This window comes from Pempheris klunzingeri, chromosome 19 (genome assembly GCF_042242105.1).
Source record: "Pempheris klunzingeri isolate RE-2024b chromosome 19, fPemKlu1.hap1, whole genome shotgun sequence".
Classification (NCBI taxonomy): Eukaryota; Metazoa; Chordata; class Actinopteri; order Acropomatiformes; family Pempheridae; genus Pempheris; species Pempheris klunzingeri.
Window position 1 is genome coordinate 14,779,700 of NC_092030.1, and position 52,223 is coordinate 14,831,922.

The 52,223-nt window shown below is 39.9% G+C and overlaps 3 protein-coding genes across 3 annotated transcripts; 1 reads left to right on the forward strand and 2 right to left on the reverse strand.

Moving 5' to 3' along the window:
• The first annotated feature begins 6,153 nt into the window (after nt 1-6,153).
• shc3 (SHC (Src homology 2 domain containing) transforming protein 3) lies at nt 6,154-20,884 on the forward strand. The gene is made up of 12 exons (XM_070850787.1): nt 6,154-6,789; nt 11,539-11,609; nt 15,076-15,139; nt 16,457-16,576; nt 17,709-17,762; nt 18,140-18,191; nt 18,282-18,411; nt 18,494-18,647; nt 18,743-18,836; nt 18,943-19,134; nt 20,294-20,619; nt 20,756-20,884. The coding sequence occupies exons 1-12, from the start codon at nt 6,154-6,156 to the stop codon at nt 20,882-20,884; spliced, it is 2,022 nt and encodes a 673-aa protein (XP_070706888.1).
• A 4,052-nt stretch (nt 20,885-24,936) lies between these two features.
• On the reverse strand, nt 24,937-26,082 carry LOC139219042 (sphingosine 1-phosphate receptor 3). The gene has a single exon (XM_070850816.1). It carries the CDS (start codon nt 26,080-26,082, stop codon nt 24,937-24,939), a length of 1,146 nt encoding a protein of 381 aa, XP_070706917.1.
• A 14,374-nt stretch (nt 26,083-40,456) lies between these two features.
• Nucleotides 40,457-43,493, reverse strand: LOC139219163 (zinc finger and BTB domain-containing protein 7C). The gene is made up of 3 exons (XM_070850966.1): nt 42,774-43,493; nt 41,979-42,652; nt 40,457-41,539 (listed from the first exon to the last, which is right to left on the reverse strand). The coding sequence occupies exons 1-3, from the start codon at nt 43,491-43,493 to the stop codon at nt 40,918-40,920; spliced, it is 2,016 nt and encodes a 671-aa protein (XP_070707067.1). The 3' UTR covers nt 40,457-40,917.
• Nucleotides 43,494-52,223: the final 8,730 nt, after the last annotated feature.

Consider the following 52,223-nt stretch of genomic DNA (forward strand, 5'->3'; position numbering starts at 1 on the left):
TTTACTGAATAATAAATCAATATAATAATAAATCAAGTGAGAGCCATTTTCATCTATAGACATACAGCCGGAAGTCTTTTTGCAACCAGCATAGTCGCCATCTGCTGGCCATTAGAAAGAATGCTGGTTTAAAACTGGTTCTGCTTCACTTTTCAGAGCCAGAAGCTACGTCCACTTCTTTTATACAGTCTGTGGTTTGGAGGTAGAGCTGAAGTGCAGTGGAGAGGGAGGGGGTGGAACCTGGAAGTTGGTCTCTTTCAGATTCTGAGGCCACTCTCTTCTCAGTGCTACCAACCGTTGCTTTAATAACGCAGTGACAATACTCATGAGGTGTGCTGCTTTATCTGCTAAAGAGATTAAATCAAAAATGTCAATTAGTAACTTGCAGAATTAATGTTTCTATCACCACTATTTGGTTATCTGATTTACAGAAATGGCTCAGATGGTGTATACAGTAGCTGTAAGGTTATTATACCTATAGGGCTGCAGATGCATACACATGCATATATTATCCTCTTGTGCCTCTGCTGCTTCTGCTTGAACCATTCACATAAAGCTTGAATGTCGCTCCAGACACGATTATGAAAATGAGCTCTCAAGGCTGTGCACGGTATTGTCCACACAAGAAATTCTTATATCACTCTTCTCTCTTGCAGTAGGCTATCAACATTGTATCCCTTTGCCACAGATTTTTTAAAGAAACATCACACAATTGCTATTGAAATATGGTGGCAAACAGGGTCACGTCGTGGATATAGGGCAAGAAAATGACACTAGAAATATAATTCAGTGCGGTAAACAAGTGTTATGTAACCTTTATTTATATTGTCATCAAACATAGAGGTGTGTCTTGCTCATCTATTCACTCTATTTAGGCTGAATATGAGGTTGATTCATTCCATAAAGAAGTGGTAATGCGGCTGTGTTAGAACATCACACTGTTTTTATCAATAAAACTAAGTAGGGGCAGCAAGCAGGAGCATTTGACAAGTATGTTTTTCTACCCCCAATATTATTTTATCAAAACTAAGCTTGCACTTTTTTGGATGTGAGAACTCATTCCAAACAAATAAATATAAGTTATATTTTGGTTTTGTGAGAGTAAGCCAAAGAGAGATTTAAAATGTATTGTTTTTAAAGGCTTGTTCTGTTTGTTATACTATCATGCTGAAAACTGTCAAAATATAAATGAACACACTGACCAAAAAATGCTTTTTTTTAGTGAAACAACTGTTAGATGGATTGCCATGACGTTTGGTCCAGAGATTGTAGTCAGTTTAGTGATATCCTGACATTTCATCAAGCGACAACACCAGGTCAAAATATTGATTTGTCCAATACTTATGTTTATGACTTAAAACTAATGACACATGGACCCCATGTGTTTAGCGCTAATAAGGAAATGTTAGCATGCTACCTAAGATAGTGAACATGCTAAAGTTTATACTTTCTTAATATTAGCATGTCCAACCGTCTCCCAACTTGTGATCACAGAATATATAAAAGGCTGCAATAATGTCATTTGCCTTTAACTCAGAATGTTGCTCGTCATCCGTACTGTCATGGATGCTGAAATTCTCCTCAAACATAACACACTTACATCATGAGCCAAATCTCTGGAGCTTTTGGGTGCAGTTGGTGAATAATGCATTTTGTGATGATAACAAAAAAAAATGGTCACATTTTACCAGCTGCCTGTGTCTGCCCTTTCTGTTACATTGGTTATTTTGCTTCTAGCTAGTCTGAAAATAACTCTTGCTTTTTTGAATGTTTTTGGTAACCTGGCAACAGTAGTCAAGTGGAGATGTGTCTACTGCCTTCCTTGCCAATGGATGCTCTTTTCCTCTGTCTCTCCTCTCTCATTTGCTCTTAATGTATGTCTGAAAAAATGAGATCGAACTCTGACATTAACTCACATATTTAATTCAACTGAACCCATGTTCTTATATACTACAAGTAGTTATTCTTGCATCTATCAAATGCTGTAAACTTTGGGCGATTACCGGCATGACTTACATGTATATTATATGTATATTTTGTGTATGCTCCTAGTTAATGCACATGATTTATGGAAAAGATGTAGAAAACACATTGATATTTATTTTGTTAGTGCACTCTTATTTTGAAAGCTTTACCTGCCAGTTACCTGTGGGTTGCTAAGATGTTACAAGAATCCCAATGAAAAAGATTGTCATTTTCCAAGATCGTTCTCCAAATTGTCACTTCAAATCTTCATTATAAACAGGTCAGACCTTTCTTTATGCTGCATTAGACTATCTGTTGTCTGATTCTCAGGAAGTAGACTGTGGGTGTAAGCAGTGGTGGAATGTTACTAACTACTTTTACTAAGGCACTGTACTTAGGTACATAGTTTAGGTATTTGTACCCTACTAGAGTATTTGCATTTCATGCAGCTTTATACTTTTACTCCACTACATCTCAGATGGAAATGTACTTTTTACACCACTATATATGTCTGACAACTTTAGCTACTTTACAAATTAGCAATGCTACAAACGTATGATGTTCTTATAGAATATGATGCATTGTTGTAGATTAAATTACCCGAGAGTACATGAAGTAGTTAAAGATGGCACACTCTTAACAGCAGTAAAATGCAATTTTCACATTAATGTGATATTAATCCTAAAACATCAGATATAATAGTAATATAGAGTATGTTACTGCTACTTTATGCTTTTACTTTTTGTATTTTCAGACAATATGTTTCACTTTTACAAGAGAAAAGGCTTTGACGTTGCAGACTAACTGATATAATTGGGAAACATGCAGTACTGCATTTGTACACTGGTACAAATTGCTTGCAAAGCCGAGAGGCTGCCCTGTATCCAGCCCGCTTAATACATCCATGTGAAAAATCCAAAGCTCGACAGAGCTGCCTTGACCAGGTAATGTTGCTAAGCTGCGATTGGACAGTCATTACTTAGGGAAGGGGTTTATGAGACAGCCAACTGGATCTTATGTCCTCCCCTTGGATTGTGATGGGTGACTTTGACAGATGATAAAAACAAGCCTTGTAGCATCCATCCATTGTCTATACCTCTTGCCCTGTAGCATGCATTATTCAAATACAACCACCAAGCTGCCATTTTATTTTTATTTCATGTTAGCTAAACTCCTGACAATGATGAATAAAAAGCCCAGTCTGCATTTTTAATCTTGAAGTACAGCTTGAAAATACAAAAGCTTGACTTCACATTACATTTTATATGTATACGTGGGGGTATATCACAAGAACACTGAAAACTATTTGACGGTGTAGTAAGTAGTTCTAGTTTTATTTTTGGCATTAGCAATATTTAGTGAAAATGAATACCACCAAATTAAAATTCAATTTGATAGATTTATTTTAATATTGACATTCCAGAGCTTCCATACGCTACTGACTCAGCTTGCTCAGATTACAGTTTATCATACAATCATGCATTATTTTTGGTTTTAGATTGTGGAAAGCCAGTTTGGGGTACATAGTACCAAGTTAATTGAAAGAATAAACACAAGACGCAAGAGGATGAAATTGAGGAAGATGGGGATGGTTTTTAGTCCATTGCATATTATCAAACCTTTCAAACAGTAGCAAATATACATTTCAAAATGTACTCTCTCCTTTTTCAAGTGAATTAAGACTAATATAAGGTGCAATAAGATGACAAATACTAATGCTTGATCAGTAGTGTTTGCTGAGAATTTCATCAGTATATCAGTATTTAGCAAAAAACATTAATGATCACAGTGATGTAATAAATTGCCTCAATAAAATTGCCTATAAACATTACATTTCTAATTAAGTGTGTAGGTGGTAACTGTTCACATGAATGTGGTGGAAAAAAAAAAAGATGAAAATGGTGACAATAAAAATCACGGGGGTGGCATTTTCACATGTAATTTCTTTGCCTGGTTATTTTTCTTGTTTCCTGTTTTGTTAACAGCACATTATCGTATTAATTCATGCAAACATCTCATATCAGGCGATGCACATATCCTTTGCAAAGGGCAGTCAAGAGAAAACAAAATGTACACCTGCGTCAGGAATGGTCTCTTCCACTATTCTGCAAGCCTCCTCTGAATGAGTCATCCAGCTGGCTCCTCATTGGATAAGACCATGCCATCCCAAGGGATTGCCTTGCAGAGGCAGAAAGGCCTTGCTTCCATTCACAGAAACATTGGTATGCCAGCCTGCTATTTCATTCACATAAAAGACTAAATATTGCATGCTTTTTTGTCCTCTGCTTTTATTCTTCTTTGTCTTTTTGCCTCCTTTTTTGATTTGCGAGGGTCTGCCTTTTCTTCCCTGCATTTGTGTTTGCCTTTTTTTCTGAGGAGAGGAGGCAGACGTGCTGTCTTTTTTTTTTTTTTTTTTTTTTTTTTCTATATTTGCCAGGCAGGAAAGAGAGATGTTGGGAGGGACTGCAGTGCGAAATCTGCAGCAGAGTGAGAGCGGAAGCTGCTTATGAATGAGTGTCAGTCTTTCGGCTCTGCTAGATGCTCCTGAGGACATTTTACATGAATGGTGTCTGGCTGTGTGCTTTCCGCTACCGGGGAGACAAAGATGCTTCATTGCTGCTGGTTTTAAGGAGACCCACGGGCTTTTTCTGTTATCCTTTGGGTTGTTTCATTGACTCATCTGCCTGAGAAACATGCCATTCATGTTGTGTTTTTTGGAGTTGTATCATTCATGCAGTTCAACCTGGACCAATTGCTGGGTATTTTAGACGAGCTGTTAGATTGCATCTGCTTTCTAGTTGTGGACTGAATTTTATATTCCTTTGTTGTAGAATAATGACAGAGAGGTAGTGCTACATGTCAGAAAAAATGGTTTCGAAACATTTTAATGGAAATAAATTGCTTAATTAGTTTTTGCATTAGTGCCTGATTCTAAATATTTTGTGCAGAAACAACAAGTGTAATAACAAGTCATAGGATTTTGAAAATACTGAAGCAGGTGGGATGTCTGCCCATGTTCTGCAGCTATTATAAATTAACATGGACAAAATATGGATGATGTTGCGTATATCCAGTCATGCTAAAATTTCACTGTAGTGTTGTTTTCCATTATTTATAAAGGTGCTATGTTATAGGGGGGACATCTATATAGAACATTTGAATAGAGATTTTATTCTTGAATAATTTAAGTCTGTATTTTTTTGTTAATGGAGGTTTTGGCAAGCACTCCGATTGTAGCTGTTAATTATATGAATGCTAGTTTTCATTACTTGTTCATCTGTTTTCATCTCTGTGATTAGTTTATTGTGTGTGCCATCCTCTTATCGCAACTTTTATCGGTTCATCCGTTTCGTAAAATATTAATTGTGTATAACATGAATTCAAGGAAATTATTGTGAGTGATCATGTTGCTAAGTTAAACAATCAAACTTCCCCTCATTTTCCATTTGATTTTCTCAGAGAAACAAATAAGCAGGAAAGAATTACAAAGAATAAATATCAGACTGGGGAATTTAAAAATTTATTGGTTCTAGTGTGCTGTAAGTGGGAGTTTTTTTTTCTCCCTCCGACAGGAAGTGATTTGCAGTGTTCAGCAAGCCTTTTGTTGAGAAGGTTTTCTCAGATCAGTGAGTCATGCTTCAGCTCTGAGCCGGCAGGCAGGCAGACAGCAGTCAGTAGAGAGTATTTGCTCTTCCCTCGCAGTATCCGTGATCATCGACAACATAGACCTTTCTCTGTTCTCTTACTTTTTGGATTTTTGAGGCTAAAAATCAGCAGCAGCAGCAGCATCACAGCTGGAAACCAAATAAGCTGCACCACAACACTGGCACCCATTTAGATACCCATCCTCTTCTTCCTCTGCCTCAGTGCTGTGTTTCCATGGATTGTGTCTGTATATTTCTCTCTGACGGATTGGATTGCAGCTCTGGATTTCATTGAGAGCAGATTGGACTTTGGCGACAGCAGCAGCAGCAGCTCCACACAACCACCACTGTAACCTCAATAGAGAAAATTACAGTCAGGTGGCCTGTGATTGCTAAAAGGCGTTTGCTGCCTGTACTGCTGCTGCTATGTTACAGGAGAGGGTAATCAGCACGGCTCAGCCACGTCTGCCAGCACACTTGTGAAAGAGGCAGGCTGTGTGTGTCGGTTGGTGGAGAGAGGTGAGAGAGCAAGAGAGAGAAGGGTATGCTTCACCGTACCAAATACAACCGCTTCAGGAATGAGTCAGTAACATCCGTCGATGAGCTTCTCCACGGCCTGTCCATGAACCCCAAGGTCTCGGCCACCCCCCAGTCTGCTGCCGAGACATCTTACACACCCCCGACTGAGGTCCATCCCTCCTCCACCACCACCGCTTCCAGCACCACCACCAGCCACGGCTCTGACCACCTGGAAGATGGAGGCACCACCCTCTGTACCCTCATCAATAAGGTGTCCAACCTGAAATTCAGTAACTCAGGCAGCTTGCTGGGCATCAAGGGTCTGCCCTCAGCTGTCAAGGACCTGGCTGTGTCTAAGCTGCAGGTGGGTGGGGGATCGGGCTCCAGCAGCTCCAGTGGCCCGAGCCCCAGCGCGGCGACGGCAGCGGCAGCAGCCTCTGGTGTGGGCGGCTCTCTGTGCAGCTCGGTCTCCCATTCAACCCCCTGCTCGCAGCTGGAGCCAGCTGTCAGCATGAGCAAGAAGAGCAGGCTGGACGAGCTCCAGCCCGGGAGAGAGGACTGGAATCCGGCTGGAGGTGGTGGACTGGTGAGCAAGCCCTCCAGAGGATGGCTACACTCGAGCGAGAAGATCTCTGGTCCAGGAGTGACATACATTGTGAAGGTTGGTGGTCTCTCTGTCTCCCCTGTCTCATTTCCCTTTTTTATCCTCTCCCTCTTTTCCATTCTTTAGCTTTCTCTCTTTTCTTTCAATGAATCAAGCTTAGCTACCTGCAACGGGGGGATAAAGGAGGGACAATGTAGTTTCATTGGCACATCACAACATGCCCTTGAGTGGGTGTATGTAGGTTGGCTACAGCAGAAGGAGCAGTGACCAGAAAATAGACACTGAATAATTCAGGAAATAGAGAAAGTCAATATTGGGGAAATGTGGAGGAAAAAGCTGTGATGGGAAAACAAAAACAGCAATCATTTGTGTCACTTTGAGCATGCTGTAAACATTTCAATTTATACAGTATCTCTGCCAGTCTTGTGTATGTGCAGCCGCAGCGTTTTGCTTTTGTAACCATGGTAATGTGTTATTTCTGTACATTTTGCATCTCTATGAGCTGTATGGCTGTTTTAGCTTGCAGATAGTAAAATGGTGGAAAACGGGGAAAGAAAGACACACAGTGCATGTTTGTCTCATCATGTCCCTATCTCATGTTAATGTTGTTCAGCCATCATACATCATTTAAAGGAGCACAAGTTGGCGCACAACTACGAGAGCTGTGAATGTCATGCCGGCAATGAGTCACTAGCATGAGGAGTGATGATGCTGAGCCCTGGCTCTTCAAGGTGTAAAGTGAATGAAAAAAAAATGGAACAAACCATTTTCACTGAAACCTAAATGTAGCAGTGTGAATTTGCCAGAACATATAATCTTGGCTTAGCACATTAAACAAAAGTCATCATTTAGTTTTTAGGGAGCTGAATGAGAATACTGAATGGCATTGCTGCGTGAAATGTATTATATTCCAAATCAAGTTACACACCACGATTGCCATCATATGACACCTACTACAAGTTGCCTGAACAAAGCCTACAGTATCTGTGACCAGTGTGGCGTTCCATTAACTGCATTAAGGACAGACGCACTTATTTGTCCAGTCAATGCTGCTGAAAGCATCTACACTGTGAGAGGGGAAATAGGTCCGGTCTGTGCTCCCCCACCCTCTGTTTTTCCTGTGGCTTGAGTCCTGTGTGTATTGAGTTCAACGGGGTGTTATGCTCACAGCACTTTTAATTAGCGTCATGTGGTCACTCCTCGCACATCATGCACCATTACTCTGAGGGGACATTGATTGACAGTGACACTGTTTACACTCCCACTTTGAGCCCACGGTAGCTATGTGTTTATGCAAAAACAGCTGAGAGGAGCTGCAGATCTGGGCGATAACTCTCCTTTCACAATAACAGTCGTGTGATCCATTGTTAATAATTAAATTATAGTAATCGCCATCCTTTTTTGCATTGGTTACTATGTTGTAATCATTTACATCTCATGTTTTAATTCATGGCTGTTCATCATCCTTTTTAGGTGCAAAATGTTCACGTTATTCATCATTTGTTAATACTCATTTCATTTAGCCTGTTTACTGCTGCATCCTTTTAACCTGACAGATCCTGTCCAGGCAGTACAGAATGGGACTGTTTATGACATGAAGTATGATGCGTAACTTCATGTTTGAGAAGGTCTTTGCCCGCCATAAAGCCAGTAGTGAATGTGTCTGTGGTTTTGCTAGTGCATCACTTAGACGTTGTGTTGTTCACCGGGATCATTTGTGGGCTCTTCAGAGCTGGCCTCCCATTGATTTTCATAATTAATTTGAAGTTCAGTTTTACTGTGTGAGCTGTGTGTACTTGTTTTGTTGTACAGCATGAGAGAAAAACGTCTTCATGTTGTGCTCAGAATAGGCCTCTACCAATTTTAGAACTGTCTGATATATTTTTGGCCCTGCTGAATTGTGCACTTCAAACTCTAAGTGTTCTAAAAGCAGATCATATTAAACATTTGCAAATGGCATGTTTGCTGGTATTTGCAAAACGCTCACTGGGGCCTCATAATATGAAACTCATGACTCTACTAACTTGCTTCTTTCTGAAAAGAAATGGAAATAGAAACATTAGTGTCTGGATGTTTTGTTTATAGCCAGGTTATGAATGTTATTCTGATAACGACAGGAACCTGTCAGCACAAAATGTTCCCAGTCTGTGCAATATTAATCAGAAGAGTTGTAATGTGAGTAGGTGGCTCGTACTGAAGGTGGTGTTATGGGATAGGAGGACTACAATCCACCTTATGTGGCATTGTAACACACAGATGCGGATTCCAAATCACTCAACAAGCACTGACTTAATGTTTTATTCCACCTTTGCGTCAACTTTGTGTCAGACTCTGCTGGATGTTTCTTTTTTTAGCCACAAAGTACAAAACCATGATACCAGCAAGTTTAGGAAAACATATTTGCTGATGTAAGACAGGTTTATGTCTACTTGCAGCTCTTACCCTACAGTGTGTTGGGTATTGGGCATTCCAAAAAGCAAGATTAGCAAGATAAATTTACCCTGTGGTGTCTTATAGTAAACAAACAAATGTATCTTTAAGTGTTCTTATCAAAATGCATTATTTGTATCCTTGAGCCATAAAATCAAAACAACCAACAAACAATGAATGCATTTCCTCATAAAATATTTGCAAAGCTGATTATTTAAGCATCTCAAATCCTTCATCCAGATTTGCTAGATAGTAGACTTCTTCAATATTGTGTCTTTCTTGTCGCCTGAAAGCGGTGCCATTTGTCTCCTTGTGTATGTACAAAAGCATCGCTCAGTAGCTGTTCTAGTTGTCAGAAACTTAACAGGGTACCTTTAACTTGACCGGTTCTAAGATTCTTTTTGTTCTAAAACCAAGGATCACAGGAAAGTGCCTGTTTCAAACACCAGAATTGCTGAAGCTTTGGGTCTGTTACTATGGCAACGGGAGTCCTGACACTAACCCGCTATATGGCAGTGTAAACTGATTCTAACCACAGGTGCCAGATCAGTTTTCAGCCTCAGAGTCAACAACCATGGAGCTCAACCAGTGTATGCAAAGCACTTCAGGCAACTTTTTGATCTAAAAATACATTTTAGTATTTGTGCATTTCAGTTCAATTAGAACTGCTACGAAACTAAAGCCTGCAGAGATGATTTTATACCTGGAATCACAGCCACATTGTGAAATATCCATATTTACCATTTGCTCTCATTTGCAACACCATAGAGTTTTTGTAAAATCCATGTAAACCAATCACAAATGAAAAATGTGTTATTAACTACCGCGTGAAATTTTAATGATTAAAGAAAGTGCAGAGTATATAAATTAGACTCCAAAATGGTTTGTGTTGCTGTCTCCCTGTTTGAAGGGGTTTCATCTGGTAGCGACTGTGTTCACAGACATTTTTGATAAATATTGATGCATAATGTAAATTGATTGCTGTTGTGATTCACCATTAATACGTCTGCTACATGATTATTACTTACATGTATTTATATCATTTACTTTATATCACTAGGCAGCAATATTATGAAGCAGCGCTAGTCATGGCTATGCTAACGTTACTATGTCAGCTATTAAGGGATGTTGACTTACTTACTTTCTTACTTATCGCCTTATACACTGTTGCCCATAAATTTGGAATACATTTTTTTTTTTTCTTCTCATGAAATGATTGTGACAATGTGATTTTATTCTTGATAAATAAAGTGTGTATCTTCTCAACTTTATTGATCAAACTCTTCCAAACATATCACAGTGAAACTTAAACCACAATTAACCTTTGCAAACTGTGTATTCAGGCTTTAACAAAATTGGGGGTATTGAACAATTATTCCAACTTTATGGGCAACAGTGTACTTGTAGCCTGTTGAAGTAAACAGCAATTGTCAAACTGTCAGGTGTTCTTTTAGTCACTCAGCCCATATTACAGTTGCTATGCTGTTTCATAATAACTGGGACTATTTCCATAAAGTAGGAACAGTTGTGAAAAATAATAATTCATAGATTCTGTAAATTACGGTATGCATGCATTCATATTTTTCTCATGCTTCAATGGTCATAATTATTGCTGACATCCATACGTCATTTTATGTTAAGACAGGAGTGGTGACTGCAGCAGCTGTCAAGGAGACAACGCTAGTGCTAGTAGACTTGTTGACAGCCTTAGCAATGTGGCTAAAGCTATCTGGAGTGCCCATGATATCTAATATAGTGCTAACAAAGACACTTTAACTCATGGACACGTCTCTGTAAAAGTGACCTATCTGCAACAACAGAGCAGTCAACACAAGACATTGTAACACTGGTTCTCAAGGTTTTGTTGCCTGCGGTAAGGAGACTGATAACGCTACGTCATCGGTTTATTGCACTGTTTATTGCCTTCATGGAGCCACGGCCTCCGATGCAGACACTCTTTTATGTAGTGCTGTGGGAGGAGTCATGCTAAGGATGCGTCATCGATCCACCAGTTCAGCATCGGCATGTTTTTCAGCAATCTTTATGTATGTGTATGTTTAGAAACAAATCTCTGAATTTGCTGTACTCAGACTTTAAAAAAAGAAACTGAATGGATAATAAGATTTAACAGTTTACTGAGAATATATAAGTTATATAAGTTATATATATAAATATATAAGGGGGAGACAGCAACTCTAAATGGTATTGTTTCAAACTTATAGAGGTGGTTTTGTCACCTATGATGTTGGCACAATCTAACTGAATGAAACATGTTGAATAACAAATAGATTGGTCAAATCTGTAACATTAGTTGGTATTTTGTTTGTATGCCATGTATTATGTATTTCACACAGGTTTTATGTTTTTGCTTTCCAGTATCTTGGTTGCATAGAAGTCCTTCGGTCAATGAGATCCCTGGATTTCACCACAAGATCACAAATTACGAGGTAAATTGTTTTTTTTAACTTCATCTGCTGTTTTATTGTTTACACCCAAAAACAACACACATGTAAGATGTGTATTTTGTCCATAATAAAGACTCAATATAATTGTTAAAGTAGTAATCTGGGAGATTTTCATTTATATGCATGTATGTCAAAGGCAGAGTTTGCAACACTGGAGAAACTAGCAAGAGAAGCTAGATTCTAAAAGTATCTAACTGAAAATATCCTACCCTTCCCTTCACACTTTCCTCCAAAGCTACGTGCTGTCTGACTAACGTTACTGCTGGAGGACGAGCCCCTCACGGTGTTGACCGGCCACAGCCGCCTGGCCCCTCGCTCGTTCTGTACTAAACTGCTGACTGATAACGTCTCTGTCAAATGCCATAATCGTATAAGCACAAGCAAAATAGCTGTCACAATCATAACCTTACCTTGAGCTCATAGCTCCTGCTCACTGGGCTCAGAGGCTTTGCTTTGTGCTGTTAGCTCCCTAAACGACAGTGTTTCGCGGTCAGCAGTGGCTCTTTCTCATTCTTTGGCTTAGTGGGTGTATTCTTCGTTCTGGGTAACTCACGACAGTCTGTCGCTGAGCTGTGATTTCAATCGTGGCCGCACTTTCTCTGCCATTCTAGTGCGACTAGCTCGCTAGCCTTCGCCTTGTGGAAGACTCCGATTTTGCTCAATGGGTGCACTTGCAGTGTGAGTGCAGGTAGGCAAGTACGTAGGTAGACAGGCAGGTCGGCCATCCAGTAATTTCATTTGGTCCAAAAGAAATAATTTGATGAGTTTATCACAGTCCTGTGACAGAACAAACACCGGATTTTTCATCAATATAACAAGAAGTTGCAGACCCTGCCTTTGATTCGCTTTCCATTTCCAATGAAGTAACACAGTGGCGACTGAGCCAGTGGCTCACTGATGAAAGCCTTTGCATGTGCAGTGTTACTAGAAGATTAGAACTGGGTGCCAGTGGCGATATTCCTGGGAAAAATCACAAGTGGCCCACAGTTAGGGATGTATTTTCCATCACGCAACCCAGAGAGGGTTGGCAGAGTTAACACAACAGTCCCACTTATAGTACATCCATGTCTTCATTTCACTTGTTTGTGAAGCGGTGTACTGTTTTTTCTGATGTCTGTTGCGAGTAAATTTACTGCCAACTGATTGGCGTCACACAGGCGATACTGTTGTCTCTGGTAAGTGAGGGGACTCCCTAAAAACTGGTGGTTCACCTGGAAGGATGTAGTTTTGTTGGATGTAAGATGGAGATGCAGTTTTAAGACAGAAGTCAATTACCTTTCCATCAAAAGTCATATTACAATGACTTCAACTCTGTTGTGATGAATAAACTTCAAAGTTTTACATGTCGTTTTATGTAGGCAATTAAGTCAGTGTATATGTATGAGTATATTAAGTATATGAGGTCTAAAACATTAAATTATTGAGCTATACCACATTATAAAAACCCATATGTAAGTGCAAAATTATATAGAAAATTCCACAAATTCAAGCCCCACGTCCAATGCTGCAACATCTTATCTAGCTTGTTAATTTTATGCTAGCATACAGTATGCAGCTAGAATTAATGTTATTTGTAATGCAGTAAAGTTTTTGCAAACGTTTTTACAGATATGACGCTAACTCTTTCTGGGTTTATGTCTGTTTTTAACTTATGTACTTCAGCAGAATCATAATGATTACAGTTACTAAGAAACTTGACAACAACGATCTGATGAACAAAGCAGGGGAAAACCCGGGAGCAGAACAGTGACACAGAATAGAAGAACAGCAGAAAACACGTAGAGCAAAGACAGAAAGCATCAGCAGAGACTCTGAACCGTGTTATCAGTTTAAATTGGTCAATGCCAATCTTTAATGTTACCAATTATTTTTTTTGGTCTTCATGAAAAATATAGCCCCTAAATTATTGTTTGTGCCCAAATATCTTCCATCATAACCCGCTTAAGTGATTAATGCATTTATTTTTTTTCTGTTGAATCTAGGAAGTCATTGCTCTCAGTCATGCTGAGCAGATATACATTTATGTTTATAACTTAGTACTATTAAGATCCTAACAGCAATCCACCTTTTCTAAAAAAAGAAACCCAATTTAAAATGTGACAGGATTTTGATATCGTATGCAAATAGAGTACATTTAGGGTGACTTTTATCAATTTGTTGTCTGTGAGTCCATGTGTATCTTTGAAATCATTGACCAATGTGCAGTGAGGCAAAGGCCAACAGTGAATCGGTTTGTGTCACGTCCACTTTTATGCTTGACTTCCTGAAGTGAGTCCAGACTAATGTTAGCTTGTAAGCCCACTGTGATAGATAGTCTCTCTCTCTCTCTCTCTCTCTCTCTCTCTCTCTCTCTCTCTCTCTCTCTCTCTCTCTCTCTCTCTCTGTCTCTCTCACTGTGTATGTGTGTTTCTGTTTCCCTCCAATAAAGAGAGATAGACAAACAGAAAGAGAAAGCTATGTCTCATGCTGTTGCTATAATTAGATTTCTCTAAAAGAACCTACTGCTGTGCGTGATTTTTCCAGGTACAAAGGATACAGAAATTAACATTTCTGTTTCTGTCATGAAACCAATATCCACTTTGTCTCAGAGGGGAATTTGACTTTTCCACATCAAAGCAGCTCTATCTTTAGCCACTATTTAATCCACATATGGTTGTCTTATGTCTGTCTGACATAAAAATGACTTCTCATCTTAAAAAACGGTTTTAGACTTCATGGGATGTGTTGCACTGTATACCAGATACAGTCGCATTGCTTCAATAGGTGCAGTCCATTTTTAATACTCTCAAAGGCACCATATAAAACACTGTACACTGCATATTGAGTCTTGACTCAGGTCTCTTTAGGCCAAAGTGATTTCATTTTATGTGTAACAACCTGTAGAGTTTAGGCATTCTGTAAATACAATTGTTTCATCTATTAGTTTATTTACATATATTATTTTATTAGACATTTTTTATTCTTTGTTTTGTCTCAATTATTTATGGATTTCAGCATTGACAAGTTAATAGATACATTTATTCTAACCTGAGAATGAACTGAAAGAACTTAACCGACTTTACATCTAGCACCATTTTCAGGTGAATCATGAATTTGCCCAATACTTTGGCCTTTGACCAATACCTAGCATCCTGAACATACACGTCACACTATTCCTGCTAAACATCAGAGTGTTAGCATTGTCACTGTGTGCATGTAAGCATGATGATGTTGGCATTTAACTGAGCGTTCTGCTGTGCCAATGTACAGGCACACTGAGCCGCTAGGATGGCTGATTATTCTTGAAGCAAAACATTATTTTTTGTAATAGTCTTTTGTAGTACGTAATGATGAATTGTTACTGTAAAGTACAGTCCTGTACAGTCTAATTTAATGCCAAAAGAAGTGTGATTCTGGGGCTGTCGATGGTCACCATCTTGGCTTCATCCTCCTCTCACCTTCCCTCTAGGGAAGCCATCAGCCTGGTGTGTGAGGCTGTTCCAGGGACCAAAGGAGCTCTGCGGAAAAGAAAGGTACATGGATGGACAGAGGGAGGGAGGGAGGGAGGGAGATGGGGTGATCACGGGAGAAGTGATGCCCACACAGAAAGAGCTGAGAAAATGAATGTTAGTGAAAGGTACAGTAGAGAGAGAAGGAGGAAACAGCATTAGATATTCATTTACCCTTCCACGTTCTATATATAGCATCGCCTCTGTAAGTTCTTTGTCTCTCATTCTTCCTTCACATATAAAGAGAGGGAAAACGGAGACAGATAGAGAGAGGAAGAAATGATGAGAGAGAGATTGTATTTAGAGAAGAGTGAGGCTGAGGAGAGAGAAGAGAGATGATGAGGTATAGGACTGTATGTGCGTGGGCGTAGCTCCGGCCCACGATGCATTGCACACCGCGCACAGTGCTTAGTGACTCATGTAGTGCACAATATCTGTGATCAGGAGACTGAGCTTGCGTGTGTGTGCGCGCATGTTTGTGTGAGTATCTGTGTTCTGTGTGTGTGCGTGCATGTATGTGGTGTGTGTCCACAGTGTGTGAGGAGACTGTGTGTGAATGTGGGGTGTGAAATGAAGCATTACTCTGCTCTCTAGAGCTTGTTCAAATGTCAGGGAAGAGTATATAACACAAAATCTGTGCCGACTAGTTTCTCCCTCAGCATGGATGTAAGATATAAGATAATGTTATTTTGGCTGTGTGACAAATGCACGACGGTGACATCAGCTTTGCACTGAAAATGTTGAATGGGTTTGGCTAATTATATCTGGTCTCTTTGCCTCCTCTCTTGATCATAATCACCACTCACAATGATATTTTAAGTATCCAGCACTTCAAAGTCCCTTGCTATTGCTGAAATGTGCTTTGTCCAAACAAATATTGAACAATAATGTTTCCATCTGTTTTCATTTACTAGTGGTGAGATTACACTTAAATGGATAACACTCCTTAAAGCAATAGTTTGACATTTTGGGAAGTGTGCTTTGTGGCTATTTCACACAGACTTACTTTATGTTCTTTAAAGTTTTTCACTGGACATATGACATACCCATTAGTGGGCTTTTTAGGTGCAAGTTGATTTTGTTACCTTTGCCAGGCTAGCTGATTCCCTTTATGCTAAGCTAAGCAGCCCTGTCTGCTAACAGACCATTGGCTGTAGCTTTATATTTACTTTACAGACATGAGAGTGGTATTGATATTCTTATTTAACTCTCAACTAGAAAGCAAATAAGCATTTTCCCCTCAAAATGTCCAACAGTTCCTTTAAGATATGCAGTATAAAAGACTTCATTTCTGTATTTTATTTTGTTCATCCGTCCGTATCTGCCCTCTGATCCTCTCAGCCACCGTCCAAAGCACTGTCCACTATCCTGGGGAAGAGCAACCTGCAGTTTGCTGGCATGTCCATCAACCTAAATATCTCCACCAGTAGTCTCAACCTGATGACCCCTGATGGCAAACAGGTCAGTGTGCAATCTTTGTAAACAATGTGTTCCCATGGTCAAAAATAAATCTCTGCTGCCAAAAAAAAAAAAGATGAAATGAGAAAAGTGCACTCAGTGGAGTGGAGATCTCTACCAGGTTATCTCTGCTACACCTAACCGTAACCTAAAATAAAGCTAACCCCAACTGCGGTGGGCACAGCCATGAGACACACTAAAACACCTTGATAGGGGAACAGACTCCCAACTCCCTTACAGTTAAGATACAGTCGAGAAGACAGCAAAGATAACACAAACAGGGTTTATTCATCTCGTGTCGTGCCTGATTTAAGTGGATCATAATATGCTGGGTATGGAATTAATCTGCAGATGGCCCGTTTCAAAACGAGACCAAACATTTCTACATATGCCAGTTTTTGAGCCACATCAAAGGCCTAAAACAGACTAGTCTCTGCTAAAGTGATAAGAATTTCTTTTTATAGAACTGAGGCTGTTTGTTAATGGAGGTTTATGTGATAAAAGGACAGTTAGAAGGTTGCAACTTGACTTTTCTACTGTATGCACATCACTATATTTATGTGGATAATAAAAATAATTTTCTTGTGGCGGGGGTGGTCACTAATTACACTATACACTGTTGTCCTTTTTGATACTGCTAGCAGATGGTGCCTAAAAAGTAAAATCCTGCAAGACAGAATAACATTTCGGATGAATTGAGTACCAGTTCCTCGCTCTACCAACAAGCGCTTCTCCCTGGTCCTAATCCCTCAATTCTCTTTCCCCCGCTTCCATGTTTAATGCTGAGCTAAACTAAGCACATCCTCTGGGCCCAGCTCTAGACTTAACAAAGACATGGAAGTATCAGTCTTCTCCTCTGACAGTCTGCAAGAAAGCAAATAAACGTATTTCTTAATATGTCAAAACTATCTTTCTAAAGGCTACTGACGCTAAGATCTGAACCTTTCTGACATGGCTGCCTCGTGCTGTATAAGTATAAGTATTTGTTGGTAACGGCAAAGAAATTAACCAAATTCTGATATACGTTTAACATTGAATATGTGTGTTGAATAAATGCAGGTGCCTTTGTGTCTATCTGTGTGTCTTTAGAGGAATTTTCCAAGTAATATGCACTGTATAATTTTGCTCCTGACAGATCATAGCCAACCATCACATGCAGTCCATCTCCTTTGCATCAGGTGGTGACCCTGTAAGTAACTCACTAGCACATGTCAAATGAACAGGCATGATTATCTTGTGATAATCAAAACCTAAACTTCTTCATAACAAAGAGATTTGATTGACTAATTCAGTTTAAAACAACATTATTTCCATCTGGAATTACTGTTATTTATCAAAAGTCATGTTGTCATCAAATCTTTACTAGCTGGGAATTTTCCAAATTGTATTATATTATTAATTAGTTATTCCATATTAGGAAAGTACAAATTTCAACCTTCTCATCCCTGTTATTAAAATCCAATATATACTAATAGTGACTTCATTGGAAAGTAAAGGTTTCCCTAGGAAGTAACTTTGGTATTTTATAGTTGCCGATTATTACAGTTGTAATGTGTCTTTGTTTAGGACACAACAGATTATGTCGCCTATGTAGCAAAGGACCCTGTCAACAGAAGAGGTAGGTGTTCATGTCTTTAATGCCCTGTAGAGTGTCTTATATCTCACGCACAGCATGCTTCTTTAAATTTGTTGCTCTGGCCCTCGTCAGCATGCCACATCCTGGAATGCTCTGATGGGTTGGCCCAGGACGTCATCAGCACCATCGGCCAGGCCTTTGACCTTCGCTTCCAGCAGTACCTACAGTGTCCCTCAAGCAAACTGTCCTCCACACATGACAGGTGAGGTGTTCATGGTACACGCAGCACAATACAAGCACACTCACAGCTCACAGTTTCATGGTCAAACCGTGTTTTTCCACAGGGTATTAAACATGGAGGAGTTACCATGGACAGAGGAAGAGGAGGAGACAGCAGAACATCCTTATTATAACAACATCCCTGGCAAGATGCCACCCCCCGGAGGCTTCATCGACACCCGGCTGACCAATCAGAATGCAGCACCAGATGGATGCCAGGTGCAACTCAGTTTATTTGATTAATCTCTGAGAATAACTTTTGTTCTCATGTAGAGTAATATATAACTGATAATCATGTGTCCGTATGTTGTCAGATGGGCCCAGGTTCAGTAGATCAGACGTATTACCAGGGGCGGCACTGTGGTGAAAACTGGGGAGATGAGAGAAAGCCCATATTCATTCAACAGGGTAAGGAAATCCATGCTTCCAGTTCCTTAAATAAGTAAAACAAGTTTAATTTAAGCAGAATTTCACCAATTCAACACTTTGGCTTTTCTCCACATGTCGACTGTAGGGTCATTTGATATAAACAGTCTGCCCGAAAGTAAAGGTCAGGCACCGAAAACAGGAGAGATGCCCGCGTATGTAAACACACAGCAGATTGACGCCCAGGTGCTAGCAGCACTCCAGGCAGAGGCGGAAAACGTGACAAAGGGCATGGCAGCTGCAGCAAAAGAGAGCCCACGGAAGGACCTGTTTGACATGAGTAAGTCTTGGTTGGTGTGTAGTAAAATTTCAGTTTCTGTGGATTTGGAAGCAATGGTTGAAACTCACTTGTTAATCTTTGCCCTGCTTTCAGAATAACATAGTAAGATGACTTTCTAATTAGAGTTCTTAATTATAGAGGTTTCCTTGCTTTTGTTCCTCAGGGACTTGAGTGTGGCAATATAATAACACCATATCAGTTTGAAGACAATAGGAGGACAGTGTTACTGTCAGTGAACAGCTGTATTCTTTCCTCCTGTCAAGTGCAACTTTATTTTTGCTATTATTATTCACAGAAGATCAGTTACAAATGTGTGATTACTATCTGTGAAGAATTCATGAGAAAAATTACATATGAGCAATTCAAATGAGAACTGTTCTTTTATGAAATCCAGGTTCATGCGTCATCATCCAACTACTTTAGTTCATTAACTGTTAACTGTCACATTTTACTTTGCTCTTCCATTAAAAAACTCCAGCACTTGTGTGACAGAAAGTCATAATAATGATGAGATTGAACTAAAATTATTTTACAACACAATGTAGAAAACATCAGTTAATTGATTCTGAAAGTTATTAAAGTGTTAATAGCAGTACTGCTGAAAATAAAAAAAGTACCATTAGCTCAGCATGAAAAAGTTTCCCAACCTTAATTCTATTGTGTGAATTATATTTATTTTAGTTTAAGAATATCAAAAAATCATTTTATCACAGGGTGTTTTATAAAAACAGTTTTATGTATCATCAGTATAACAGAATAAGAATATGATAACTTTTACATATTCTAAAATAATATCTTTAATTTGTAACATGTTTCTATGTGCATTAATGGGAAACCATTGGCAGGGATGTGTATTGCGTCACCTGTGTGCAAGAGAAAAATGAACCCTTTGGTAGAAAAATTACTCTGTAGCACTACTAGTAGTCAAAAACTTTACAGGGTACCGATAAAGTGCTCATTTTATAGGTAAAGAAAGAGAAAGGCACGACATGCAATGTGGGTCATACTGGATTCCCCAGCTGTTTACTTAATAGTTTAACACTTATTATCTTACTACAATCTTTTTACCAGAAATTAAAAAATTGTTCTCAATTGAATAGAATTGTGACACAGATCACCTCTTAATTAATCCTTTTGGCACTGCCTTCACCTGTACCAGAGCCCTTTGAGGATGCCATACAGTCCCAGTCCCATCCAACGTCCCAGGGGCAAGCTCAGTCCCAGGCGTCTGGTCTTCATAAGGCAGCATCTGTGGACAATTCCAGCCCTCTCCTCGTGCGTTCACTGGCCTTCCGGGCACAGGAGGAGCTGGAGGGCCAGACGTGGTATCATGGCAAAATGAGCCGACGTGATGCTGAAAAACTGCTGAAAGAAGACGGGGACTTCCTGGTTCGTAAGAGCACTACCAACCCAGGGTCCTACGTACTGACAGGCATGCACAATGGACTTGCCAAACACTTACTGCTGGTGGACCCTGAGGGCACGGTAAGATCGGGTAAAAGGGCATTTAGAGTGTGTTTCTGGGACATAGTGTGGGTAGAACACAAATAGGAATACCAAAGTCAAAGATTTTCCATTCTGCAGGGAAAAAAAAGACTAACATCTTTTTCTCTTTTCAAAGGTACGGACAAAAGATCATGTATTTGACAGCATTAGCCATCTTATTGGCCATCACCGTGACAACAATCTGCCGATTGTGTCTGCCGGGAGTGAACTGTGTCTCCTACAGCCCGTTGGAAGGAAACAGTGATGCTTGCAATGCCTGATGGGAAATAGGAAGCTCTGGACAGTCTCTCCTACCATCCTGAAACTTGAAGATGAACACGAAGAGAAGATGCTTAAAGGCTCTATGCGCTGACAGTGTTTATGGGAAATTGGCCCGTGATTACTTTACTGGAGGCACTGGAAGACGCACGATTTGTTTAAGATAAAAAATTATTTATAGAACTGTTATTATTTTGTTGTGATGAATGAAATGCTATATTTTTGAGAAGACATAGGTGCATTTGGACATAATATCTTGATTTGGTGTTTTAAAAGATTAGAAATAAGACAATTGTTCTTGTAGTTTAGATGAAGTGCAAATCAAACCTCAAAGAGGTGTTAACAAGAGTATTTTAGAATAAAAACCTGAAATTTTAGTTTTGTCTGTCAAGCACAACCACATTTCTACAGGAACCGTTGGCAAAGAGTTTGAGGAAACAAAAGCAGTTTGGACAATAAATGCTGTTTATAATGAATTACTTTAGGAACAATGTCCTTTAATCTCACAAATAGCGTGACAGCTCACTCAATTAGTCACTATATAAAATCTGCTTTTATTGGGGATTAGAACTGAATGTGTTTTGCTTTGCGGTAGTCACAAAGTGTTGGGGTGCAAACAGACATCCTTCATAGTGCTGTCAATGGCTTTAAAGATAAACTTTTTTTTTTATGAAGTATTTTCTCGTGTCACTGCAGTCGCATGACTTAAAATCAACTGTTCGTGTGGACATTGTTTGTAGACCTTGATACCCCTTTATTTGAAAGAGGTGCTTGTGTATGCTGACACTGTAAAATATTTATGCTTTTCAACCAGTGATTATTTCTGAATTGGTTTTCTCTGGATTCTTCTTTTAGGTGTGTAGTCAATGATTAGTTTTGGGGCTTGAGTCATGCAATGGATATTCTCACATTAACATTTTTTTGTGTGAACTTTTGTCATTTGAATGATCACAAATGAATAGCACAATCAGAAAGTTAGATTAGTTAGATCATCTGTGTCAGTTGTACCAAGGCAAATTACCAACGTGTTGAGACTAATTGACACTTTTTACATAAGAGACTGAATTAGACAAATGTTGAGTTCACACAGCGTGCACTGTTTAATATTAGATCACCTTCACGTATTGATGTGTGAGGATATCTTATGGCAAGACCACTGTATTGCCACTAGATGTCATCACAGAAATGCCTGTTTACCCCTGTCAGTCACACTCACTTCAACTCTCTTGTGTTTTCACTTGTAAGTAGCAAAGGATGGTGGCTGTGAATTGCTTGAAGAACCGCAGTGTAGGGGAAAAATCCAACTCTAAGAGGCAAGTTTTCAACCATTATTGCTTGACAGGTCAGAGTTCATTTGCATTTGGCAGTCCACTGTACACAATCGTTCCTCAGAACAGTTCACTGTATTTAGGTTATACAGACTGTTTTTGTAGAGTGGGAATCAAAATTTTGAAATGACTTATAGAAATACTACACAGCAGTTCTGGCATCAGACTTTCTAAATGCTCTCATCGTTACTATTGTCAGTACTCTGATGGATACCAAATGAATGGGGCATTGTATTTGATATGCACTGGACCACTTCAGTTGAACCAAAATCAGCATGTGTTCAATGAGTTTGACAAGACAGATGCAATGTAAAATAACGTGCCTGTATTTTGCTGCAAGAGGGAGTGTACAGTACATGCATCTTAACACATATTTTAGCAAAGAGCAGAATAGGGATCCTCGTGAAAATATCCACCACCAGATCCATTTTGGTTTAAGCTAATAAGACTTTCCTTGATTCCTTGTGTCCCTTTTAATGTATTTAAGAAAAGGGCACAAATAATCACTGAGGGTTTTTTTTGACAACAATTATCTGCCATTAACTTCTACTTCACCCAGTTCTTTGTGACATAATTTCATCAAATCTAATATCTTGGGAGAAGAGCAATGCGCTAGATTAAAAAAAAAACATTATGCTAAAGTAAGAATTCTTTTAAGATTAGTCTTTATTTCTGAGGAGCAAATCTGTAGAATCACCTCAGCAAAACGTGCAAAGTTTTGAACAAAGCTTATATAGCAGGAACAACTCCATACTTGAATCTCTCTGATAACATGATGATTAGCTGTGTGGTCTAAAGAAATTATACAACCAAACACACTGGGACACAATAAGAACATGGCTTCTTTCCAGATTTCTGTTGATGAAAATGTGCCTTTTATTTGTACAAATGGTATTTTTATTTCCCTTTCTCTCTCTCTTCAAAGTGCAATAGCTGATCTTCAATGGGGCATGCCTGTTCACTAGAGGTTGTGTTTTGCCCTGCTGCGTGTTGCTGCTTGAGACTACTGTTTTCTCTATCTGTCTCTTTCTCTTCCTCCCTCCCTCCCTCTCTATTATATATTATAAATGTATAATTTCCTGATTCTAAATATAAATCTTTGTCGGAGGGAATCACACAGAAACTCACTATTTTGGAACAGGTATAGTAAAAAAAAAAAAAAAAAAAAAAGGAAATAAAAACAAAGAAAGTCCAAATGATGTTTACAGATTTAATCTTTTGGTTGTATGGGTTTATCATTATTCTGTATGACTGTTGGCAATAAAACCGTGAATGTGTAGAATCCCTGTTGTTGTTTCTGACATAATAATCCATTGAATATTTCATTTCATATTGAATGTGGTAGACACAGCATTTAGCCACAGAACCATCACAGTTTCCTTTAAACTTTTTCTTTTGTGTGTTTGTTCATCCAAATTTAACATGCTTTCTCACTTACTTCTCGTGATATCTTGCCATGCAGAGTTTTTTCTGTATTTTTGCCCTCATGAAAATGATACACATTTGCAATTTGTGTACTAACCTTTAAGTTATTTTCCAGGAGGACAGAGGCAAAGACTGCATGTAACAAAGCCGAACTGCGCTCTCTACTGGCAACACTAGGCGATCCAGGTGGATCACACAGTATGGTGACTCTTTTTCTCCTTTATTCTATCAAAGCTAATATTTTCCATAATATGAATAGCTGCATGTAGTATGTTATTTCTGTTTCACATGCTGCATCCACATGCATCTTCCTTCAGTTTACCAGCGTCATCATGCCCTTAAAGTTGATACAAAACTTTTTCCACTTTTGGAATAATCAGACAAACGCACACTCACAATTTCAATTTTGGACTAAAATCAGGATTGAGGGGATTCTCTACAGATCATGCTGCATGTTGTGAAAACACGTGGTCAGCACTGAGGAAATGAATTACTGTTATTAACCAGGAGATGGAGCTCTGGTATCGCATTAAACCACTGGCGTTGAATGAACTGCAAGCAGTTATATTGATTGTACAGTCGCACAGTTCATTTTGATGCTTTTGATATAATGAAAAAGTTTGACTCATATACAATTAAAAATGCAGTTTTCATTACAGTAACTGCACAGTATACTGTAGTATTACTGAGTAAATGCAAAATTACAGAATAGAATACATTGAATAATAAATAATTCCCATTGTTTGCCATTACACTAATAGTTGTCTACAATCATTCTTCGTTACGTAATTTTTTCAGAACTATGATTGCAGGTGCTTTTTCACTTCTTGTTTTTCTTAGATAGAACAGATAAATGTTTTTTTTTCTGACAAATACAAGAGCAACACTCGTTTGCAAAAACCACACACCTCCAAAATAACCACACTGTGTCAGATGATGTAATGGATTTTTAGATGGTTATTTTCCTCAATTGTAAAATGTAAAATGAACAAATTAGAGACGCGTAGTTCTCACTGGACGGTGACAAAATATTACCTGCACTTGAAAAAGAGGTGGTCTCATACGTTTATCAGTCTAATGCATTGTGTGGACATTTTAATAAGCTTACCATTTATCGACGATGCAGATATATCAATATTAAGCACAAAGGAGAATGTACTGCCCTGCAGCTTCTGCTGAAAGTCTACGTTTCATTCAAGAAATCCTTCATTTTAGATCAATCACAGCTCAGTGAGCTTAAGGCCACCTTCGCCTTCCTACTGTAGATATATCTTGGTTCCTCATGTCAGTCTTTTCTGTCGTTTTCAAGGACGGCCTGAGCAGCCCCTCCTGCCACCACTGAGACCTCGCCATGGGCCGCGTCCACCTCCTTCTCCTTCCCCAGCTCTGCCTGCCTGAAGCACTGCTGGCCCTGGTTAGGGTTGTTCTGGCTACTCCACGACTTGCTCCTGCTGCGGCTCGGCTCCAGAGACTGTCTGTTCCCGCTGCCAGTCACGGAGACTTTCCCTTTGTAGCAAATGCCGCACACCAGACCCAGGAAGGCCCGTCTCATCTCGCGACTGGCCAGAGTGTAAATGACCGGGTTCATGGCTGAGTTGAGCACAGCCACTGCAATGAACCAGTCAGCCTTGTAGAGGATGGGGCAGCGCTGCACACATGCTACATCCACCAGGAGAAGTACAAAGATGGGTGTCCAGCAGGCGATGAAGACCCCAACTACGATGATGACAGTGCGCAGCAGGGACATCGCATGCTCGGAGTTCTTGTGCTTGCTAACCTTTCGGCTGCTGGACTTAACCAGGATGTAGATACGGGCATAAAGGACTGACATGGCTAAGAGCAAAATCATGAAAACTATGATACAGAAGGCTACATATTTCTTAGTGTAGAGAGGGAGGACTGTGGAGCAATCAGGGAGGTTGTCCAGGCAGTTCCAGCCTAGAATAGGCAATGCTCCGAGAGATATGGCAATCAGCCAGCAGGTCCCTATGAGCAGAAACACTCTGTAGTTCTTGTTGGCATCATAAGGCCTCATTTTAATCATAGTCAGGTGTCTCTCTATAGCAATAGCCAGGAGACTGAAAATGGAGGCACCAAGTGCAACAAACATGCTCCCCTCTCTGACAAACCAGAGAGCAGGTGAGAGCTGCAGGGTTTTCTCTCCTGACAGGAGCAGGTTGACCAGGTAAGCGACTCCAGCCAGCAGGTCGCACAGCGCTAAGTTGGCGATGAAGAAGTACATGCGATTGTGGAACCTGTGGTTTCTCCATATGGCCACCAGCACAGTGAGGTTCTCCAGGACGATGAAGCTGCATATGACGAGGAACACAATGGTTTTGGCGTCCAGAGTGCCACGGCTCGTGCCAAAGCTGGGCCGGTGGTCCAGCTTCCCTGTGTAGTTGTAGTGGAGGTATATCTGAGGGTTGATCATCTTCAAAGCACCAGCTGCTGACACTGGATGTCAGAAGTGAGCAAGGACTCCAGTGTCAGCAGATCTGCTGTGTTCAACTGCAGTGGGAGATGTGAGGAAAGTGAGATTCCTTACAAATAGCAGCCAATTCATGGCTCAATATATTACCAGTATCCAGTAATACACCAATGATCATGATTAAACTGAACAATCAAATTTTCCTTACTATTATGGAAACAAAAGCTCATTAAGACTAGCAAATACCTGCAGAAAACTTTAAAAATATATAAAGGAAACATATAATCTACAGCTTAAAATACACCAGGATGGTGTTTGTTTGTTTACACATGAATCTTGGCCTCTTGCCCAAACAACCAAAATGTAAATGAATCTTTTCAGACAAAAAATTAACTTTTACTTATAATCACAGTCACAATCTATAGACCTCACGCTAACTTAGACGTACGCAATGATGTAATTTACCTGTTAGTGCTACTCTAGTTTTCCACATGACGGCTTACCGTGCGGCGCAGGCAGTCAGGTTTCAGCTGAAGCTTAAACGCACGCTGAAAGACGCGCATGTCACTACTGAGATGCCTGCTGTCCACGTTTCCTCGATTTTAACGTTGAACTTAAGTATCTTCTCCGTCGCTTGGTGGAAGAAAGCAGCAGCTCCTCATCTTTTCTTTCACTGCTCTCCAGACTCCGGAGTTGGTCGACAGTCGGCTATGGAAGTCACACCCCCGCCTCCTCCCCTCGTTCAGGCCGGGCTGGAACAGCAGGGAGAGGGTCACTTCTAAGCACACCAGAGCCACGAGGTGTGTGGAGACTTTTTTTTTTTTAAAGACGTGTCACAATAATATTGTCTCAGACATGCCCCAAAGCCCTCCAGGAAGTGAGACTTGTGGGTATTATGCAAAATAGTGAATTAAAATAGTGAATTAACTTGGTTCTCTCTCATTGAAATATCTTTTTTGGATGTTTTGTGTAAATTAGACACGATTTCTTAGGATTTCAACTTGTTAGCAAGCTTTATCTTTCATATTCTCTCATTTCGAGGTCAGACATTGGTTAATGAACCAGTCAAACTATGACTATGAATGAGAAAGATTTAAACCAGCTATCCAGCTAACTTGAATGTTTAATGTAATGTAGCTAGCTAGCTTGACTGAATGTAAGCTAGCTGTTTAGATAGAGGTAAGCTAGGCTACATAGAGTAGGCAGAAACAGTAAATAGAAAGATTAGAGCAGTGCTTCCCAAACTTTTTATCTGGGGCCCCTCAATTCGCAGCAAGCCTTATTTAGAAACTGTGAGAAGGGCGAATTTTTGCATAAATTAACGTTCCTGGCCATTTTTACTGCCATTTCTGCAACAACTTAACTTACCATTCACTTTGAAGAGACATGTTTGATTAACCACAACTTCATTTTATGCACGTGCATAAACACATGTATTTGGGCAGGTTAACGGGCACTCATCTGCAGTTATTAGAGAGTTATTAGAAATACCAACTCAAAAGTGCACTGCAGGTATAAATCTCACATAAAAGACATTTGAAGAAATTCTAGAAACAAATTTGGCATCCCAGATAAAATCTCCTCTGACCTTCATGGGGGTCACGACCCAGTTCTTGGGAATGACTGAGAGTACTTTATTAATCCCAATGAGCAATTTTACCATTCAAGCAGGCAAGTCACATCAATGGCAGAAACAAATGAAGTGCGTAAGAAGCATAATACGATAAGAATCCATAAATAATATCACTAAACACAAGACACGAGACAGAATAAAATAAAACCTGAGAATAAAGGCTTAACTAAAAATAGGACCATACTTTCTAATAACAAAGTGCATAATGATATTATGTACAACAAATGCATTGTCTAGAGCTGCAAATGAACTAAAGCTAACTTTAACCAAAGCCACGTCCATTATAGCTGATTTTCCTTATGTTTCTGCTTGACATGTACAAAAAAGAGAAAGAGTGGTAATGCAATATGCTGTGAGAATTTAAGTTGAGGTGACTGCAGCCCATCCTTTGTTCTGGTCCTTCTGCTGTGACCTCATATCCAGGAAGGATGGGCAGGGCTGGCAGCAGGGAGGAGCAGAGACACAGATGATGACTCTTTGAAATACATGTGGCCAAGTGGAATCGACACTGCAGAGTTTTAAGACTTCCATGACTGAAACCAAACATGAAATAACCAAAATGTGACTAAAACAATAAATGTGATTTTCAAACGAGATCCAGAAATAGCTCATGAACACCATGCACTGTTCACTATGTGAACATGATTCAAACACTAAGGATCATATTGCTTTACTTCGTCCAGTTCCACACATTTATCTGCTTGCAATTTTCCCCAAACGTAGCACATAGTGTACTGTGTCACAGACCGAATCGTTAAATAGTAGATCTCTTCCAGTGTCTGTGGTTATTAACCCAGAGGAATGTTTTGTGTGGTTGAATAAACAGCTGTGGTCTGGCATTGGTCCATTAGCATTGTTAGAGTCACAATTCTCAGTCATTTCCTGCAGGTCACACCGTGCCAGCAGCAATGGGAAAATCTCAGGGAGAAAGCCAAATCGTTGCTCTGGACCCGCAACAAATCTGGGACCAATCACAGAGTGGGTCTGCGTAAAGGCAGCTGGATTAACAGACCGGGAACATGGTTGGAAAAACCTTGGGTTTTTCAGCAAACTACAGTGATGTGGGGCTCGCATCTGCATTTACATAAACTTTGAGCCAAATATGAAACCATCAGCAAGTACAAACCCATAATATGTGGTTAGAGTGAGTCTATGTCTATATGTATTCATAGACTGCTAAAGAAGAAGGAGGGTTTCCACTTTTGCAGGACCACCCTCACTAAAATTTTGTCGGCAACCACCTCTTTGGTAAAAGTGACGCTGAATTTTCCGGCCATCTCTGTCAGCAAGAAAGTAGTTTATTTACATTGCCCAGCATCAGGAGCTGTATGTCTCCCCCAAATCATCAATATACCATATGTGTGACTTCCTGCTATTATAATGCTATATTATTTAACTGTAAACCTACAAACTGCAACCCCTCATTTGAAAGAACTGTACTATATAACCTTCCTTGCCTCGCAGCTGGTAAAACCATTCCTCAGGGAAAGTTTCCACTACTCAACTACAGCCTGTCCTGGACATTATACAGTTTACATTTTATGTGTGACATTGTCAGTGGTTGGAAGACATATTCATATCATTTATTTAACTAAAGGCAATACCACACTGTAGGAATACTCCATTAAAAGTAAAAGCTCTGCATTAAAAATGACGCAAGTAAAAGCACAGAGGTAGAGCAAAATGTTCTGAACAATCAAAACTAAAAGTACTGATTATGCAGAAGATTATACATGTTGTACAATGTATAAGATTTAAAAAGAAGTTTGATGTTGCAGCAGATCAAGGTGAAGCTATACCTAGTTGTGTACGGTTGGATATTTTCATCTATAAAGTAGTCATATTCTGCAAAGTAACTAATATTTACAACTGTAAAAGGTAAAAGTACATTCAACTAACAACTCATGACACAGGCCACAAACATATCAGGATATTCATATATTATTAATCATAATGCATAAAAGCAGTGCACACTCACAAATACCTACACGTATTCGAAGGACATTCATAATTGATTATAATGCAGTTTATGTGACTGTTAACATAATAGCCTCTCATTGAAAGCAGAGAAGTAATGGTTAAATGAGAGTGGCCGGATAAGATAAAGATAAAGGCCCTGTGCTTTAGTACTATAAGCACATTACAAAATCTATTTGGCTGGCATCACTGTAGCCATTACTTTGGCGGGGTTTGCCCTGTTCAAGCTCTCAACCCTTCATTAGAGTGCAAGAACTGGGGTCAGAGCCGTGGGCAGTGGGCAAATTCATGTGCAATTACATGACAACCCTGCCTTTAATTTCACCCTCGCCATTTTGAGGCAAAAACACACCCCATGAGTCTGGGCTGCAAAATCTGAGGCGGACAGTCCCCTCCTGCCCTGTGGTTTTGTGGCGGCAGTATTTCAAGGCATGGCGGTCTCTTGCATGCAGTTTAACAGAACAAGGCCTCTGAGACTTTTCTGAGGCATAATTTCAGCTGTTGCACAGTTTAGTCTAGGACCTGCCAACTTTAGAAGGCCACACAAACAGAAATAGGTCTGCAGTTCTGTCACTTCCTCTTGCTACATTGATATTTAATGCTCTTACCTTTAGTTCTTAAGTGCAGCGCTTTTCATTTTCCATTTCATTTGATTCCAGCTGAGAGATTAATCGAATGGTTTTATTCAGCTTCTGCCAATTGGTCTAACTTCAATAATACTAGAGTGGCTCATCTACAGACTATCCAGTGTCAAACTGGCTGACATTACCATACAAGCATAAATTTAATGGACTGAAATCACTTAACACTGAACATGGAAAAAAACCCAGAAGCCACAGATTTTCTGTTGTAGAGTCATTTTGAGGGCTTCCGTGATAATTGCATGGTTCCCAGCCAAGGTTACTGCCTGCTCTGCTGCATGTGAGCACACTGAATATTTTCCTCACCTTCACATGCACATGGCAACAAAATATCAGAAATACATATTGATATATACCAGTACCATTCAAACCAACACCACTCAAAAATTTTATAAATTAAATCAATAAATTAAAAATTAAAAAATATATAATATTTAAGCTTCCCATTTGTGCTTCCCATGTGTAGATTTTTACAGTGATAGTGTCTCAAAATTATTGTGATTGATCTGAAGTTTTTTTGGTTTAATAATGCACCATTTATAAAGGGTTTATACTTGTGACCCCATCAAATATTTATTTATGCTTTATCAAGCAGTTAAGCCATTGACATTTCTCTATGTGATTTAGGCCATTACTGTTGCTTTTAACAATTATTTTCCATGTAAAGATACAATGAAATGATGCCAATTTGAGCAGAGAATGAAGCCTCACTGTGTGTGCTGTAATCTGAGATTCTCTGTCTTTCTCTTTCCAGGTTGGCCTGTGAATCATTCACTGAGCGAACACATAGCACGTCAAAACGGAGATGGAAAATGAGTCAGAACTGCTGCCCAGTGACAGACTCAGCTAAGCTACTGAGCTAATATAATAACACAAATGCTAACCGAAGTTCTCGTACAGCGGCTGTGTACAGAACAAACGAGAAACGCAGTGGAGCTGTGAGTGGAGAAGAGGTGAGGTAAGAACAAATGTGGGGTTCAGTTTCAATTGGCATAGTTTTTCTTCTATGGTTTTGCAATTATATCTTCAGTTGGTAGAATCGGTAAATTAAATCAGAAAAGACTTTCTGAGTACATGTGAAAGTTTAGTGTATGTTGGTACTATTATAGCTTTCAGGAGAACTTTGTGGTTACATTTTACAGTAGAATGCCGAAAGGGAAGTTTGATTGGTCGCTTCAGTGTCAAACTACTTTTCTTAGCAGTTCTTCATATGGTAAATGCAGCTCCTTATTTAATTTAACACTGTCTTGACCTTATGTTTAGACTTTACTTTACCCTGATAAGTTGTCAGTCAGGCTACTGTAAGTTACAACTGCATTAGGTAGCGAGTCGTTTCCTTTCCTCTTTGTTGAGTGCAGTTGCATTGGACTGTCAGACAGTTAATGTGATTGTACAGCAATTGCACATTTATCACGAGGTTGGCCAATGCTTTTCTTTCCCAGGCCCATTAGGTTTACAGTACTCAGCATATGCAGTATCTATTGATGTCCAGCAGTCATCGGTCGTAGCCTGACTTAGTGCTGAATGCAGGGCTATTACATGCGCATTAACCATGGAGAGTTGATATAAAGTTCATATAAAACCCCAAATATCACAGTCTTGCATTATATCACTCTGTCTTTCCCCACACTTCCTCTTGTCCTTTTCCTTATCACATCACTTGAACCAAACGTAACCTAATGTATAATAAATAACTAAATGAGAATAATTTTAAAAACTATTTTCAAAAACTTTAAAAACCTTTAAATCATTAACTACTCATGAAAACCAAAACCATGAGCAAATACTGAGGAGCCACATCATATTGTTTACTTAGCGATCCATCCCAAATCAATGTTTCTGTCATCACTGCTGTTCATATTTAATTGATTTCATAATGCTATAACCATAAGAGCATATTCAGAGCCAGCCTATGTCTAAATTATACCAACAAAAGCATCAGTTAAGATGTTCATATTGCTTATTTGCAGAAGTCAAACAACATTAGTTTTATATAACAAGATTATCTTAAGTTAGATGTACTGTCGGATCAATGTCCTGTATCTCCATTTACGTCCACTGGACACTGAAGTGTTGCAAACAAGCATGGTAGGTGTTGCTGCACGAAATTATGCAATATGTATCTTTATCTAACTAATCTAATAATAATCCTGTCTCATGGGGACTTGAATGCAGAGTAAAATAAATAACTTTGAAAAAAAAAAGTTTGTCATTTGAGCCCCAAACATACATTACTGGTATGATTTAAGCTGATTCTTTGAAAGAATCTTTATGATGTCTTCCTGTTGGTGGAATCAATAAAACCACTCTTTAGCTACATAGGAAATTACTAAGACGCATACTAAGTGTTCAGGAAACCATTATAATCTGACTTACAAAATGTAGGTATACATTAGGCTATTCTACTAACTCCTGAACCACACATAGCGTAACACAGTGTCTTTTGTTTATCCCTTCCAACTCGGAAATGCTGTTAAACACACCACACAGCTATTACTTTAAAACTGATTAGTAAATCTAAAAAAGAATCATTACTGATGTTTCAGCTCAAGCTCATTTATATGTTGACTTGTGTCAGCAGATTCTGTTATTGTTAGTTAGACATCAAAATATGAGGGATAGGATTTGGTAATTAGGAAAAACTAAACATGAGTAAAATTGCAGTAATGTCTAACGTTACTCCAACTGAGTGACACAGGGTGATGTCACGTAAACAACTATTCAGACCCCCAGACACTTTCTCTTTTCCAAACAGGTTTTTCCCCCGACGGCTGCCCATGAGTGGTTTGTGAGTGTGTGTTGTTTCCTGCAAGAAGTTGATCACATGGATCAAAATGTCCAGTAGTATTCTTTGAAAAAATCCAATTTTAGCAATGCGGTAAAGCTCGACCTGAAAGAGAAAAAAAAATTACACAGTATTATGAGTTATTGTGGCTCCATCACTTCATTGTTAAAGATACAAATGATAAACTGTACAAGCAGAATCAGTCCTCATGGAGACATTTATTTTGTTGTGATATTCTCCAGTAGATGTATATTGTATCTTGTGTCCTGGGACATTTGTCATGATCAAGATGTTAATGACTCGTTGACCTTAAAGGTGAAAATGCTTTGTATAGTAAAACCTTCCAGCTGGAGATCCCTTTTCCAAACTGTATACATATTTCATTAGAGGCCATATGACTGGTGCCTTACTGACCTTGGTTCTCTCAGATGATACACACACACACACACACACACACACACACTAGCTCAGTCTGCCATTGAGGACTGTGGAAAGATTGTCTCAGAGTCAGAGTGATTATCAGGTGCCAAAGATCAAAAAGACTTAGTGGACTTAGTTAATCAAACAAGTATTTAGCCCTCGGCCTTCCCCACTGAACATTAACTGTTAATACCCTTAATAATAACCCTTACTGTGAATTCAGGTGATACTGATCAAAGATTACTTTTCCTAGAAGAGCTGTGAGGAAGCTGCTGTGGGTTTGCTTTGGCTAAAAATAATGTAGGTTGCTGTGCTCACATTTCTGAAAACATCAACAGCTAGCGTCAAAGAGCTGAATGACCATCAAGATTATTTATCACATGTAATCATATAAGGTACACAGTGAAATGTGATTCTACCAGTTTCTCCAATTTGTGCATTAAAACAAGACAGAATGTGTGATGGGGGGTGCAGTGACATCATTTAGGATCCTAGTGGCCTGATGGTAGAAGCGCTTCCTGAGCCTGGTGTGTCCGGTACCGGTTCCTTCTTCTGAACCACAGTAGGGAGAGAAGCCATTACCAGGGTGTCTGGGATCCTTAATGTGTCTGCTGGCCTTATTCTTACAGTGCCTGATGTAGATATCCTTTAGGCACGGTATGTTCAAGGTCCCATTGCATTGTTGTCCAATGTCAACTGGGATTGGCTTCAGCCCTTGAAGCCCCTGGAGTCCCTGGAGCTCCCGTTGCTGTGTTTTGTGCTACCCAGGCATTCAGTGCACAGTTCCTAGTGCTCTTAAGTGCATCTTTTGACATAATCACCATATAATTCAATACAAATAAATTCTTTAAATAGTAATAATAATGTTATTAAGTTCCATCAGCACTGAAATATTTGGAGCACTCAGTACATTTGAAGCTGCTAACTTTCTAATTATGTCATACATATTGTTTCTTGTATTTCAGATCTTGTCACAGACGAACTGTTGCTTTTTCAAGGCCCTTTGTTTTGAAGGTGTTTCCTCATTGGCCCCTCAGAATCCCCACAGAGAACATCAGACTGTGTTACCTCCAACAGCCCCTGTGGTCTAACTTGTAGCTGCATTGTCACACAGCTTCCTCAGAGGATGTCCCATTAGAAGTGCTTTGTGTGCAAACATAACACACACACAAAACCAGACACAGCAAGGACTGCTGTTTGTGCCACTGCAAGCCTTAGCGGATCATCAGGGTGTTGACTAAGTAACAACAAAAAGAGGAACCCAGAAAGGACTGCAGGTTAATAGGTCAGGAAGTCACACATTAGGAGGGTTAGAGTTCCGAAATCTTTGTCTTGTAGATGTAACTTTTCCACAGCTAACTGCCCTTGACTCACACACCAGTTACTGAAGGCTCTGACTGACGACTGAGACCACCAGGCACAGTTCACAGGCAGCCATTTTATCAGATAACAACAGTTCAGCTCCCTGAATCACATTTTTTTATTCATGACAAGGTGTTGTGTAGACAGATTAGGCCAAGTAAGACCTTAAGTTGCTGAGAAGCTCTGTAAATCCAGCTGTTGGCTGATAATTCTCTGTAAATTTGTCACTATGAGGGACACACTACGTCATCTGATCCCTTGTTAAGCCAGGTCAGTTTTACTGGACACATGTCAGTTTTCTAGCTAGGGTCTTTTTTTTTTATATATATATATATATATATTACAGTAATGGGATATATTTAATGAGCTACTTTTTATTGAACTGAATTATTGTTGAGGTAACTTTTGGTGTTTTTGATCTACTAAACATAACTGGCCATAGCAAATGAATAGCACTGAAAATAACACGTGGATTTTTTTTTACTTGAAATAGTCCAAAACCAACCAAAAAATAGATTATATGGTAAGTTCAGTAGTGACAGTGTGGCTGCACGATATCTGTACATCCAAAGGTACATTTATTGGGAATCTACTCTGGCTTTTACCTGTAAATCCACTGTTTTCTTTTGTTGTAGAAACAGAATCTCTTGTGCACAGAAAGCAGCAACTAACCCACAATGGAGTTGTGGATGTAAGGAGTTAAAAGCAAGTGCTCCTCACAGAGAAAGCACTGACAGCTGCTGAGTCTGGACATTAATCTGAAACATGACTCATCATTAATAACACGTTTAATCGCTACCGCAGGTCATTCCTCCCATCAGCCATCAGACTCTTTAACAGCAGCATCACTGGCTGATGTTAATACACTGAGAAACAGTCCATAGTCACTGCATGGTAGCTAATTGGCACTGTTTCACTCATAATTTCATATACCTCTCGTACATTTATGTTCATAGTGTAAATATTTATTTATAATTATTACAATATATGTTTATCTACTATTGCTTATTTTTCTACTGTTGCTTATATTATTTCTTTTTCTTTTTCTTTCTACCGCTGCTTATCTTGCCCCTGCCTTTGTTGCTGCTGTAACGTGTGAAAGTTCCTCCTATGGGGGATCAATAAAATCCATCTAATCTAATCTAATACACCAAAGTGGTAATTGGTCCATATATGATAGCTTTTTTTCTTTTTTAGTTATTATAGTCTTTTTCCTTTGACTGAGCCAGCGGCTGCTGGGCATATTGCGGATTTTAACAGCTTTGATTACGTGGATAGTTTATTCTGCTGTAACAATATCTCTATTCAAGTATCAGATTTAATGCACATCTTATTTTAAGCATCAATATACATGCACACATCTCCGTGAGCTACTTACAGTCATATTAGAGAAGGGAAGTTTTTTTTTACCCAGAAATATCTTTTGAGCAAAACCCGTCAACGTGAACCACAAAGCAATTTGTCAAGACATTTTCCTGTCAGTAGTATTGTTTTAGTTTAGTTTTAGTTCAGTACAAGTTTAAGTGAAAGGACACTGACTAAATGAGGTCAAATTACATAAAGGTCCTTTTAAATTGTTCCATCAGAGCAAATGGCTCCAGGTCCCTTTAGAATAATACTTTGCAAACTTAAACCTTGTGCTGGACGCCCTAACAAGTTATTACAGAAAGACCCTCTCCTGCAGGAGTTTGAATTCATTGAAAAAATACAGACATTTTCCCTCAGGCTATTGCTCCCCGTCACATTTTATGAGTTTCTGCTCACTCCATTACTGTAGATGTGTGGTTTATCACAACAGCCATTCATCACATCAGTAACCCCTGTGCAAAGAAATAAGTGAAACCATCAGGAAGCAGCTGCTGCAGACTGTCTGCCCTATGTGAATGGATGTGGTTTGTGCTGTATGTGTGTCCTTTGTGTACTTTACTGTATTTTATGTCTTCTATTATCTTTCTATTATGTTGTCAAAATTTTACCACGTATTCCAGCCCAACACATACTTGTTACACATGTGACTCATTGTTTATGCCTCTGAGGAACTGTATTTCACCATGAGGGTCTGAAGTCAAATAACTTTCTGACTTGCGATTCTGTAGGAGACAATTTTAAACCTTTAGCGCCCCCCAGAGGGATGAAGCCAGGATGGAAGGGATGTTTTACACAGCCAATGAGAGTTTGTTACTTTAATGAGCCAGGAAAATCATTTGAATGGTAAATGGTCTGTATTCATATAGCACCTTTCTAGTCATTTCGACTACTCTAAGCACATTAGCAATTTTACATCACATCCTCATTCACCCATTCACACATCATTCATTCAGGAGGAATCTAAGTTGGAGGAGACTATTCTTTCACACACATTCACACACTGAAGCTATGCTTCAGGAGCAAGTTGGGGTTCAGGCTTAGCCAAGGACACTTCGACATGCTGACCCATAGGATCGGGGATCGGACCAGCAACCTCCCGATTGATGGATGACCCACTCTACCTCTGAGCCACAGCAAATAGTGAAAAATCATGACCAGTAGTTTTAAATGTGCCATTCTTATATACAGACATGTATTTGCGGCACTTGGACATCAATTTCAGTAATTCATTCAGTTTATTAAATGTAATATTGTGGAGTCAGATAAACATATTATTTTTGATATTCTTTAACAGGGACAGTACCACTGGTTTTCCACTAGAGGTCAGGGCAAAGAAACAGAAGACTCTTGTACTGTATTGTATGAAGCACAGCCAATGAAATTAGCACTAAGAGTCATGAAAAGCCTTTTGTGAGAAAACAAGTTGAGTGTTGTAACCAAATGTTGGGAAAAAAAAGCAGTCTTCAACTTGCTTTGTGGTAATCATGCATTTAGAGGACAAATAAACTCTCTCTCTTGACTGATTCGACGGTAAAACATTAAAGCCACAGGGTCAGAATGACCAAACAGGACTGAGTGAGTCTCAGCAGCAGGATTATCAGTATTGTTAAATTATTCATTGAGCCATTAATTATTATGTGTTTGATGCATTAATAACTTGATTATTAATTGTGTAATGACTTCATAAAATAATTTTTCACTGAAATCAGTCATACAGAACTTACTCGTATACAGAATATTGTTGGAGCATTCTAATATCCAAATTTGCTTGACACTTTTTTCCCCCTAAAAGACTAACGTAACAGTGATGTAATTAATAAGTTCTATTTTATTTGATTCTTTGACACATTTAGCATATCAGATGTGTCCCATCCATTACAGCTTCCTGTTTGTCCGTCCATCTGCTTGTCCCTCATCCTCAAACATTTTACCGCATTCTCTCTGTATGTTACTATTAATAATTGATGATAAATGTGCATTTCATACATACTATTTATGACAGCTTTTGTGTGGTCTAACATCACAGTAAATCCTACCTACCTATTAGGCTCCAGCTGAGGAGGACCTTCTGTGGGAGTGAACAATATGCAGCATAGTGGCTGGTAGTGTAGAGTGCCCACTTTATCAAAGAGTACACTTGATTTACCATGTGACGCTACTTTTGCTCACCCTATATAATAACAAATTAAGCAAGCAATTAAGATTTAGGATTGGAAGCCAATAAGGTCCCACCACTGCCAAACTAAATATGTAAGTTTAATTCAATTTGCCATGAAGCTTATCCATAAACGCCTAAATAACCAGGCTCCTCGATGCTCAGTGATTAAGTGGCACCTCTTAGGGTTTCTGTGGGGAGCTGTAAGGTGCCCTTTTCTAAATTGTCCTTTGGACAGCCTCTTTCTCTGTTCAGGGGATCAATTTGTGGAACTCTTCACCCGCAGTTCAAAATAGATAATAACTGGGACCATTTTAAACTCACTTTGAAACAGCTGTTAAAGAGTGTTTGTGTTTTGCACCATGTGAGTTCTTTGCAATTTAAGGAACCATCCATGTATATAAATGCTGTTTGGTTCAAGTAATGCAATTGTTGTAAATACATATGAATGACTCTCAGATTAATGCCAGCTATAATAGACAATAAAACGCCATAAACTACCAGTTCATTTACCACCAAATCATGTTGTGCACAAGTAGCATAGTTTCATGCAAAATGCAAAAATGTAAGAAAAAAATCTACACCTGATTTGGTTAAATATTGCACTGACTCAGTACTGGTTTCAGTGTAGGTGTTATTATTCATACTGCTGTTTACCCAAACTAAACTCGTGATTGTTAATAGTATGTTTCCTTAGTATGTTTTATTGTCATAATCATATTGTTTTGTGCAACTAATTTGTGTTTTAATACTTGCGCTTTGTTGAAAACAACCAAATTTTAGTTATGTTTTAGTTATTTTTGTAGTTATTGTTTTACATGCATTTACATACAACTTACTTTGTCTGTCTGACTGGCTGTCTACCAACCTAACCTCAAACCATACGCCTCTTCCTCTCCTAACCTGACCATAACCTTAAAACCAAGTCTTCACCTCGAGCAATGCTTTAAAAAAAATGGAGACTGACCAAAATGTCCTCACTTTCCAAATATGCCCTCACTTAGCAAGGTCTAAATCCTGAGTTGGTCCTCGGAAAGAATACAAACGTGCGCACGCATAAGCACACGCACACACACACACACACACTTTTATGAAAAATAACACTCTCAAACATGAGCAAAGTTCAACATTTAGTGTCTTTATAAAACAGATTTGCAAAATATAGCCAAGGCTCATTCATTTAAATACACATAAATAGCAAGAAAATACTTTCCCATTTCAATTCAAATCATTTTTGAACTTCTTTATACACAAATCAGAGATGAACATTATATGAAAGGTGGGGCTGAAACCCTCTTGGTTTGATGCAGCAGAAAAAACACAAGCATACTGTATAGCTAAAGCGGCAGTTGATTAGTCAGAAATATACATACTCATTAAACATTAAAACAACGTCTTATTCAAGTCTGTGAGATATCAAAGTACACATCTTTGGATGGATGCCTCAAAGTCTTTTAAGAGCAATATATATATTTTTTAACATCATCAGCAATGCAATCGTATTTAACACCACCATGGCCAAAACGCTTGTCTATGTACAATAGTGCAGACGAGGAGGTTTAAATCAGAACAAGGCAGTGGAAGGATAATAACACATTATCAAATATCCTGATTCATTAGACTTCAAGTGGGTTCCCTTTGTTTTGGAGTATTATTAAATAACCATTTGAGAATCAAACGTACTTGCAGGACATGTGCCAGACTGAGCCCTGATGTAATAAACCTTTTTTTAATTTTTTTTTTGTTTTTTGTTTTGTTTTTTTTAAGCACTGGTCCTTTTTTAACACTTAAACACAAGTATCCAAAATAAAACTCACTGTGATTTGATTGGATGAAGGCTTATTTGTCTATTAATTTATGTAAAGTTTATTGTATTTATTTATGTCTACTCCACTTCCCTGTCATTATAAGACTGACATGTTATAGTAACCTTTTAATACAATAAACGTTTCATTATTTTTGTACATGTAATCATTTGTTTTACATTCATCATAGTCACTAATTCAGCCATGTAACAATTACAACAGGTCCTGCTCTGGGTGTAGATTTATATCTTCTTGCATATGAATACTTTTAAGTACAAAAGCCTCATCTCACCTTGTGTCAGAGGACATTGTAAATTTATGTAGTTTTTGAATTACATTTTAGACAATGTAGATAAATAATGCGAATTATATATATAACAGCATTCCGATATGTTTTCCTCATTAGCAGTGTCAAACTGTCTGCCTCTTCTTAAATGCTATCAAAAAATCTGTAAACATTCACAGGGCTGAAACAATTATTCAACATGACATCTGTGAAATTAATTAATTAGACTGTGTTTTTCCCCCATCAAAAGTCTGGTTTACTACTGCCACATCAGCAGGCTTTAAAAGGTTCATTGATCTCACTTTTTCGCTTTTTAAAAAGGTGCTTTAGCTTCCTGGAGCAGAACAGACACAGAGATTAAAGAGACACTCTTCTCTTTTTGTTTTTTTCTTCCACAGACAGCAGATCATTTGGCCGGTTCAGGGATGGGTGGAGCATGATCCAGTCTCATGGTCCAGGGGTCAGAGGTCGCAGCATAAAATGGAGAGTGGGTAAGCACTTCTTCTCCAGCCAGAGCGAAGGCAAATACTCCCCTCTGCCTACCTGCTCCTGCCTTCACCTCCTCTGAGACATGCTTCCCCTCTGCTCGCCGTTCCTCTCTGCTCTCCCCGCCCGCACCGTCCCCACTCTTAAATCCTAAACCCCTGCTCCCAAAGCCAAGCATCTCCCCAAGTCCCTGACTTTTGACTCCCTGGTATGCAGGGCTTAACCCGTTCTCCTCAAAACGGTTGGTGGCAGCTGTGGGGGGGCACAGGAAGTTGCTGGTGGGTGCGGACCGCCAAGCAGCTGGCTTTCGTCCTCGCCGGGGGCGTGAGATGCGGCAGCTCTGCCTCTTGATGTGTCGATGTAGGTGGTCGGACCGTGTGAAGCTTTTGTAGCAGTGCTCGCACTGGTATGGACGGACGCCCGTGTGGATACGCAAGTGGTTCTTCAGGTCGTAGTTGTGGACAAACTTTGAGTTGCAGTGAAGGCAGATATAGGGGCGCTCACCTGTGTGCTTCCTCATGTGGATCTTGAGTTTGTCTTGTCTGAGAAAAGAACAAAACCACATGTTTTCACATGTGGGTGGAAAGGTTAACACATAAATTAAAACACTGCATTTCCTTTCCCTTTTATATCTATTAAAAATAAGTTTGAAAGCCAGTAAAGATGTTTTGTCTTCACCGGCAACATTAAAGTTCTGCTCTAAAATACAGATGGAAAATGTGCCAAAACAGGAGGATGTAGTGAGATATCAGTATTGCAAAGAAACCAGTGGAGGGGGCTTTCCACTTCAAGCTCTTTGATATTCAGGTTTGGTGAAAACAGATTAACCTCAGTCAAAAGAGCATGGGGTACTTTTCCATTAACCCTGCTGATTTTCATAACCTCGTGCTTTGTAGTCAAAACGCACAGGAAGATCTGAAGATGATCTCTGTGTGCCTTCAAACACGTATGCTGAAATAATATAAGAGCTGCTTCACATACCTGGTGAATCGTACTTCACAGATAGTGCACATGTACGGTTTCTCGCCAGTATGTGTCCTCATGTGTCGTGGCAGTTTCCCAGCTCCTTGGATGACCTTGTTGCAGATAGGACACTGCTGAGACGCTTTGGGCTTCATCTTCCTCTCCTCCTCCAGCTGCCAGGGAGGTAACAGTGCCCCCAGGTGGGACGCGGAGCTCAGGAAACTCAGGTACGATCGGAAGTCGGCTTCATCCTTTATCGGACCCAGAGCGTGACCTTCGGGCGGCACTGACCCAGCGTTCATGGTGCTGCCGAGGCCCGAGCCGACAAACTCTTTCAGGAAATTGCTGTGGAGCAGACTGAGAGGGACTTCTTCCTTCATCTCCTCCTTTATGATCTCTCTTTTCACAGCGAGATCAAGGGGCCTGGAGGCCTCAAGTGGTGCAGAGGTGGGGAAGGAGTGGGGGAGCCTGGCCTGCGGTGAGGCTCCTGTGTGGGGATGCTGGTGGTGGTTGGGGTTCATGAGCTGCTTGGGGAAGGCCGGGAACTCTGTGGCCCACATGGAGGGGTAGAAGCCTGGAAGGAGAGGAGAGAAGTTGGCCCTCCTGTCCAGTGTTGACATACGGGGGTACAGCCCTTCCTGAAGGAGAGACTCAATGGAGAAATCCTTCAAAGCCCGGCTCTCCATTGTCTCCTGCAACACAAGACAGCATCATAAGCCTTTAAAGTCATAGTCATTTAAATAGTCATTTAAAGTCTTGCCATGAAAATACAAGATTAGTAGCACAAGTAACATACTATCCAGTGAGGTATACCTGTTTTCCTCTCATGGCGTCTGGAGACAGCGACTGGGACGACTGTCTGTGCAGCCCAAACTGCTGGTGGAACGTGGACGTGCTGGGAGGTGGCGAGTGCTCTGTCCCCAGGGGCGTCTGCTCCCCCCGGCTCTCTGACGACTGCAGTGACCTCTCACTGACATTGTCCTCCTCCTCCTGCTCGTCCTTCCTCAACCTCACGTACTCCTCTTCGTCCTCCTCTTCCTCCTCCTCCTCCTCATCTTCCTCCGCATCCTCCTCTTCCTCTTCATCCTCTTCTCCCTCCTCCACTCTCCCTCCTCCGCCACCTCCACCCCCGCTGTCCATGATCTCCAGGCAAACGTTGATGATGCAGGGGATCTCCAGCATCTGAGCTGCATTCAGGATCTCTTTAACATTGGACGCCGTCACAGTCAGAGTGGAAGTGTAGGCAAACTCCAGGATGGCTGTGAGAGACTCCGGAGCCACAAAGTCTATTTCATACACGGCCGCCGTGTGATGGTGATCCCCGCCATCAGTGGCCACTGTGAAGAGCTTCTTGAAATACTGGCTGCAGGCGGCCAGAACAGAGCGGTGGGTGCGGTACTCCTGGTCACGGACGATGAGGATGACATCGCAGAGCAGCCCATCACGACGCTGCTCATTGAGGCTGCAGAGGACATCACTGCTGTGATTCGGGAAGGGAATCCCAATCAGGTCCTCTTCTCTGTGATGAACCATTCTCCTCTCTCTGTCTCTGTTGGTTATCTAGATATAAGGCAAGAACAACAAACCGTTAAGTGACACTTAAATAATAATGTCAAAGTCAAAAAGATATTACTCTGTGGAACCCACATTCTCCATTAATCCTCACTTGTACGTTTATTTGTACTGTAATAGTCCTCTCTCTGTAATGTAATGTCATGAAGCTGCTTAGCATTTGCTGGTCTGAAAGACAAATTCTCCTGACAATCTTTCAAAGGCCATTTAACACTTACAACAGTTTGAAGGTACTTTGAGAATTCTTTATGACTCTTTTGTCTCTCTGGATCAAAAAGCATTCAGTCTGACTTTGGAAAATATTTTCAACATATTTCCCAGCTCTCTTTCCGAATCCAGAAAAGATTACTTGTTTTGTGCAAAATAATAAATAAATAATAAAAGAAAATAGCACTAATGTAGACAATATTTGATGGTAAAACTTTTAAATTTGTAACATTTGACATGTAATGAATGTCACAGTGGTGCTGTCTTGGTTTATGTTATAAACTAGAGCCATGACTTTTGAAAGAAGTAAAAAAAAAAAATAGACTTATTCTGCAGCTGTTAGAATATTTTTTGTTTCCCATTGAGAGAGGAGTCTTTGAGAAATCTGGAAATGCATGGGGAATGTCTGCACAGATTAACTCGAACATGTCCTTTTTGATTTCCTGTTGGCATTTGATGATTGGTCACAGTCATTTTCACAATGACACAAAGCAACGAATGACAGTTCTCTTAAATCAACATAGTGGATCTTAAATCAGCAAAGTCATTAACATGAACATTTTTAGTTATCACAAGGATGAAGCAGATTTTGAGTGTGCGGCAGTTATGGGAGGATGAGGAGGAAGTGCCAACAAGAAGCTGATGAGGGCACGTTAAAGCAAGTAATGATACAGTGTCTAAGACACCGATTTAAAGGGTGCATTAGGAGTGGCCCACGGCGCGGCTCAGTCCTGCACCTCAGTTCGAAATGGAGTCTAACTGCTAACAAGCAGCATCCATTCATTAGATGAAGGATTTTCAAAAAGCAATATATGAATAGATGGAGGCTCTTATCCGAAGTTGATATTGTTCACACAATGAGTGACAGTCTAGCTTTATTAAAATATACTGTAGGCATGCTTGTTTGTGTGCCATCTGTGCAGCAAAGGCAACAAGTGGTAAATACAGCATGTCTCATTTTGAGCAAACATCACATTGGGTAATATTTATTCTTGAATGTGCTATCATGATTTCTTGTAGGAATGACTGTGTGAGTTAAAAATGGGGAAACCCATCATTTTGATAAGACATTAAATAGAGCTTGTTTTGTTTTGTTTGACACTTAAACTCGGAATGAGGTTTGATGATAGTGGGCGAGAGCTTCTGTGATAATGAATGTAATGTCCATTCCCTTTGTCTGTCTCTACCAGATATGAGCACGAAGCAAGCTGATACCCTCATTTTAACAATACAGTTCGTGATTGGGATGTGGTGAGAAATGAAGAGAACGACAAAAGAGGTCAGATTGTACTCTAGATACTGTATCCTGTCAAAGTGCTTACTTTGCAGTCTATCCTCTCCACACACATTTGATTTACAGCACAGTGACTCAGAGCTTGATATGGCAGATATTACCTCCTGCACAGACAAATCACTTTTCTTAAAACCTTCATTCCACAGCTGCCTGAGTTCCTACCTGTTGATTCACTGCGCTGTTGTTTACAGTTACAGTGATAAAACTTCCTCTGGCAGGGTGCTCATTCATTCACGTCTATGAATAGAGATTAAACTTAGCCATCCACACTTGGTGGTCACTGGAGGCATGTGTAGATAAATACTTTGAAGCGGGCCCGCTCACCACAACTGCATTGTTGACTGGCTCTAAATGGGCCAAGGCTGAAGCCGCACAGACTTACACACACACACACACACACACACACACACACCCACGAGTGTCTTTCTTTCCCTTTTGTGCTGCAGCGGATCACACCAGAGGAGGAAAAAATACAAAACAATTTCAGAAAATCTCTCGGTTCACCTCCAGGTAAACAACTTGGATACCAATCTTACATGTAGTTTATTCTTGCTGATCTTGTTGCTAGGTAACTGTTGCCATGTTCATGCTATTGATACAGTGTGGACATAATTAAAATGCCTATAGAGGGGGTGGTGGTATAGGATAAATGCCCAGAGACGTACTACAGAGAATCACCTCCAACGACCTCGCTGGGAAAACTGGAACAAAAGAGCGTCATAGAAAGTTTCCAGAAACAGTGGCCTGTCCAACTGATGAAATTATACATTTAAAATAGAAATAATGAGTAATGAAGTATCTGTATTAAATATCATAAAAATTCTACCGTGTAGTAAAAATCCTGTATTATAAACCCAGGTAACACACACCACATTAAAACTTTTTTCACTGATTCTGTTGTGTCCTCTACAAAGATAGAATGATATCCTTTTTCTATTATATTCCACACCATGTGTACAACATTCATAAAAGTAATGGCCTGGGTAAAAGGTGAGAGAATCTCCAGTGATAGAGCAAGGGAGAGATCAGATGGCCCCAAAAGTTCCCTAACAGGTTGCACAAACACCAGCGGAGGGGCCCCTCCCTGTAACAGCCTGCCAAGGCAAACAATAGTGCAGAGCTTGGAACAACACTGAGTGGATAAGAGGGAGAGAAAAAGAGTCTGACTGAGAGGGCTTGGCGAACCCACTGTCATTCGTTTGCTCTCGATCCATCCCACCCACTCCGGGAACTATGGGACACGTGCTGCTGTTGCTGTTTGTTCGCCTGGTGCCCCAGTGAGCACCACTCCCCTCTGTTCCCACTGTTTGCCTGCCACTAGCTAGCGCTAGCTCTTAGCGGCCAGCCCCTAATTACAATGTGGAGAGGATCTAAGGAGGATGTGCCACATAGACAGGGAGGGGAGGAGGGCACAGCTTTCCCACCACAAGGTCCTGGAGCGACATTTCATCAGCCAAACAGCCTTAACCCTTTACACACACACACCCCTCCACCCATCAGAGCAGCCAGGGTGGGGATGCCTTGTGAAAGGGCTCTGATAATTACTGTTTAAGTCATTTGGCTCTTTATCCATCGTACTTTACAAGCAGAAGTATGGGTATACAACCCAACTTTTTTTTTTATTGAACCATTAATGGATCATAACAGCCTGTCATTTGTAGGTGACATAATTTTTGAGTGAGTAAACAGTGAAAGTCATATTTTGCTGCAATTATGAGCAGTTGCACCTATTTCTGTTTTTCACACACGCATCACTGAATTAATTTACTTAACAGGAATTTAAGTGCCATGCGTGAAGACTATTCATACCGAGTTCATCTCAGTTATTAAACCGACCTCTAATGGACATTCTTGGCTTTTTGTCTGTCTCTCTTTTCTCTTTTCGCCTGCCTGTACCGGCCACGTCTCCTCTCATGCCTCACTTAGTCACTAACACTTTCAACTCAGCACTCCCACCCCAAATTATGTGTCACCTCCATTCAGTGTCGTCTTTCTCCCAAGAACTTCATCTGCTTTCCGGGCTCTGACCACCACCTCGTCCTTCTAATCATCCTCCTCTACTCTTCCTCCTCTCCTCCTCCTCCTCCTCCTCCTCTTCCTCCTCCTCTTACTCCCTGTTGCAGATGTATCATCATTATGCCCAGAGTAGCGCAGCTAACTTGTCCCCAGCCCTGACCGCTCAGGCCACAAATCAGCAGCTGATGTCCATCTCGACCCTTGTCACGGGCAGACACTCATTTGGCCTGTAAGCTACAATACCTAAAGCCTAGTTTATCCCTGTCAGGCAGTGCATCCACCTGACCCACATGCTAAATCACCAGCAGCCAAAGTTTACCCCTGTCACCAACTGCCCATAGCAAACACCTGCTAAACAACTGTCACAGACGGACAATTGCACAGCCAATAATTTATAGTATTGACAGCCAAAAGTCTCCCCCTTATTAGGAGAGGACATTCATTTGACCTACTGTGTAAGGTAGTCCATTATCACCAGTATAACCCCAGTGCACCTGTTTCTCCAGGAGACACTTCCTTGGTTAGTGTTTTAAATGACAATTGTCCAGAGCCCATAGGCCGCATACGGAGAGTTTTTAAATTGTGTCTTAATTGCTGTCAATTTGAGAGGGTGAACAGTATATAATGCCAGTTACACAACATGGCTTGTCTTTACAATAATGATGAAATGTCAAGGCCAAAATTTCAGCATTTAACTGCACAAGTTTTGCTTAAAAGTTGAAGTTGACTTGAAACTTATTTATGTGAAATTCAAACTGAGCTTGGTGCACATTTATACCACATTTACACTGTTACAAAACAAATTCAAGGAAAGTTTAAGCCATACACATTATTAATGTAAGTACACTGACTATAACACTATATATACTAAAAGATAGCAACATAAACCTCATTTTAAAGAACAGAGATTCTCATTAAAGTATTTAACAGATGTACCAATAAATCCATTTCTATATTTTCTTGTTTACTATAGTTGCTTCAGCAAATAAGTGAACATTTATGCTATAAATTAATACTGAATTTGTATTTATTGGAGGTTTGATAAAATGAAATAATTTGAAGTAGGCACTGGATCTGGTCTCTAGAGATCTGGAGGCCAATTCAACTCGCTTGGCTCCTTAAAGAGGCTGTTTGCACTAAGTGTCATCGCTCAGGCCTTCAGGGGGGCCCACAGCTACACACCATTATCTCTCTTTCCCCCAAAGTAAACAAAAGTTTATGGTTCGTCTATGGTTCTGCTGAACATCGGTTCAGTGATTAAGAATGTTGTGCCTAGACTATTAAGGATGGATTATTTCTCATTCTACATCACCTTAGGTTTCTCTACGTCTTCGACTGAATAAAGACCTTAAATTAACGGATAAGGTTGTGTTCGGTACCACAGGCGAGAATGGTACAACATAAAATAAAAACTTTACCTTTTGAAGTAGGGATATTATTGCAATTTTATGTTTCAGCCTTTGTCAAAAGTGTCTCCTTTATTTGTATTTTTCTAACATTCAAAACTTCGTCCCTGACAACAAAAAAAAGAAGAAAAAAAGGTTAAAGAATAACAGTTAACAGTATTTATCACACACTGGCAGGTGTAGATTAAAAACTGCAGTTCGTAGGTTAGAATCAGTTACAATATGTGATTAGTGATTGAACAGCGATCTGTAATACATTTCCTGTCACAGTTTGTGAGCCTGTTGAGTAGGTGTTTAACCACAGGTACTCTTTTAAAGTGACTTAATAAATGTTCCAGTATATGTTACTCAAGCGATACAAATATTTTGTATTTTAATTTGATCCATATTGTGTCCTTCATTTTTATCAATTGTTTTAATTTTTCTGCTTGTAATTTCAAATCTTAAAATTGTGGATGATAAACTACAGCTGATAAACAATTTTAATGATAATACTGGTACATAGCATTTTGTATTTTGTAACTATATGAGGTAAGAGGTCTGTGAGCTGGTTAACAACAAGCCTCCTGTAAATAGTAATTTACAGCTCAGCCTCAAATCCATAACATGTTTTTATTTTGTTCTCTCTTGCAAATATCCCCTTTAGTTCTATGAATTACCTGAGTATTTGTTTTGGGTTTAAAGGAGAACGTCGTATAGATATGGAATATCTAAAATTGAAATGTATAATTACCGTTGGAGAGAAAACACATACTTAAGTACACTAAAACTACTATGTTTGACATTTCCAAGACATGCTGTGATGCTATAAACGCTCATGCTATTTCCAGAATTTTACGGCACGATATTTACAGTACAGCCTAAATAATTACATGAATCATTAAGTGACTTCACTGACTTGTTTGCACCTTGTCAGGCCTTTATGGTCTAAAGCAGTATGCTACAACACTCATATAAAGAGGGACACTAAGTGATGCACGTGTGCACACTGTAACAGAACGCACAAGTGCAAGCTTGTTCACACACAAACACTCACACACTAACAATGTGACAAATTTTTATGGACACATACGTACTGACACACACCCATGTGCATGCTCCAAAACTCTGGCAGCCACATAAATTCACACATGTCTTGATACGTTCCCCGGCATTCCACAGCTGTCGGCAACCATCACCTACCGTACCTTTAGTCTCTCGGTTCCCCTCACGTGTCTTTGTATTTCCAGACTACTAAGAGGCTCTGTTGCTCCTCGCTTGACCTCTCAGCATTGCCCTTTTTAATTGAAACACAGCTGCCTCTCTCTTTGCCAGCCTGTCAATCAGTCAGCCAGTCAGTCAGTCCATTCACAAGCTCCCCACACCGGCCACGGATGCCCATTCACAAAAAGAAAAAAAAAACACCCAGGGAGGAATATCCAATGGAGAGAAGCAAAAGCAGCGCAACAGAGGAGAGCAGAGTGTGATTCCTGGGTCTGTCTGTGTAGCAGAGTGGCTAGTGTGGAGTTAAGAGTCAGGCTCACTGTTGTGTGTGGCTCATGTAGGACGAGCGAGAGAGTGAGAGGAAGGGAGGGAGGGCAGCAGCACTGCGCTGTGGAGATGTCGCACCACTAGTTTTTATAGCAGGGTGGGTAGCTGGAAGATAATAATACCCCATCCTCCTCCACAACACAAGTTTAAGCGCACTGTGTAATAAGCCCATGGCGCAGACACCCTCTGATTTAGGTCAGACAAAATGAATTTTTAGTTGTGTTAGAGTGGATTTTGGTATAAAGGGACCGGGGCAAAGAAACTCGAAGGGGTTGTTTGGGGAGACTGAGGGAGGGTAAAAAAAGGAAAGGAGAATGAGAGAGAAAAGTTGGAAAACTATTTTGTGCACCCCTGTTGGTTAGTCTCAAGCTGAGATGTAGAGATGCCCCAGGACTAAAAGTAGTTATACAAAAGCAGAAAGACAACTGCAACTTAAAGCCAATTAGTTTCGGTTTTACACCTGTTCTAAATGGAGACCTGCTATTCTCTCTTCTGCTAAATACCACTGCACCCAAAAGTAAATTCCATTATCAAACTAGAATTTTACTTTATGACCTCCATGTGTTCAGACAATTAAGAAATTTGGCGCGTGGCACCTTCCATTCACGACCATAGAAAACTGGCTGATTCAGTCAAAGGTGTTAATTTGAATAGAACTGTTACTTAAAGCTAACTATATCTGAGACAGAACGAAGCCACAAAAACATCCACAAGCAACTGTGTGCAGACTTATCTTCCTCTCTGTTGAAACGTGTTTTATTAACCAAGGTTTCAAAAACCAGGTTGAGGAGAGCAGAAGGCCAACGTTAGACTCCTGTTTTGAGTCAGAAAGCGCTGAAGCAGGGTAACTGTTGGTGAGCGTGACAGCATCTCTATGGAGAGGAGGAGGAAGGTCATGCAGGAAGGTGTAGCAACGAGCCATTCTGTAGACTTCAGTACAGAAGTGGACCCCTTTTTTGCAGGAGTTTGAGGAGATATTCAACGTCAAACGTAGAGAGTGAAGAGAGAGACAAATTTGCTGTAGCAAGTTCATGGCAACAAAACCCAGTGACACAGAGAATGGCATACAGTACTACTTCCCCAGGTTATTACGTGTGTGTGTGACACAGCTAGAAACAGAAAGAGAGAAAGAAAAAGTTATAAAAAGTGTTTCCTTTGCCATCGCAGACAGGCCAAATGTTATGACATAGCACATTCACAGGATCTGAAACAGCCATTGGGCTTTCCTGTGTGACACCATTAAACCGCGCCCTTTGTAGTATCTTAATTTTAAGTTTGCTCACAGCCTGAGTGATATATTCATATATTGCATTTAAAGTTCTGCTTTTTTTGCCAACATACCTAAAAACAAAGCAAAAGTTGTAGTACAGATGATAAATCTAAATTTAGTAATCAAACGTACAATCAAGAGCAAACCTAGCAGCTTCTTTCATTCATAAAGGTAGAACATGCAGTCAGCCATTGTTGTCTTAGTGGTCACTGGACCTTCAAATCTACTAAAATATGCTTAACCATCCATAAATCAGAACCGACAATCACGCTGTGAAAGCAGTCAAATTGTGTTGAGTTAACCTCCACAAACAAGTAGACATCAGAGTGTACATCAGACTGCTATACCCACTTCCCCCTGGGGAAAACATGGACCAAAGCAAACCACAGCCCATGCCCTGGTGGTTTACCCTGTTTTGTACAGGGTGAGAGCTGAGGCCAGCTCACATTGGCATCTAGTATATATAAACAAGGTTAGCCACTAACTGCAAGCAGGCCAGCCAGACAGCCAGAAAAACAACATTTGCCATCCTATAAGATCGACTATCTATTCTAAACACACCGCTGCCGTCATAGCAATACACTATAAGTGATACCTGTGTGGACTGCTTTGTTCTAACCTCTGTAAAACTACAGGCTGCAAACTGCCATGGGTCTAATGGAGCAGATATGCAACGTTTAAATTTCACTACTTTTTAGGGTGTAAATTTTAAAAAAAAGGCAGATTTACATTGTGATTATGGTTGCAGCAGTTTAATATACTGGAATATAACCATGAAATCATATTATTGAAAAAATTATCTTGGTGCTTCAGTGTTTTATCAGGCTAAATATTGACCCCCCCCCTCCGTCGTCCTCCACGAGTGTTAGGCTACACCAAGAAGTGGTGAGTCTGGTCGCTCAGTCTGAGTGCTAACAGTCACAAGACACGAGGATTCAAGGGGTTGAGCAAAAGTCATCTGTTTTGTC

Coding starts and splice junctions, on each gene's coding strand:
- LOC139219042 (XM_070850816.1), bottom strand. CDS start 26,082: ATGATCAACCCTCAGATATACCTCCACTACAACTACACAGGGAAGCTG.
- LOC139219163 (XM_070850966.1), bottom strand. CDS start 43,493: ATGGTTCATCACAGAGAAGAGGACCTGATTGGGATTCCCTTCCCGAAT. Junction 42,653..42,773: donor ACGCCATGAGAGGAAAACAG/GTATACCTCACT, acceptor CTTGTGTTGCAG/GAGACAATGGAGAGCCGGGC. Junction 41,540..41,978: donor TGTGAAGTACGATTCACCAG/GTATGTGAAGCA, acceptor TTCTTTTCTCAG/ACAAGACAAACTCAAGATCC.
- shc3 (XM_070850787.1), top strand. CDS start 6,154: ATGCTTCACCGTACCAAATACAACCGCTTCAGGAATGAGTCAGTAACA. Junction 16,577..17,708: donor TGACCCCTGATGGCAAACAG/GTCAGTGTGCAA, acceptor TGCTCCTGACAG/ATCATAGCCAACCATCACAT. Junction 17,763..18,139: donor TTGCATCAGGTGGTGACCCT/GTAAGTAACTCA, acceptor GTCTTTGTTTAG/GACACAACAGATTATGTCGC.